Genomic DNA, 68,594 nt, shown 5'->3' with positions numbered 1-68,594 from the left:
TCTCTCTCTCTCTCTCTCTCTCTCTCTCTCTCTCTCTTAGCGTATAAGAGGGGGAGGAGATTGTTCATTTAGAAGATCACCAACTAAGAGACTGAACACCCCATACACGCGCGGAATTAACATTTTTTCTTCTTCTTTCTGATATTTGGTTCTAAGAGAAGATTGAACTATCTTCCAAGCAATCAAATTAGAGATCAACAGCAAGAGACCAATCATCTTAGTCAGACTATCAACAACGTACAAGATCGATGCTCCATCGACACACAGAAAAGAACCCCGGGAAATATAAACTTTTTTAGTTTTGATCATATTTTTTATTATAGTCTAAGCTAATTACAATAAAAAGGACCCAAAATAAGATGGTGACTCTACTAAGAACTACTTTCTCCTCTGAAAAGAAAATTGTGTCGCAGTCCAACACTAAGACCCTTTGGTCTTTTGCTGAATTATTAGTCATAGAATCTAACCAAGCAAAGTTCAAGAAATTTATTTCCTCAAACTAATCATCAATGGCAACTATGAGGAGTTATCATTAAATTCACCAAAGTGCAAACCTAGGGTCTAAATTAACCCTCGTATGTGTAAAGGTGACCTTCGTCAAAGACGGTTTGAGCTTAACTAGAAGCTAAACAAACTTTGCCCAGAGCGAAAAAATATCGACCCTCACCTTGAGTAACGGTTAAGACATTCTTACGTCTTCTAATTTTGGACATCAGTCCACAAATCCTTTGAGGATTCGATTCAAAGCATCTCTCGATGCTTGCTATGGTTCCTCGACAGAAGTAAAGAATAGGGGTAATCCCTTATTCCCGCAAGGGAATAACATAATCTCTAGTGATTCATTTGACCACTCTAAGTGAAGGTCAAGTCAACGTCGCCATAGGCGATGTTTGCATGCAAGGCCTAAACTAGTAAAGTTAGCTCAAATCAATTTGGAGCTACTAGTAATCTGAGGGAGTTCCTATCCTTATTAGCATTGTGTGATCCTCAGGGATGTAGTCAGGGTAGTTCAAAAGAATTACTGATACAAAACTATTTCTAAAATATTTAATTGTCTTAGTCATAATCCCGAGCCTTCAGAGGCTAGGATCAAAAGACAACAACGTATTCGAAAGGATAAACTCTAAGAATTCATAGTCAACATGATTAGTGTAATCTTTGAAGATGAGGATGAAGATGCGAACAGCCCGTTCGACCCAAGATTCTCTCCTGACATCAGAAGCATATTGCCAGAGATTGACGGTGTGTACTGCCACACTAGATCAAGGCAGAGAGCAGTGATCCCCTTTGACTATTCCCTCCTCCAAATACGAGTGATGCGGTCTCCACCTTAAGTTGACTAGCCCGCTGCTGGTGATGTTGGTTCTACCATAGCATCATATGTCACTCATAGCTCGAGTCAAGAACAACTATGAGTTGCAGATATGATGGAGCAAGAAGATCTTCTCCAGCAAATGGAAGCTCAAGGAAAAGCTTCAGAAGAGCTATTCAATAGAGCAAGAAGATATTCTCCAACAAATGGAAGCTCAAGGAAAATCTTCAGAAGAGCTATTCACGCGATGGGAAAAGATGCTCAGTCAGCTCATGGCAACCTCTTAGCCTTGTCTAAGTTCTTTGAAAGGGAAACAACCAATTATTGAATTCTACTCAGAAGAGGAACAAATGCATCAAGGAGATGCATATTCTAGGCATTTAGGATTGGAAACATTAGCGCCTCTTAAGTCAAGTCAGGAGGCAAAGGTCCTCAAAGACCTACAAAATAGCTCAACGCTCTTTCTTGGTGAATTGATACGAAGAAGGTTGAAATCACATGACCTTATCCTATCGAGTAGGATATGGTTCCCTATTTGAAGAAGTTTAAGCTACCGAAGTTGTATACATTTGATGGCAAAGGTTCTCCAAACTAGCACATCTATATTCCACCAACAAACTAAAAATATAGTGGGTAATGATGTCATTGAGGTATAACTTTTTGTTGGCACCCTTCAGAGAGTAGTTTTTGACTGTATTTTGAATCTGCCTGAGAGATCAATTAAGTCCTAGGCTGATTTGGTATCTAAGTTCCTCGCATAATTCCATAAGGAACAATCACATGTTACCATGGCTAAACTCCTCTCTGAAAAGCAAAGAGGAAATGAGACGGTTAGGGAATTCATCGAGCGATTCTATGATCTGACATTATGCTGTCAAGATATAACATTGCTGATACTACTCCAAACTTGTCAGTATAATTTTGTAAGTCATATAGAAGCTCATATGTGCCCTATCACAACTTATAAATGGAAAGACTTAATGAAACAAGCTCAAATAGTAGAAAAACCATCAGAATGCTTCAACAAGTTTAAACTCAGTACCAATTTTAGGGGTAATAAAGGGAAACAAGGACAGTCATCTTAATCAAAAGTCAAAGAGACTTTCGCGGTCGAGGTCAAGAAATCCGATAGCCAGAAGAGGAAACCAAGAAAAAAACGTTCAACACAACTACTCCTTTAAGGACGAGTACATGGTGGCAATCTTTCATATCCTCAATAAAGGTAATTGGGTAAAGATTCATGAAACCCAGGGCCCTAAAAAAATCAAAAAGACTAATGATCCTAACTGTTGTCTTCACCACAGAATGTTGGGCCCCCGATAAAGAACTGTTACATCCTTGAGGAAAAATTATAGACCTTTGTCAAGTCAAGAATCCTGAAGCTCAAGCCTGAGCAAGAGAAAGTCACTGCTGAAAATCACATTTTATTACAGTTTTATACCCTCATTATCTATTTTATATGAATAAATTTACCACTAATAATTATTTTTTTTATCTTTAATTGCAGGTTAATGAAGAATAAATCTCAAAACTCTCATCTCTCAACAAAAAGCCCTGGATTTAATGAAGCCATGAAGCCAAATGAATTCTTTCAAATATTTAATGAATAAATAAATCAAAGCCCAGTGGAAAAACAAGAGAAAATGCCAAAGCCCAAACGTCCAAGCCCAAAAGTCCAAGCAAAGCCCAATGTCCAAGCCCAAAAACCAATGGAAGAAAGAATCTACAGACAACAATTGGAGAAGGCCACGCATCGATGTGCACATCGATGGGCACATCGATGGTCGCATCGATGCCCTTATCGATGCGCTTATCGATGGGCTTATCGATACCTATATCGATATGACGTACACTTTGTTACGAATTAAGGGCTGAAATTTATTGTTTTTGGATAAAATTTCAATCCAATGGCTCTCATTCACTGATGTTTACTATAAATAGGGGTAGAGAGTAAGGGGTTAGAGGTGTGAAAAATTTTGTAACTCTATTTGGAGAGGAGGGCTACTCTTAATTGAGAAGGCCTTCCAAAATTATAACTTTTGTTGTAATTAATAATAATAATTTTTTTCTTTACTTTAAATTTATCTTTTCTCCTCTTTGTTGAATGATGAGGATGGAGATGAAGAACAATTTGAAGGTTTGTATTTTTTTAATTTTTCTTTTATTTTTTTAGTAATTTCTTTATTATTGCTTATTAGTTAGATTTACATTCATACTTGTAGTGTAGATTTATTTTCTTGTCTTTTTTATTTCTTTTTGTACTTTAATTTGTAGAGTAGATTTATTTTCTTGTATTTAATATATTTTGAAATTTATTTGTAGTTTAGGTTTTAATTCTTTGTAGTTAGATTTAATTCTTGTTCATAGTTTAGATTTTTCTTTATATTTTTGTAATTAGTTCTTTTTCTTCTTGTTTTTATTTCTTAAGATGTGAAATTAATTCTTGTAGGAATCTTAAAATTGTATGAAACTAGTCTAATTTCCTTTATATTGTATGGATTATTCTCTAAAATTAAAATGTTCATGTTTAGGATAATCAACTAGAAAACTAATTGGTAGAAGAAAAATTTGATAATCTATGCTTATCTTAAATGGTTTGATAGGTTATGCTTATGAATTCTAGAATTACTATCTTGTTGTTATTCTTATCATGAATAATAATTTTGACTTAGATGATAATTTAATAGGTTATACTTTCCTTAAATGGTTTGATAGTCTATGCTTAATAAATCTAAGTTTAAATATGATAAAAAGAGAATGGTTTGTATTTTATAATTGAGATTAGCTAGTGGATTCAATTCTAGATTTCTCATATCTTTAATTGAATCCTCCATCTTGACTTTCTTGAATTTTCTTTTCATTCTTGATTTTATTTCTTGATTTTATTCATTCTTCTTTCTTGCCTTGTGATTTCATTTATTCTTTGATTCTTTCTTCTCTCCTCTAAAATTCAATTTATTGTCTCTTGCATATATTCATAACAATCACTCATCACAATCACACTTATTCTTTAATCCTACTTTGTCACGCACACAACATAAGAACCTATTCTAATAATCTCTTAAAATCACCTTCATCGTGAGATCGATAACTTTTTATATTATAACTTGATCAATTGTGCACTTATAATTTCGGTACATAATTATACCACATCAAGTTTTTAGCACCGTTGTCGGGGAAGGTGCTAAAATAGGATTTTATTATTTTGATTCTTTAACTTGTGTGTTTTCTTGTGAAGGAACCGCTTGGAGCTTGAAAATCTTAGATTGAAGATCAAAACTTGGAGAATTGCTTTCGGGTAAGTCTTATTTCTAGCGTTTTCAATTCTACCCTTTTAGTTAGCTTCACAATTAGAGACAATTAGGATCTAAAAAAAAATATTTTTTTTGACCATAATAAAATCCATTTTTCACTTGGACATTAACTAACAAGATAATAAACTCAAACAATGTTCCTCCTTCTTATAGTTGTTTGATTGTTAACCCTAATAAAAAATATAAAGATTTTCTTTTTTATCATCCTTTTTAGTCACTTTTAATTTCTAGGGTTGCTTCATATAGTGTAGGAATTCACCAAAGTGATTGTAGCACTTGATTTGGCACATAGTTAAAACATTCTTAAGGGCAAAACCCATAATCAAGATAAGGTAAGAGATTTCATCACCCATTCCTTAGCCCACAAATCACTAATTCCTCACTTCACAAACCCAAGCTTTCTAAAACTCATTCGACGTTAGCCCCTAAGGACTCGGGCTCAATAAGGAACAAGAAATCCGTAAGTGAACCGGTTTAAGTTTTCTTAGATTAGTTGGTGTCTAAGGTAAGGTTTAGGGGTTGCGTAAAGCGCTTCGCAAGGAAAGAGATACTTAATTGATCTCTGATCACCCTCTAGTACTATCCTTACCTAGCTAACTACCTAGGTAAAACTTTAATACTTAATTGATCTCTGATCACCCTCTAGTACTATCCTTACCTAGCTAACTACCTAGGTAAAACTTTAATCTTTTCACTGTAGGAGTTTTTGGTTAGGAGCGGTAAAACTTTAATCTTTTCACTGTAGGAGTTTTTGGTTAGGAGCTGGTCTAGTGAGTTAGGCTAAACCTTAGAATTAGAGTGATTAAAAAAGTGATTGCTTTGATTTGTTTTAGTTAGGTTTTCTCTATCTTTTTCTTCTTATAAAAAAACTAATTTTTATTTTTTTTAAAAATTTTATAAAAAGAAGTTGTTTTGGTGTATGCAAACTTGGGTTAGGGATAATTCTCATCGTTTAATCCGTGTTGAACCAATCTAAGAAATGACAAATCAACCCGTTCTTCAGGATATGTGTTACCCCACCAAAAATACAATTCTATCTTGCATAAGGCTCTCCGAAGCAAATGGAGCAAATTTCGAGCTTAGACCGTATTACATAAACATGCTTCCCAAATTCCTTGGAAATGAAACAGAAGATGCATATATTTTTATTTTGGAATTTGAGGAAGTGTGTATTATGATTAAAATGAGAGAATTAACCGAAGATGTGATTAAGCTTAGATTTATTCCATTTTCTCTTAAGGATAAAGCTAAAAAATAGCTGTACAGCTTACCGATAAATTCCATCTCAACTTGGGATGAATTTGTCACCGTTTTTCTTAAGAAATTTTTCCCTATTCACAAAACGGTAAAGCTAAGGAACAACATTCAAAACTTTAAAATTATCTCGGGAGAGCCATTCTAGAAATACTTTGACCGATTCAAAGATCTTTTAATCCAATGTCCTCATCATGGTTTAGAAAAATGGCGATTGTGCTAAGTCATATATGAAGGATTGGACTATTCTTCAAAAACATCTTTAGAATCGATGTGTCAGGGAGATTTTATGAGGAAAAACGCCGATGAAGCTTGGGAATTCCTAGAGAGTCTATTCGAGAAAACAATGCAGTGGGAACACTGTGATGACATGGTTTCATCAGTTCCCCAATTTAAGTCTAGTTGTCTTTCCCTGGAGTCAAACATTGCTTCTGAAGCAAAGATGGTGACGATTCTGCGGAGGTTAGAAGCCTTAGAAGTTAAGGAACGAGCTCCAGCTCAAATTAATCATGTTTCTACCCCGAGTTGTCATAACTGTCAGTCTCCTACCTATGTTTCAGAGGAATGCCCTCTCGTAAAAATAACCATGTATTAGAACAGATGAACGCTGCATTACAGCATCCTAGAAATAATCCATTTTCTCCAACCTACAATTCAGGTTGGAGAAATCATCCCAACTTTGCATGGAATCAAGGAAATTCTCCCGGAAATTAAAACTTCATTCCCGCGTCGAACCAACAATTCCCTAGGAGAAATACCGTCCCATTCAACTCACCAAACAATTTCCAACAAACTAACCTAGTTTTTCCAACCCAACATCCTCATCCTCACCAGCCTACAAATCCTTCAAATTCTGATCATGACAAACGTTTAAGTGTCTTAGAAAAGGGTTTAGAAGCTATGATCAAATCTTCTATGCAAACTACCAACATGTTGACCCAGTCATCCACAACTCTAAATTCCTTCATGCAAACAACCGGTCAAGTGCTCAACTCGAACACTCAAGCCATAGCCCAGTTAGAAACCCAACTTGGGCAACTAGCTACTGCTGTGAGTGAGAGAGAAAAAGAAAATTTTCCAAGTCAACCTGTTACAAACCCTAAAGATAATGGATCCGGTTCAAACCATCCAGCTCATGTGAATGTAGTTCACACACTGGGATCAGGAAAACAAATAGACAACCAAGTTAGAATACCACCGGATCAAACCCCTTCTCCTATCCAACACACTCCTTCCGATGAAGCAATTCCTTCTGATGACCAAAATGCTGAACATGAGATTGAGCCTGATCTAGATAGGTATAGGCCCATTGCCCCCTTTCCAGATAGACTCAAACCTAGGAAAAACTCCCCGCAGGTTGAGAAAATCCTAGAAACATTTAAACAGGTTAAGATCAACATCCCTCTCCTAGATGCAATCGAACACATCCCCTCTTATGCAAAGTTCTTGAAGGACTTATGCACTAAGAAAAGAACCACTAATGTCCCCAAGAAAGTCTTCTTAGCTGCGAACCTCAGTGAAATTTTTTCGAAACCCATGCCGTTGAAATATAAGGACCCTGTTTGTCCCACTATTCTATGCATCATAGGTAACACTCACATTGATAAGGCAGTTCTAGACTTGGGAGCTAGCGTCAACCTCCTTCCTTATTCAGTCTATCAACAGCTAGGTGTAGGAGAACTTAAACCGACAAGATGCACTCTACAGTTAGCTGATAGATCTGTAAAAATTCCCAAAGGAGAGGTAGAGGATGTTCTGATCAAAGTTGGAGAGTTCATTTTCTCTGTTGATTTTATTGTCTTGGAAACGCAGCCCGTTTCCAATCTCAAAAGTTAAATCCCCGTCATTCTAGGAAGATCGTTCTTAGCCACCTCAAATGCTTTGATCAATTATAGGACGGGTCATATCAAACCAAAAAGAATCTTTCGAGCTCTCTGGCGCATCTTTCCTGAGTGCTTTTCTGTAACGAAGTTCCTTCGCTTGAGTTTGCTCCGCTACTTCTTTCCCTGGTTTGGGTGGTGCAACTGCTATTTCAGAATGTTTCTTCAAATACTTTTTCTCCCCCACATATTCCTGATATTTGTGCAGGTTGCACAGTGAATGTTGGCTGCTCATTTTCAGAACTGCTAAGTGACGCAGTTTCAACCCTCCAATCTGGAACGGCTGAAATAGCGTTGCAAAATTTTTGCTTGGCTTTAAGCTTCGTTGACTTTGCTAATGACCACTGTTCTTCCATTAGTAAGTCAAGACAAACCCACATCAATTCACCTTTAGGAGTAGTGTAGGGGACCATTCCCTTTACTTTCTTCTGATGCGGGTCGAAGTTCACTACTCTTGCCTCTGCTTAAGGAATAGGTTTCATGCCGTCTTGTACTTGCACATCGGCGAAATCTCCAAACTGAAGTGAGACCATATTCGTAGATACCTTCTTTTGCTCAGCTTGAAGGGTCATCACACCTACGTCTAACAAAGCCTGGATTTTATCTTTCAGGATGTAACAAGCTTTGGTTGGATGATGCACCATCCTGTGGTACATGCAAAAGTTAGGATTGTCAGTCCTTGATACTTTTGCATTCTGTTTTACCTCTGGCAATTTGATCTTATTCATCTTGATCAAAGATATAAGAATAGAACCCACATGTTCATCCTTAAAATCATATTTCTTCTGAAAACGATTATCAGAAGTATTTCCCTTCTGTTTTGTTAAAGACTTCGGGGATGATGTTGTTTCAACTGCTAGAGTATCCTTTCCTTTTGATTATTTCTGGGAATTATAATTGCCTTTACCTCCTCCCTTTTTAGGCTGTGATTCTTGAGGTTCTTCAGCATCTATTCTCTTGAGCATGTTTTCCACCTACTCTCCTTGCCAAACCAAATCTTTTCATGAACGGGCTTCAACAACACCCATCTTGGACAAAATATTAATAGAAAGATTGTTGTGGCACATCTCCATAAGAGTAGCTTCAGAAAGTTGATCGCGTGAATGCAACGATCAATTTCTGAATCTCTTGACGAAGTCACTGACCGACTTCGTCTTCTTCTGCTTTTCAGATAATAGTGTGGCCATAGACACTTTAGTGTCATCATCGAAAAATTGGGTTAAGAAAAGCCTCTCAAAATCCTTCCAACTTTGGATTGACCCTGGCTCAAGTCTGCGGAACCACTCAAAAGTCACCCCTTTTAGGGTACTGATGAATAACCGAGTCATAATAGGATCATTACCCACTATATGTCCAATCTGTGCTTGAAAGTAATAAATATGTTGGGTAGGGGAACCCTTGCCGTCAAATTGTACTAAGTAGAGCGGTTTGAATTTCGGAGGATACGGGATAGTATCCCATTCACTTGGATATGGTCTTGTCACCCCTAACTCTTTAAAGTTTCCTTAGAGCTTCAATGCGTCAAGTTGCTTTTGAAAGGCATCCCACTTTTGGCCTCGTACTTTCGTACGAGGATTAGATTCAGCTTCGGATGATTCAAAATGAATCTTCACAACATTTTCCTCATCGTCGTCTTCATCATTGCTATTTTGGTCTTAGCGATTATTTTCTTCATCGATGGGTGAAGATCGTCTACGCCTAGATCCCGAGGCTTGGGAATGAACCTTCTTCTTCTTCTTTTCCTTCTCCTCACGGAGTCTCTCCACCATTGCTTCCAGGCGTCTGATGGACTTCTGTTGCTGACAAATTATCGATTGTTGCTCTTCTAGCTATCGTGCTAGATCTTCCTCATTTCCTGCCATGTGAGCACTTGCTTGTTCACTTTGGCTTGTATTGGAAGGCTGAGAAGTAGCAATGGCTGAGTTTTTAGGTTCTTGCTCAGCCTCGTCTGTGATTCTCGCTAATTGTCGGTAATCGAACGGAACCACTATACCCTTACGAGTACGAGTGTGTTGAAACACCCCTTGTCCTTCAACAAGCATTTCACCTAATCCTGGAGAGTATTCAGGATCAGAAGATTCTGAGGAATTAGTCAAAACTTTTCTTTTACCCTTGCCAACCATGTTAATCGTCACTTTGATGTGACGATTCTTAGATGCTTGCTTCTTGGGGCGAAAGTGTCTTCTTCTTGACAAAGAAATTGTTGAAGGCTCAGTCAACCTTTCGAAGACTGTCGATTTATGTGTCGACTCTCCACATGGGCATTGAGAAAGTACTACAGAAATAAGTTTCTCACAGTAGCAATGAGATTGCATTTGGCTCATGTTGCGCTTGCGCGTAAGATAATCTCAAAGGTCACCAGCTGGATAACCCCCAGTTGACTCCGTCATCTTGGCTTTACCCGAGTGAGACCCTCTGAGAGGTAGAGGCTGACGAACTTGGGTAGACTGACGAACTCCGTCATTCATGCGACGACATTCGTTGGTAGGGCGAGCTTGACGCTTGTGCCTTCTCAGTTGGTTCATAACCTAAGGTTCGTTGTCTGAGCCTACTCGAGTACGAGGATGAGGTCCGTCTTTCATATGTTCCTCATTCACCTGACCCTCGTTACACTTGTTGACCTTAGGCTGATCAACCCTCGGTTGATAATGAAAACCGTCTAGCGAGACCAAAGCTCGAGCCCTACGGTAAGCTTGATTCTGGCACTGACGTTATCGAGTGTGTCTCGAAAGTGAACCAGTGGGAACCTTTGCTTCAACCGGAGCTGGGCAAGGTTCGTTATCAAAAGATATAGTTTGGCTGGTAGAAGCCGAAGTTCGGCTAGATTGCTTGACAACCTATTTCTTAGCCTGTCGGCTAGTTGCTGGAGCCTCCTCTTTGAGGGGCATAGACTTATCCTCGAGGTTAACTCGAGTTGAATCATCAGAAGCCACTTAGGCTGAAGTCTCATACAAGACTCGACGACACTTACGTGTCTTCGTGGGACTAGAGTTACCAGAAGAGAGAAAATCCTCATACTTGGACTGGTCAAATTCAATGATCAAAGTCTTGGCGTCCGTTCCCACAGCGATCTTATCTGATTGCACTACCACCATCTCATCGGAAAGAATGGATGCTCCCATTGTGTTCGCCATCGTCTGTAAGGTCGAAAAATTGAAGATTGATTGATTCTCTTATTTTAAGAAATGGGTTCGATCGCTTGGTACGAAACCCTTACAATCACTCATACTCTCTCGATTACAGATGAACAGAAGATTAATTCAGCTTCTCTTTTGTTTAAGGTGGGTTCTTAGTAGAGAAATGATGTTGCCCTCGATACTCGAGTCAAGATTGCCTCTCGTTGACGATCAGACCAAGATCACTAAAGCTTCTCACGTTCGTTGACCGGTTGGAATCGAGGTTCGAACTCCGGATCCATGTGCAAAAACTTTGATCTCTGATGCTTCTTGAAGTCCAAGTTTAAAATATCCAACCCCTATCTATGTAGCCATCCATGGCTATTTATAGGGTTTAAACACATAACTGACGTGCTACAATCACGGATAGAGGGGCGTAACTTCCTCCTCCAAATCAGCACACGCCGTAACGTGCTCCTGAAGATTAGCCCACATAGTTGACTAAGTCTTCGGAGCCGTTACAGATAAATCTCACGTGGATGATGAACCTCATCTTTAATTGAAACGGGGTTCGTCAAGTAAGACGAGCCTCGATACACAGTGAGGTTCGTCTTACCAAGCAAACTTTATAGTAAACCAGATTCTTCTGACGAATCTTGTCTTCACTAACTTCGTCTGACGACCCTCGTCTTAACTAACGAACTTCATCTTCGTCAGCCAAATCCAACTACGTAGCAAGTCTTGTAAGTTTCCTTTTGACGAACCTCATCTTCACTAATGAGCTCTACGCCTGGTAATGAACTTTGAACCTCGTGTCCAATGACGAGCTCCAAACCCTGTATCCACTAGTGAACCTCGAACCTCGTATCCAATGACGAGATTCAAGTCTCAAGATCAGTTTTATTCAATAATGAGCTTTGTCTTTTGATGTTGAGCTTCGCTGCATGGCGACTCTTGTTCTTGAGGTTGATCTTCACTAAACGACAAGCCTCGTCTCTGATTGAGCCGAAGTTCATTTTCCTGACCACCCTTCTCATATTTTGGAATTTGGCATTTTTGAATGCCTACAGTGTATTTATTTATTTTAGATATCATATGTATTACAGGTTGTTCATTGAGACAAGATTTATTTATGAGATACTCCTTTCTATATCATGTCTGTTGCAGTTACTTCCTTTCTTTTACATGTTTTGTACTTGCACCTTGTTTTGATTCCACTAGAGGATATTGTTATGATTGGTAAAACTTGTTGCTGAATAGTGTGGGTGCATGGCAGGTTTGACATCTCTGGATTCACCATGGATTGCAGCCATGTGTGAAAGCAGGGGCGTCACACTATGCTTGATTACACTTTTCATGAATACATGAATGTAGGGGGACTGTTGCATATCTTTCACTTTTGTATAAAAAATATTTGTGCTTATTATCATTTTATATATCTCTCAATTATGTATATTCAAGTATTTTAAATTTTAATTTTGTTATTAATAAAAGGGAAAGATTGCTAGGATGTAGTCTGTACAATAACTCGTTCTTAAGTAATAACAAACTGTCGTTTTGTACAAATATGTGTTTAAGATGATATAGTATAAGTAAAAACAGGTATACGAAGTGTACAAAGCAAAACAACGCGAAAATCAGCACTAAAGCTGATTTTAACCTTAGGCCCATCAATGGTCGTCAGGAACCCATGGATGAGGTTGAGGTCATTAATGGTTTACAGGAATAAATTACAGATTTCTAGAAATAGGAATTCAACCTATTGATGATTTACATGCACCTATCAATAGTGCTAAAGGATCCATCGATAGTGGTGAAGGCCCATCGATGATTAAGACAACTTATTATAAATTTGATGATATAATCACAATCATTCATTGATCCCTTGCATCTTTAACTTTTACTATGATTAAAATCTCTCTTTCCTGATTAATTTGATGCTATATAAGATTATAAGAGATAAATTTGAAGGAGAGGATTCTAGGGTTCTGAAGAGAGCTTGAAGATAAAAAATGTTAGGGTTTGTTTGAAGAAAATTAAATTGGAGTTTTAAACCCCCGGAGGCCTAACAAACTCTTTCTCGTCACACTCATCATCTTCTGATCAATTCGGTGAGAAGAGTTACCCTTGGTTTCATCATTCACACAAGATCTTTCTTATTTGCCATGCTTAAACTGTGTTTGGTGGTTTGTTTCAAATTTATTTTATGGTGTACTCAAGCCGATGATAATTGAGGGTTCGTATTAGCTAGCGCTAGGTGTTACTAGCAATATTTTAAATGTGTTAATCCAACTTGCTATAAACTTATTCAATATTTTTACACAAATTGATGTTGCAATCTTTAAAATTTATAGTGGGCAAATTACAAATATCACAAGGACTTGTATGTAATTTTGAAAATTATATGAAAGCAACTGTACTGCAACACTTGAAACTAATTCCACCCTTGCTCTCTATTGGCATTTGATTGCAGATATACTCTCTATAGTTCTGTAAGTGTTGCACAGAGGTTCTTCGATTGAAACCTTTTTCACTCATTTACTCTCAAAAGATCTATTTGTTAAAAAAAACTATATAAATTTGCACTTAAGTATTCTCAGGCATCCTAATATCCAAAACTTCATTCTTATGTGATATCTGCATGCTTCATAACATTTTCACTCTTAATATTTGCTAAATTTCATATTAGAACCATCAAAATCCTATCTCAAAAGGATTATGGTGGATTTAAAGCAGAACTATGGTAGTTTTAAAAATAAATTTTATTAAAATTTAGAGTTAAAGAGTTCTATAATTAGCATGTAAGTGTTAAATAATAATTTTCGGGAGAAATTATCACGTTTACATATCTGAGAGTGGTTTCATGCAAATTTTCACAAACTTTAGACTACTTAAGTGATGCCATAGAGAAGTATGGTAAATAAGTGCTAAGTATGAGAGAATATAGGGCATTTAAGTGCACAATTAAAGTTTTAAATATTGACTAAATATTAGAAAACCCTCTTTGACTTTGGATGATTACCAAATAACCTCCTTAACTTTTAAAATATCAGGAAACCCCTTATGTTTAAAGCTTACTAGTAAATCATCTTTAAGTTTAAGACTTTATTAATTTAAAAAAACTACCCTAATAATGTTAACTGCAATTTTTCATATCGATTGATAAAATTATGCCGATGGATGTTCTTCTAGTAAAAATTGACGGTTACCACTTTTAGTGGGGGGTTTCTAATAACCCCTAGTGTCTTTGGTTAAAGGTTGTTGTGAAAAATATAGTTGAACCCGCAAGTAGTAGCAGCTAAAATATTGTTGTAACACTTTAAAATTTGAGGGTGACTGTAACAACCTCATTTTTAGCATACTTAGATGTTGCAACAATACGCAGCTCACCTGGACGTTGCAACAATACGCAACAACTAAAATATTATTACAACAATACGCATCATACTTGGATGTTGCAATACTATTTTTCGTATTGTAAGTATAACCAACCAATAACTCATAAATATAGGTGGAACAACATATGGATCCAACTGTATCAAACCACACTTACTCATGATGTTGCAACCACATTTATAGTTCGAACGTTCTCAAAAGGAACGAGGGGTTGTGATATTCTAGAAGTAATTGGAGATTATCTTATAACCATCCAGGGAGTTAAAAGTTAAAAGGGGTTTTCTGATATTTAGGCTCTGTTTGGCAAAACTAGCTGAAAGCTGCGAGATTATAGCTGAAAGCTGTTAAGCTAGCTGAAAGCTGTGAAATTGTAGCTGAAAGCTGTTAGCTGTGTAGCTAGCTGATTGACTAGAGCTGTTTGGCAAAAGTAGCTGTACAACTAGCTTAAGTTTGTTAAATGACTAAAAAAGACATGTAATATTATTGATATAAAATTAGAATTATTAGGGGCAAAAACGGAAGACAAAAATTGGCAGCTCCTTCCCAAAGACAAAAGCTACTTGAGGTAGCTTTTCAAAAGCTACTTGCAAAAGACACAATCTCTAAAATAATCTCCTTCTATTTTTGGTCACCAAACAGCTCTACTAGCTTATTGACCAAGTCAATAAGACACAAGCTCTTAGAGAAGACACTTTTTTTTTTTTGTTGCCAAACAGTGCCTTAGCCTTAAATAATTGACACAAGATTCAAGCACGTGGGTGGACCCAATTCCCCTCGCCCTTAATGGCCGTCACTTTCTGCCACCGCCGTGACGCCTCTCCCGCGAAATCACCGCGTTCTTTCAACGTGCACTTTACCCTCTCTCCCCTCAAAAATCCCTCTATCAAAAACATCTCCATAGAAAAACTTCAGGCAAGATCCCCTGCTTTTCGATGGCGGTCCTCAACCGCCTCATCAGATCCGCCGTCGCCGCTAGATCTCCGGCGCTGACCTTCTCCTCGCTGTCTTCTTCCATTAAAGACCCGAGCTTTCCGGCGACCACTGGCCGCACGGCGGCGGCGGAGAGGAACGTGCAGTGGGTGTTCTTGGGGTGTCCAGGCGTTGGAAAGGGGACTTATGCGAGCAGGCTCTCGAGTCTTCTCGGAGTTCCTCATATTGCCACTGGTGATCTCGTTCGCGAAGAGCTCAATTCTTCTGGTCCTCTCTCGAAACAGGTACAAGGTTGATTGTGTGGGGATAAATATTTGATATTGGGGGTGTTTTTTGTGTTGAAGGTTTGGATTTGAGAGTGAAGAAGGAAGGGGATGTTGCATCTTCGATAAATTTAGGAGTTTCACTCTTGTTTCTAAACCCAAGCTTTTAGCTCATTCTAGTTTCAAAGGCTTAGCCCCAAAGTTCTGTTTTGAGAATTTGATGACCCAAAGTGCAAGTAAGTTGGACGTTAATTTTGTCCAAGAATAGAAAAGTGTATGAAGAACAGTTTCCTTACCAAGTTTTAGCTCTTTGAGTTTAGAGGAAGGTAACAAGGCTAGGACTTTGAGGTATCAACTTGTCAAATTAACTTTAATTTTAAAATTTTAAGGCTTCAAATTGTAAAAATAGAATTTAAGGGTATCAAATTTATAGAAGGGCGAAACTTGGCTGTTGAAGTGCAAATAAGCTGTTTTATGCTATACCTATTTACAAAATCATTTTTACACCCAAACGAAATATTTCTAAGCCCACTTTCTATTTCAGTTGATATACAGATATGTAAGTTGCAATAACTGGTGCATCAGTGGCTAGGTTTGTAAGTGTATATGTTTAGTGTATCAGTGGCTATATTTGGTATATTTAATCGCCGCTTTGTCATGAAATTGGCACTGAGATAAAGTGATCTGAATAGCTAGATTGGAAGACTTAGCTCAATTTGTTAAAGGAGCCTTTTTACTATATGGTCATAGTTCACTGTTTAATCTAATATTAGCTTACGAAGATTTAGATTGGATAGTATGCGCTAGACGAGGCTAATAAGTATTCATGTTGTTATGTGCTTCTGTGTTCTTTATGATTCACTAGCAACACCAAATGTACAAATGCACGTGAAATAGACAATAAAACTTATTTACCCTAATTTTATATTAAGAGGGTTTATTTCCATTTTAATACCCTAAAAGTTTCAATAGATTTTATGTTTAATATCTATTTACCCTAAATACTGCAATAGTCTTTATTTGTTTTACTCATTTATGTGGCAAAGAGGATTTTTTATTGCTATAGTTTTGTATTTTTATTTTCTCTTTTCTACACTATTCGAATTATCAATTATCTTAATATAAAGTTTTTTATGTCCATTTTACACAATTCTTCTTCACCTGTAACAACTTCATTTTAATTTATATTTTGAGATTTATTAATAAAAGTAAAGTGTTTTGAGTCCATTGCTTTTTCGTTTTTATAGGCTCTAATATTAAGTTATTATTTGTAGTTTTGACTATATAAATTTATAGAGAGATGAGGAGAAATGTCTGTTCTTCGACAATTACCACTTTACCCCTAAACAAACTAAAAATGACCTTAAAGCAAAGTGAAGAAAAGTATGGATTTTCAAGGATTCCTCCAAACTCCAAACTCCAAACTTATTTACCCTCACAATTTTCTTTATATAATAATAGTTACCACTTTACCTGTAAACAAACTAAAAATAACCTAAAAACAAAGTTAAGAAAATGAGGATATTTCAATGATTCCTCCAAACTTGTTTTTCCTCATAATTATCTTCATATTGTAGTCTAGATTAGTTATTTAACTTCTATACAGCTGCATTGCATGTTACTTTGTGTAAATAAGAATGTTCTACTATTTTTTATGTTACTATGACTATTAATGCACATAAAATTCTTTTTCTTTTTTCTTTTTTTTGGCAGGAAGAACATTAAAAAAACTTTGTTTGATAATTTTGAGGCCCGCTATATTAATCCCTTTTCTCCATGTAACTCTTGAAGGGCCACCCTTTTGTTAATTTTATTTGCCTAAATTCATGTTCATTTTGGTCCCTCTACCGCAAGCTTTTCCACCCGTTCATCTCGGGCGAATTTTCCTCTTATTCACAAGTTGAGTTACCCCTAACTTTTTATGAGTCCCATGATTTCTCAGTCCTATGTTTATTGAATTGCCACTAATTAATTTTAACATTCTCATTTTAAATACTCTTTTTTGGGGGACATATTCATGCTTACTTCTTTAACATTTGAATCCATAAAGCACTTCTCATATTAATAAAATTTTCCCTCCAACATCATGATCATCTCAGTGAGTGATGAGTGGGTGCTCCAGAATCTCTCCTCTTTAGCCATCCATAATTTTATTATGTTCATAATATCACAATTGTCTAATAATTGTTGTTATCAACTTGTGCTGATTTTACTCTTCCGTTGTGATGTTCGTGAGTAAAGTTATAGCCATTTTGCATCACGTGAAACATCATAGGTTCTTCTTATTTCATTAAGTAATGCCTGCAAATTCTTATCATTTTTTTTTCATTTGGACAGTACTGAGGACATTTGGTTTATTGTCTGATCATCAAAGTAAGTCATCATGTTCTATGTCATTGGCTCTAAAGAGGTTATAAAACTAATGAGGGCTATGTCACTACATTTGCTGGCTAATGACGGCTATGTCACTACTAGTACTAAGCAATGTATTAACTATCGAAAATATTGGAAATATCGGATGGCCAAAATCCATATCAGATTGCGAAAATCGGAGATATATTGGGGATATAAAAAAATATCGGGATGTCATCGGATGATGTTCATATGTAACATAATATTGTAATATGTAACATAACATTGTAATATGTGATCAAAACATATTTAATGTATTCTAAACATAAGAGATTGCATCATGGATAATGATATACGACGTTTAGAGATATTAGATACATGTAGAGGTCAGATAGAGAGAGAGGACATGAACGAAGGGGGAAGAGAGAGGAAGGCGAAGAGAGAAAGGAGAGAGAAGTTGAGAGAGAGGAGAGAGGAAGAGAGACATAGGTGTCTAAGGAGGAGCTGAGAGAGTTGAGAGAGAGGAGAATTGGAGAAGAGAGAGAGAATGGAGAGAGAGAGAGAGAGGAGAATTAGAGAAGAGAAAGAGAGAATGGAGAGAGAGGAGAGAGATTCGTATCTGAGATCACTTAGTGTTTTTGAGCTTGAGTGCCAAACGAAGAGGGAGGAGAAATATGAGATTGACTAGAGATTTAGGTATTTGGGCTTGTAAATTTATTAAGTTTTCGGGTCTAGTGGGAACCAAGACCACTCATTAACCTTTTTCATTTGAATATTAGCCAATATCGACCGATATTTCCGATATACAAGAAAAAGTTGTAAAATTTTAAAAACGATATTTTTTCATAAATATCGTATCGGAAGGGCATCAAATCGATATATCGGTCAATATAGCGATGTATCGGCTGATATTTAATACATTGGTACTAAGAAGTTGTCAAATATCAAACTAGCAGCTGCCTTCCATCTTTCACAAGTTTTGTTCATATCGTGATGCTAGACATGTATTCGAGGAAAAAATGCTTTTAGAAAGTTGTTTTCCATCTGCTCTGTTTACTTAGTTCTCTTTACAATCTTAGACTTATTTCAGGCCTACGACGCTATGCTAACCATGCTCATAAGCAAGGTCATTCTAGGTCTTGATGAATCCACCATGCTAAGTTGCATGGGTACGAGTACGTGTGTGAGTATGAGTATGGGTATAGGACACAACAAACTTATAAAAGGTAATGGGGACATGACTAAAACTGATGAGATATAAGTAACATAATCATAATCCTGAGCTATGTATGTAAATGAAATGATCCTTTTAAATCATAACTCCTTAAGTATGAAACAAACTCGACCCTTATTCAACAAATTACAAAAATGGATGTGCAATGCAGGATAGATATCCAAGAAATATATGACAATTGTTTAAATTTAAACAAGCAATGTATAATTGAGTATTGGTCTGAATAAATATATGCATATATTCTAGAGGTGTCCAAGAAGTGTCGGGTACGGGTCCATATTAGAAGTATCTAGGTAACATAGCCACCATGAAAGTTAGTTTTTGTATGTCCTTTAACATATTAAAATTTTTTCTTTGATTTCATTTATATCTTGCATTTGACCTAGGGATGGAAGTGAACCAAATAATTAAGGTTTAATTTTAGAAAATCCCCTCAACTAGGGGGTTGTCTTAGAAAACCTCCCTCATCATTTTTAACTCTAGGATTTTTTAACTTTAGGAAAACCCCCTCAATTTTGATGGTGTTGTAGATAACCCCCCAGCTTTCAAAATACAACTAAACCCCCCTTAACTACAAGATGTCTTAGAAAACCCCCTTATCTTTACAGTTTTTTCAAATAACCCCTTAATTGTTAATTCAAAAATATGCAATGACTAAAATACCCTTGGTTAATAGAGAAACCCTTGTGAGTGAGTTCAAAAAACAAACCCAATTAAAATACTAGACTTCAATTCGATGGTTTTTCATGAGAAAACAATTCTTTAAAAATCAATTGTTCAAAATATTAGAAACATGAATAATTACAAAAATGAAAGAAGTTTAGCAATGGATATGGAGGGAGATGCAGAAGAGGGGGATAAAATGTGAATTATTTTTAACCAAAAGAGTTAAAAAAAACACCATGGTAAATTTTTTAACCTCTTAGGGGTAGTATGGTTATTTTAAATATGTGTTTCTTTAGATTTAATGATATTAGTTTAGGGGGTTAAGTGAGAAAAGTTGAGGGGGATAGTTATATTTTGAATGTTAAGGGGGTTATATCCACCAACCCCGTAATTGAGGGGGTTTGTAGGGTTAAGATAGTTGAGAGGGGTTCTCTAAGACAACCCCCATAGCTGAAGAGGGGGGTTCTAAAATTAACCCAGTAATTAACACATAGTTAGGTTATTATTTGTCAAGATATTTGGCCATATTTGGTTCTATAGATCATTTAACAATAAACGAATAATTTTAGTATTCAGTTCATAAATGAATAGAATTTAACCAAACATATATCTGATTCGTTTGATTATTAAATATTCGTTAATATTTTATATTTATTTAATTGTAGATTAGATATATATCAAAAATTTTAATTTGTTCAAATTGAGGTGTGAACTTGAGTGAAAGAAGCAATTTAGAGCGAAAACCAATAATTATAATGCTTTGAAGGAAAGTTTTACAAATATATACAATTTGAGTGGTGTACATGCAGAAACCTCAAACAAATTAAAAAGCCAAAATTGTGTCCATAATAAGGCTCGAACTAGGGACCAATCACTTAGAAGGTGAAGCACCAAACCATATGGCTAACAAACATTCACGAATGTTTATCGAATAACTCTTATTTATTCAAATCAAATATGAACACCATTAAGCAAGGTTTTAAATGTCGGCCGACATGTCCGACATGTCGGCCGACATATCGGTTTGAGGGCTTGACCGACACGACATGAACGTTTTCAACTCGTATGTCGGTTTTCAGGGCAAAATCGGAAATATCAGGGTCATATCAGGCATATCGGCCTATTTTTTAGCTTTGAAAAATCGACAGATATAGTACTTTTTTTAAGTTCTGTTTTTTGTTATCCGGTTTGGGTTTAGTGATAAATACCCAAACACGTTTGACTCGTTTTTTTAAGTTCTGTTTTTTGTTATCCGGTTTGGGTTTAGTGATAAATACCCAAACACGTTTGACTCGTTCTCATGTTTAAGGGTTTCTTATGAACCCGATAGAAAGAATTTATGAACCCAAATCCATATATTATTTACCTTTTTATATGTTTAGTCTATAGAATTTATAAAATATGCTTATATTGAATTTATGAATGCTTAGATTACATTTAGGACATGATATTATACATATGCGCACTACCCGATATGGCAATCCGATATTTAGTCTATGTCCTCCGATATATCCCCGATTTCCGCTATCCGACATGGATTTTAGCCATCCGACATGAACCCGACATCCGACATTTAAAACCTTGCCATTAAGGTATTTGACCCGAATTCGAATTCAAATTTGAACAGTAGAAAATCATCAAAATACAAATTTGAATGTGATATCGATTCGTTTCTGTTGTTTTCCGCTCCTAATTTGACCTACAACTCTGTAACCATAGCTTAATGAATGACATGAAAAAAGTTTTGCCTGACGGACTTTTCTGAACTAATCTATTCGCTGTTCATTTCTAATCATACTTAGATCTGGTAGAAATTTGTAGAACATTGATTTGACCTTTCTCCTTGAGAACTTTTAAGAGTTCATGTCTACACCCGGCTACATCTTTAACTCATAAGTGGTGAAAATAGCAAACTCATTCCTTGTTTTTCATTTGGATTTATGTGAAAGGAAATCACTCTGGACCGATACCAATGATGTACCAAGGGCATTTATTATATGTTTTTAGTGTCTGATACTGATTGTACCAATGGTTTTTTAATTACGTTTTTAGTTGTCTTATAATCAAGATGTCATGATCCCAAGAAAGAATTATACTATTTTGACTTTGTTTCTTGCATTCACATTATGCTGAACTTGAGGTCTCTTCCAGGTATGCTAAGTGATGAAGAAAAAGTTATGGTTTTATTTGTTCTCTATTTGAGTGAAAATTTTGAGCACTATGGATTAAGAAATATGGTTTACCTGCAACCTTTTTTTTAAGCCTCTCCATTTTGTGAAATTCTACCCACATGCTTGATGTTTTGAAAATTACAAGTTCACATTCTTGGGGCTAAGTATGTGTTTTTGCGTCACAGACAGTGCGATAAAGCATGACATTTACTGTGCCTTGAGAAAACATTGTAAATCATATTGAGGATTTTAAATGAGAGATAGGAGGCAAAGCTTTCCAAATTCATCTTTATTTGATTAAATCTAGAGTTTGAATAGGCAATGTTTCTTCTGCAGTAAGTTAATTTTCTGGCTAGTTGATAAACTATATGATATAATATTGTGGGCCAGCTGAAATCATTTATCAGGGCTTTACTGATTTGCATTGCTTTTCTGCATATTAAATAGAATATTCTTTAAAAGCAGGGCACTGCTTCCTCTTGATGTCATATTGATTTGTATTGGTTTATATTTTTCATGTAGCTTGCAGAAATTGTCAATCAAGGCAAATTGGTTTCAGATGAAATTATTATAAAACTGTTGTCAAAGCGCCTTGAAGAGGGAGGAGCTAGGGGTGAATCAGGATTCATTCTTGATGGTTTTCCGCGGACGCTAAGACAAGCAGTAAGAAACTTATATTAAGAAATTGGATTTAGAAATATTTTGAAATTCTTTTGGACACTTATTGTGATTTATTATTGCAGTTTTGATAGGATTAGAAGCCATTTTAATTTCCAAAGACATCCATGCGGTCTCTTATTTTCTCTCAAATACTTAGATTTTTAGTCATCCATGCTATTAGAACCAAAATAATAATAATAATAATAAATGTGCTCCACAATAATATATATATAATGCTTGTTGTTTTAGGTAGATACCGTGAAGGGCATCATCAGAAAGATGTTTACCTGATTAATTTCTGAAACCTTCAATTAAAATTATCCGTTGACAGTCCACATAACTAGTGTGGAAAATGATGACTAAACTTAAAGCACTTCTTAACCATATCATTCTGATATGTATGATTTACCCTTCCTGAAACATAATTATATGAAGGACTTGCTTACCTTAGCATTACATAATACTTGCGCCAAATGGTCACCAAAATCTCATCTTACATTTCCTCTCTTTATGTTTAAACATTGTAGTGCTAATTGATCGTAAGCTTGCCACTTTATTGATGATAAGGATGCAAAAAGTGTTGTAGCATGTATGAGATAATCCTAATACAAGTTAGTAACCTTGCATTGGAGGCTTTACTAGCTTTGCTTGAAGTTTTTATGTTTACTCTTTCGAGCCATATCCTTAGGCTTTTCTTTTGTTTGCTTCTCTCTTTATGACTCTTTCTTCTGTTGCCCACTGTTTAAGACCTTAAGTGGGCGCATTCATGCATGATCAAATCCCTGATTTTATTTATTGTAGTATATGTTGCTATCATTTTGCCAAATTTATCTTCACTATAAGTAGAAAGGAACAATGAAGAGATAAAGAATCAACCTATCCACACATGTTCATCTGAATTTCCACTCTCGCATGAGTTTCATTGTTTATGCAAATCACCATATAAGATTGTATTGCAATTATAACTCCTGATTTTACGCTGTTGACTTTTGCGCTCATTCACATATAGCTTTTTGCATATTTAGGAAATTCTTGATGGAGTGACTGAAATTGACCTGGTGATCAATCTGAAGCTGAGAGAGGATGTATTACTTGAGAAATGCCTTGGGAGGAGGATTTGTAGCCAGTGTGGAGGAAACTTTAACATTGCTAATATCAACATCAAGGGTGAAAATGGGAGGCCTGATTTATCTATGGCCCCACTTCTACCACCTTCACATTGTGCATCAAAGCTTATTGCTCGATCTGATGATACTGAACCAGTGGTAAAAGAGCGATTGCGTATATATCATGAACTGGTATGCGGTATTTCCTGCCTTCTTCTATTTTCATTGTTTTATTTAATATATTTCTTTTTGTGTAAAAACTAAATCTTTTTCTAAATCATCCAGCAGTACGGTTTTCTTTTATATTGTCTTGCATCTCCTTACCCTTGTTGCTCAGAACTGTTGTCCTTGCTGAAATTATATTTGTCACTGTTTCGCTTAGTTTTGGAATCGAATTCACAATTAGTCATGGGATCCTTTTGAATTATCTCAAGTGATTACATTTGTCATCCATTTTGTAAGTGATCTTTATATTTCCTTGATTATCTCAATTAAATTCATTCTAATGTTTCTTTGCTGAATTTTATTGTCTGCCTATATTTGGTGTGTTAGTTGTGGAAACTTTACATATGCTGCAACCAAAGTCTGAATTTTTTCTGTTACTTGTCCTGAATGATGTTGGTCTTCAAATTCAGCAGGGCATGTAGTACTTTACTATTAATTTATGGAGCTCAGAAAATTTGAATGTTTTTGTTGAAGGCTATGATTTTCTTTTTGTTAGTTACCTATACATATATTAAGGAGCAATATCATATATGAAAATAAATTGACTAATCAATTTAATTCTTAATCACAATGGGATAATATGAATCAACAAAAAGCAATTAAGTTTTCTTTCTTTAAAATTTGTGGTTTTCATGGGTTATAATTCAAGATTTTGTCAATTTTCTTTCATTTTGACCCCAAGGAAAAATAAATGTGTACTTCAAAATTCCCGATTTTTATTGGTTAGAACCATGATTTCTTTCCATTTTCATTTGTTTTGACCCCATGCAATCCAATTAGTGTACTTCAAATTTTTAAATTTTAATGGGCTATAACCTATGATTGTTGTCATTTTTTGTTCACTTCAATCCTATGGCAAATAAGTATATGTGCTTCAAAATTCACAATTTTCGTGGACTCTAAGCCACGAATTTGACCCATTTTGACCCAATGACAATTAATTAAGCGTACTTCTCACAATTTTCACGGGCTATAACTCAAGGTTTTCGTCCATTTTAGTTCGTTTCTGCCTAATGACAATTAAATGTGTACTTTAAAATTCGTGATTTTCATGGGCACCAACGAATTTCTTTCATTGTCGTTCATTTTGACCCAATGATAATTAATTATGTGTACTTCAAAATTCATAATTTTCATAGACTATAATCCACAACTTTTGTCAATTTTCATTCATATAGACCAAGTGACAATTAATTATGCGTACTTCAATAGAGACTTATCATATTATCATCGGTTGGAATTGATGATTTCTGCAATTTTTGTTCATTTTAACTTAATGTCAATTAATTATGCGCACTTCAAAATTTGTGATTGTCATGAGCTATAATGCGTGAATTTTCCATTCTTCATTTCGACTCAATGGATAATTATGCATCTTAAAAATTCCTAAGTTTTATAGGTTAGAACTCACAATTTTTGTCTATTTTAGTCCATGTTTACTCAATATCAGTTTAGTTTTCATCATCAAAATTCACAATTTTCATTAGCTATAACCCATGTTTTTTGTCTATTATTGTTCATATCGACTCAATGACAATTAATGATGTGTACTTCAAATTTTTTTATTTTCATGGATTATTACTCACGATTTTTGTCTAGTTTTCATTTTTTCGGGCCAATTGCAATTAAGTTTTCTTTCTTCAAAATTCATGGATTTCATGGGCTTAAATCCAAGATTTTGTCAATTTTGTTCATTTCTACCTAAGGGCAAATAAGTATGTGAGCTTTAAAATTTAGGATTTTATGGATATAATCCATGTTATTTTTTTTCCATTTTCATTTGTTTTGGCCAAGTGCCACTTAATTAGGCTTACTTTAAACGTTACAACTTTCATAGGTCATAATCTAGGATTTTTGTCATTTTTGGTTCGTTATAACCCGATAGCTAATAAGTATATGTGTTTCAGAATTCACGATTTTCATGGGCTATGATTCATGAATTCTCATTTTCGTCTATTTTGACCTAATGACATTTAATTAGGCGTACTTCAAAATTCACAATGTTCATGGACTAACCTATGATTTTCGCCCTTCATTTCACCAAGTGACAATTTATTATGCGTACTTCAAAATTTTTGGTTTCCATGATCTACAAAATTTTCATATTGTTGTTCATTTTGACCCAATGATAATATTAATGCTTATTCTAAAATTTGTGATTTTCATGGATTATAATCATGAAAATTTTCATTTTCGTTTATTTCAAGCCGATGACGATTAATTAGATGTACTTCAAAATTTACATTTTTCATGTGCTAATAGTCTACAATTTTAGTCAATTATCGTTCAATTTGACCAAGTGGCAATTATTTATGGGTAATTTGATCACTATTTTCATAGGCTAGAACCTAGATTTTTGTTAATTTTTGTTCATTTTATTTTGATGGAAATTAGTTATGCATACTTCAAAATTCACGATTTTCATGGGCTATACTACAAAATTTTTCCATTATTCTTCAATTCGACCTCTTAAAAGTTCATGATTTTTATTCGTTAGAACTCACAATTTTTGTCTATTTTAGTCCATTTTGACGCAACACTAATTTAGTTTTCATTCATCAAAATTCACGATTTTATTTGCCTATAAACTCGCGATTTTTTTATTATTGTTCCCATTGACTATATAACAGACTCAAGATTTTTTTTTTTCCAATTTTGTTCTATCTTATCCAATTGTAATTAAGTTTTTTGTCTTCAGAATTTGCTATTTTGAGGGGTTAAAATCCGAGACTTTTTCTTCTATTTTCTCTCATTTCGACTTAAGGGCAAATAAGTATGTATGTTTCAAAATTCACGATTTTCATGAGCCATACAATCCATGTTATTTTTTTTCATTTTTGTCTGTTTTGACCAATGACAATTAAATTAGTGTACTTCAAATTTTGAAATTTTCATGGGCTTATGTAGCCCATGATTTTTCATCATTTTCGTTCATTTCACCCAATGGAAAATAAGTTTCCATACTTCAAAATTCATAATTTTCGTGGGTTATAACCCATGAATTTCGCCCTTTTCGTCTATTTCGACCAAATTGTAATTAATTAGTTGTACTTAAAAATTCATAATTTTTATGGGTTTATTATGCACGATTCTCGTCCATTTTTGTTCATTTCAACATGTGTACTTTAAAAGTCATGATTTTCATGGGATATAGTTTATGATTTTTTTTTCTATTTTCGTTCATTTCAACCCATTGGCTAGTAATTAGGCATACTTTAAAATTCGTAAATTTCATTGGCTATAACCCACAATTTGTCAATATTCATTTATTCCGACAAGTGATAATTAATTATGCATATTTAAGTAATCACTATTACATATGTTGAACCTATGATTTTTTAAATGTTTGTTCATTTTAAGTAATAGCAATTAATTTATTCATGCTTCAATTTTTCATTTTAACTAATAACACAAAAAATTTCATTATTGTTCATTTCGACCCAATGAAAATTAATGGTGCATCTTAAAAATTATTGAAGTTTATGTGTTAGAACTCACAATTTTTGTCTATTTAGTCCATTTTGACCGAATATTAATTTAGTTTTCATTTCATCAAAATTTTTTATTCTCATTAGCTATATTCCCATGGTTGTTATCCATTATTGTTCATATTGACTCAATGTCAATTAAGGTTGTGTACTTGAAAATATTCATGGGTTATTACTCACGAATTTTGTCCAATTTTTTTTTCGAGCCAATTGCTATTACAGTATCTTCCTTCAAAATTTGCGATTTTCATGGGTTATAATCGAAGTTTTTGTCGAGATTCTTTCATTTTGATCTAAGGACAAATAAGTATGGGTACTTCAAAATTCACGATTTTCATGGGCTAGATAACCTATGACTTTTGCCCTTTTTCATTTGGTTTGATGCAGTGGAAATTTATTAGGCATACTTCAAATTTTGCGATTTTCATGAGTTAGAACCGATGATTTTTTAATTACATTTTTCGCTCTTTTCAACTCAATAACAAATAAGTATCTGTGCTTCAAAATTCATGATTTTCATGGCTTTATCACCGAATTTTTTCCATTGCCGTTTATCTCGATCCAATAACAATTTGTTATGTGTACTTCAAACTACATGATTTTCATGGGTTATAATCGATGATTTTTTTTTTCATTTTTTGTTGATTTTGACCAATGACAATTACTTAAGTGTATTTTAAAATTCACAACTTTTGTAGGCTATAATCTATATTACATTTTTTGTTAATGGCCTCGATGTGATGGCCTCGATGTGAGTAGCGGTGATACGGGCTTACATGGGGACACAATTTGTTGAGGGTAAGCTGAGGCTTCGGAATATTGTGCAAATATTCATAGGATTTTGGGTCTAAATACTAGGGGTGAGCTATAAAAAGGGGTTTCCTGTTGGTCTAATATGCTTTTTGGATTATGACATATCAATGGTGACTGTATCTTTACTAGCTTGATGTGTAGATGAGCAAATGATTGCTGGGATCTTCTGGACGCCACTGCGAAATAAATGAAAAAACAAAGCTACAAAGTGTCTTATGTGCATCTTCATGTAATTTAGAAGCAGTATAATCAAAGAATTAATTGCACATGGACTCCCTAAAGTATCACACTTTGGAACCTATTATCTCTATAGCTTGATTTTGGCAGATAAACCCCATGGATGAGATCTTTTTGACTCTTTTACCCTCAAAGAGACCAATTAATTTAACCAAGGGGATATCCAAAATTTCACCCAGTTAAAAATCGTCACCAAAAAAAGGGGGTATCAATTTGTCAAATTCGAATGTTTAATAAGTTTCAAAACGCGAACTTCCAGGTGTGTCTTTGTGCAATTAATCCAATATTCAATGGGAAATCTTAATTCTTTGTTTATCAAACAATCAAACTTTAGCTCGTCATTTCTCTACTATACTCATGAGTGTTATTTTTTCCTCCTGCAGAGCCAGCCTGTTGAGGATTTCTACCGCAAGCAAGGGAAGCTTTTGGAGTTTGAACTTCCAGGAGGGATCCCAGAATCATGGCCAAAGCTATTGCATGCATTGAATCTTGATGATCATGATGATAAACAGTCTGCTGCTGCATGACCATGAATTAAAGTGAATAATGCTCGACCAGCATGTTTGCAATTTTACATGCATGGTTATTTTTAATACCATTCTTTAAATAAGATCTCATACTTATCACTTTTGTTCATCGACGATTGAAGATAACGGTGTAACTTTATAGTCGGTTATAGTTTGATTTATACTGTGATATTTATGTAAGTAGTAATTTTGATCTCTACTTTACAGTCGGTTATAGTTTGATTTGTACTGTGATAAGTAGTAATTTTGATCTCTTGGTCACCGATCGTATTCAGATAACAAGTGCATGTTTCAATCCATCCGTTCTTATTTGGATTTGGAGCTTAGTGGTGTCGCGCGTTGTATCATTTTGTTTCGGTGGCAAGAGTGAATTCTGTGTTAAAAGAGATTGATTCTTGTACCAAGAGGTTCTGTTTAGCATGGACTGTTGCAAAGGCTTCTGAATCCCATTTGGGAATGGAGTACCCTATAGTTGTTTACGATTTTCTCGCGAGATTTTTAAGGTTCCGACTGCTGTGAACCCTTTACACCCTTGATTGCACAGAGAATCTTTACGAACTTGTGACTTTGGACCAATAAGTAACATTGATTGTTCATGTGTCTCATGTTGGATATACGACTACCGTGAGAAATGAAAAGAAGAGACATAATTTTTACATGAGTTATATTGTATTTTTATTTTTATTTTTATCATGCGGAGTCTACACAAAACCTGTTCCTCTCTGCATCTGAGAACATAGGGAAATAAAGGAATATGCTCCATATGCAACTCGAGCTCTCACCAAAAAAATACAGCTAAACAAAAAAATTAAAGACATCTTTCTCTGTCACATAGACACCTCAACTTCCACTTTAGCGCCTGAAACTTACAAAACTCATCAAGCGTCTGAAACTCATATATTTCCAGTTTAAAGTTAGTTCTGTGAACTTTTAAGCAGATTCTGAATTCAGAGCTAATTTTATGAACTGATACATGCAGGGATATGAAGCGAGCGCCACTGTTCAGTTCTTGCTTTTGCTTGTATACATAGACAAAACAATATTAACAATTGACATGTGTTACTTCACAAAACAAGGCTCCCAAGAAGAGAGATGCCCATACTCATTTCCATCAGTTTCTATAAATACAACATCAACAAGAAAATGATATCAGTTTGAACAGCTGAGCACAAAAATTCTAAGAATCCTTGGGAAAACGCTTTTTGAATTTGCTAAAGATATCAGATAGAGACAAGTTAGAAGCTTTTGGTGTATCAGCAAAGGACCTTCTGATGACTAGGAGGCATCAGCACGCGACAAAGAACTACTTCTTATGCATTTTGCTAGAATCATGAGAATTCTGATGCAGCGGTGACAGAGGCGGTCTCGGTGACTCAGAGCCGTCAAAATCAATCACCTTCCCTGTTGGGCTTCCTTCTTTCAAGCTTGACTTTCGCTTACCCTGAATATGTGGCGAAAAAATGATCATTGCTTGAAGCTAATATCTCAAAAACGAAAGACAGATGAAAACAGTAATTGTTAATTGAAATATCGACTTAAAACAAGTTTTCTTTTGATCGTAGTTAATTGTAAATTTGGGTTAGTTGCAGATACACCGCCCTGCATTATAAGGGGCGTAGTTACCTATCATCCCAATATCACCACCTAGCTACAGTGATGTCGTTACTTTTCTGTTAGTCTTCAACCATCTTTAAGGATCATTTGGTCGTAAGAGCTAGACATCTCTCAAGAACGTTCTCACATGAGAATGAAAAATTAGCATTGTCACAGTGACTATGGGGAGTATGTGCAAATAAAATAGAACAGTGTGGCTAGACCGTTATAGTATAGGGGATGCATATGCATTAAACTTCTGTCAGGATCACATGGCAGGTTAAGGCCTCTCAACAAAATCCACACATGATTCTTATGGGAGTTAAAGAAAACCAGCATTGTAACCGTTGCCATGGGGTGTATATGCAAATAAAGAATATGTGAAGCTAAACCTGGGGGGTTGCATATGCAATTAACCAATAGTTCTTGTGGATGGTTACTCACCTTAGCAGAAGCACCTGCTGAGGGTTTGCAGGATGAGGGTCTGCTTTCGGATCCCTGGACACGTCGTTCTCTATGTAACTGCCTCGTGAGTCTCTTATTCTCTTCATCCAGCAATCTATTCTCTTCGAACAATACCTTTACCTTGATAAGGAAAATATTTTAAGGAATGAGATTACAATAACTGGATCAAGGAAAAAGAAAAGAGTGTTAAGTGTTTTCCTACCTCCTCTTCAGCTCGTAGAAGGTTAATTCTCAGGTGTTCTTTGTCCTTCCGTAAGGATTCAACTTCAGCAGCTAATACTGTGATCTGAAGAGTTTGCAGTAGAAAGATGCTCAAGGTTTAATCAGATGGGAAAAAAAGAAGAATGCAGTAAAAAAAAACAGAAACTAGTAATTCTGACCAAGAACACAGTAACAGAAAAAATGGGAAAAATCTGTCAAGGGCTTATGAAATTCCTATTTTGTTGAACGAATTGCAAAGCAATACCACACCTTATAGAAGTTACAGTAATAGCTTCAGATATGCATATAACAGAAATTTGACAAATGAAAGACGCAAGCAAGGCCACAGCTCCAGAAACAGAAGTTGGCAATACTCAGATAAACATAATAAGCAGGCAACGGGCTAACTGAAAAATTATCCAGCGGTTAAAGTGCAAAAATTATGAAAACAATCGACAAAGAAAATGTTGGCCGACATAGTCCTCACCTTGTTCCCCAGCGCTATCCTACTACATACAATCACTCACATTCCTAACTTTTCATCATTATGCCTCCTTTATGGTGTTCCAATGACCAGTTACCCATTTACAAAAAATAACGGGATTTATTGTTTGAACAAACAAAAGTTTGTTCATATTCTATAAATCCGATGATCCAGTTTTCATTTAAAATAATGGTTGATATATATACACACACAACAGTATGTAAACATATGTTTATTTCAATATGCAGCATGTTTATTTGTGTTAGTTGTGTACATAGAAAATCAGATACAAGTCTAACGACACAAGTAGACATGACCCCAAAAAATCATTCCAGGAAATATATTGAGAAAATATATTTGGAAATATTGAACATGAAGAGAAAATTAAAGCACAATATTTGGATTTTGGACTTCGGTAAAAGTCGTCTGATATAACTTGATGCAGATTATAATTATCTTGTTCCAAAATAAACCATGATAACCATAAAAATGAATCATTTGTCAGAATCATAGTATGGAATCCTGAAATGCTGACACGACGGAATCATAGATCAATAGATCATATATGTTTTCTTTTTTTGAGAATTATTATTTTAAAAAGTATTTACAACAGACAATAGTAATCTCTAACAGCACAATTGACAATGTGAAGCAAAACTTCACCTTTAAAATGCTGCATATATTCCTCAATCCAAATTTATTAAATATGGCTAACATGATGGTACTTATTTTAAATGCACCAAAGAGACTCCCTTTCCTGTGTTAGTGATAGAAGAATTTGAAGAACATGAATGAGATACACAACCTAGGATCTAATCACTCTTTATAATATGATAATGACACACTTCTGCACATAAAGACGTTCTGTTTTGTATATTCTCTAACACTCCACATCAAACTGGAGCATATACATCATACTAGATTTTATACACGTGCAATACACTTGGTTAAATAATATGATTTAGTATATTTGATTTATTTTCTTACTAAATGTTGTTTCTCGGTTCTATTTTGATGGTTTTTGCTCATTTATATCTCTAAATTTTAGCATTGTGATTATTTATTTTCTTTAATGTTCGTTTAAATGAGCTACATCCAATTTAAATTTTCATGTTGATAATTAAATTGATAGAAAACAAATCTAATCTGAAGTCAATTTGAATTATCATGTTATTTGGACAGACATGAAACCAATCTTGACCTGAGAAAATATAGTGTCGTGAAAGTGAAAAACACTTAAAAATAGCGTTATAAAAAAAGATAAATAATTAAAGCTAATAAGACAAGATGATTGGTTAAAAGTAGGCTAAAACAACATAAAAAAGAATATGAAGTTTGTTCTTAATCATTTATAGACTTTAAAAAATCATAAACTTAAGATTAATGCTAACTCTAGTACACTTTTATATGATGAAAGCATCCACATAAACATATAAAATACTAAAAAAAGTTCATGAATATCCTTTCTAAAGATCCCTAATTTACTCAAACAAATAAACTATTCTATAAATATTCAGAAAACAGTGTCTTTCATTCCTTCTTATTTTATTTTTTATTGAGCTAACATTAATCCTTCTACACCTTTATCTTTTTCAATAAAATTAGACTTCTTTTAGATGTTGAAAAAGAATAGTAAATCTTAAATTGGAAGTTAAATTTATATATCTTAATAAAAGAATATCAAACAACTACTCTTTTCCTTGCTTAGATTTGAAATTTTAGTCTTTTCATGATTTTGAATTTTTAAGGGTGTGTTTTGCAAATTTTAAAAACTTTAAGTGTTTTTTTTAAATTTTAAATTCTAAGTTGGGTACTTGTAATTTACATGTTTCATGTGTTGATGGTAAGTTTTTAAATGTCAGGATATTTATTACAACTCTGAAATTTTGAGGGTGTATTTTGTAATTATTGAAACTTTAGGTTGTTTATTGTAAAATTTAAATTTTTAGCAGTCTACTAATAATTCTCAGATTTGATATGTACTGGTTATAAGTTTTAAAATTTCATTTTTTGTGATTAAAATTTTTGAAGGAGTTTTCTGTAATTTTTATAACTTTGAGGTTATTTTTTTAATTTTAAATTTTTATGTTTCTGATGGTAATCCCTTAAATTCATCTTTATTGTTTGCAAGTTCTAAAATTTTAAAATTTTAAAATTTTAGGATGCTTTTTTATTATTTAAACTTTTGAAGACATTTTTATAATTTTTGAAAAGTTGAGGTGTTAATTGCAAATTTTAAATTCTTTGGAGGTTGTTGTTAATTTCTAGAGTTCATGATTTTTGTTTTAAGTCTTGAAATGTCAGGATGTTTCATGTAATTTTAAACTTTTAAGGGTATTTTGTGTAATTTATGAAACTTTTTGGGTTTTTTGCAATACTTCATATATTATCTTTTAAAGGGAGTATGATATATGTACAGAATGAAGAAGAAATTAGTCAGAGAAAGAGAATAAAAATGGATGAAGATATTAAAATCCTATCAAAACGATGGTAGGATAACCTCCCTCTTTCTAGTTTTTCTCTATTATAAACAATGGTGAAATCTAGCAAAATAACCATACATCCACAAACAAAGTGACGCTGCCTAAAAACCTGGACAAGAAAGCTAACAAAATTTAATCATATAGAACAATTGCAATAACATCCGTAGTAACAGTAAATCACTAATTAGGAACAAAAAGAGGAAACTCAAACAACATATGTAGTTAGCTATTCAAGATTATGTTAGGATCTCTTTATAAATTGATCAATATAACTCAATCTATAACTAAGTAAATGCCATTTGCTAGACAAGATCAATAAAACTCTCACTCATCATAATACCTCTACCAAGGTTTTAAATGTCGCCCGACATGTCCGACATGTCGGTCGACATATCGGTTTGAGAGCTTGACCGACACGACATAGACGTTTTCAACTCGTATGTCGGTTTTCAGGGTCAAATCGAAAATATCAGGGTCATATCGGCCTATTTTTTAGCTTTGAAAAATCGACCGATATGGTACTTTTTTTAAGATCTGTATTTTGTTATGGGGTTTGGGTTTAGTGATAAATACTCAAACTCTTTTGACCTGTTCTCATGTTTAAGGGTTTCTTATGAACCCGATAGAAAGAATTTATGAACCTAAATCCATATATTATTTACTTTTTTATATGTTTAGTCTATAGAATCTATAAAGTATGCTTATATTGAATTTATGAATACTTAGATTACATTTAGGACACGATATTATACATATGCGTACTACCCGATATAGAAATCTAATATTTAGTCAATGTCCCCCGATATATCCCCGATTTCCGCTACCCGACATGGATTTCAGCCATCCGACATGAACCCGACATCCGACATTTAAAACATTGCCCTCTACTCATTCCATAACTTAGGGGGAATAGCATTCCTGTACAAAACTGTAAGCACTGAAAACTTGATTCTCTTGATGACCATCTCTAGAGTAGAAACTCTATTTGTTTGAAGCCTAACATTCCTCTCCAGCCAAACTCCATAGCAAAGGCAGATAAATTCAACCTTCTGACAAGCAGCGTAGTTCTTCCTGGGCATCCTTTTGAGTAAATGAGGGAAACAATAAATTCCACCTACAACTCCTCATCCTGAATCCAATCCAACACATAATGTGATTCCACTCTTCAGCCGAGAAAACACAATCAAAGAACACAGATGTTATCGATGTTCGACGCATTAGACAATGCTATGACAGGAATTATCTCGCAATATCCTATTTTACAAAATCTTTCTTGTGCCAGCAATCTTTCCTGAGCAATTAACCTAGTATAAAATAGTGTATTGGTATGTTAAACTTACCCATAAAGTATTATACCACTGAACGCTCTGCCTTGCAAGAATAATATCATGATAGGACCTGGATATGATGAATTTTCCCCCTGAACTCCATTGTCGCATTTTATCAGTCATCTCATATAGTATTATAACACTGAACACTCTGCCTTGCCGGAATAATATCATGATAGGCCCTGAACAACCCAAATATCATATATTCTTAAGTAATTACCATGGATCCATTTAAATAATTCTTTCCTCAAATGAATTGCCCACAACATTTTACAAGCTGTTGCAAGACTCCAATAGACTGAGGAATGAACCCCCAAACCACCATGCTTCTTATCATTGCAGAAAACATCCCAAGCTACCAGAGAGACTGTATTGGTTTCATGTGAACTTCCCAAATAAAAACCTTCTACAAATTTCATCAACTCTTGAAGACTGATTTTGTTTGTACAAAGTTACTAGACCAGTACGCTTGTACTGTTGAAGACTGATTTTGGTTGTACAAAGTTACTAGACCGGTATGCTTGCACATCAAATAAAACTGTTTTAATCAATTGCAGCCTGCCCACATAGGTAATTTTCTTAGCTTGCCAATTAAGTCTCACATGATGACATCAATAATTTGATATTGGTTCATAGATATTTAAATTCCCTTCCTCTCACACTTAGCAAAATGACCTTACATCCAAAACAAAGTGATGTCCCCTAAAAAACCTGGACAAGAAAGCTAACAAAATGCAATCATCTAAAATGACATCCGAAGCAACAGAAGATCTCTGACAGCACCAAAAGGGGAAACTGCGACCAACATATATAGCTAGCTATCCAGATTATGCTAGGAAACCACATTGATGACATCAAAAGTTTGATATGGATTTATAGAATTAGATTTCTACCCTCTCACACTTAGCTTTCGGGGTCTAACAAAATGGTGTTAGACCTAGCCCTAATCATGCAGTAGGCAGTGATGTCAGCATTGTATTGTTTGCTAGAGAGCGCTGCTAGTACAAAGCCAAACTGATGACCCTGCAGTGTTCAATCAGGTCTAGACTCATCTAAAGCCAGCCTGTCCAGAAGCGGGTCTGCAGAATTGTTGTGGTATTAAGGTTCCTAATTTATTATATAAGTAGCTTGATGTGGGTTTATATAGATTTGGTTTCACTCCTTCTAACAGGCTGTTTTAGGGGCGAGCTTTCTTATTATTGTTCCTCAAGAACTAAAAGACTCGACATAATTCTCATGTCCGCAACTAGCTTCAAATTCAAGAAGATTACTCTTGCACTATCAGCAGGATAAAAACTTACACAGGTAAGGGTTATTTGCACACAAATACCCTAAAGCTTATTATTGTATGATTTTTTTAAACTTTTGATACCCTAAAGTTATACCCAAGTTCCACCCCCGAACAGAATTTTAATGCCCCTGTTTATTCATAGTTACCATATTCTTTTAAAACATGCCATGGAATAATTTTTTTTTTGATGGTTTTACCCCCGAAATGAAAAGAAATCCCCTCCATCTCTTTCTTCTTCTAGTTTTTTCAACACTAAACTCATTGAATTAACCCAGAACGAACCCCGCCGAAAATTAAAAGAAGCAAACCAATTCTTTACTTTACCAAAGATAAATGAGTCAAACTTTCCGCTGAGCTCTAAATTAAACAAAACCACTAATTTCCAGTATAAATCCTAAATTTTAAGAAAAGCCTTCAGATTTCAGCAAAAACCCTGTATCTAACCAAAGGAACCGGTAAACTGCAAGAAAGGAGGGCACTTCTGACATGTTAGCCATAAGTTAACGGGGTAAATACTTCAGGGTATCAATCACGAGTTAAAATTGTCTAAACTTGGATAATTTAAGTGCAAACAACACCACAATTTCTTTTTAAAAAAGTGTGCAATCAGATGATTAATGTCAGCAGTGTCCCATACTTACTACCCAAATTCAAGAAACCTTAGGAATGATGAAGAACAACAATACTTACCGAGGACTCATCCTGCAGTCTCTCCCTAAGCTCCTCATTCTCCTTCCCCAACTCATCACACGACTCCATAATCCTCTCGAAATCCCTCTCGTAAAGCATGCACTCCTTCTCGAGCTTCGCACAATGGACCTCCAGCTTCTCGTACACCCCAGCAATCTCCTCCTTCTCCTCCACGCACTTCCTCAACCCCTGCGCGTTCATGCTCGCCTCCGCCTAATCCACCAACCAACAGTCAACCCAAAACCATATAGAAATCTACAGCGGAAATAAAAAAAATTACGCACAAAGGGTAGTTTTTCACATACCCTATATTGATCGACGCGCTTCTGGGACTCCTTGAGGCGATCATGCAAGAGAAATATCTGATCTTGGAGGCGATGGCGGTCGTCCTCGGAAGCGAGAAGCTTCAGTTCCAGGGTTCTGGATGATACGGGGAGGCCTAATGACTGCTCGATCGATTCTTTAATGTAATCGTCGGTACCCTTGGAGATATCCATCGATTCTGCAACGGAAACCCTAGAATTAAAGAGGAAAAGAAATTAAGGTCAAAACCCTAAACCCTAGAGGGAGAAGAGAAGGGGTGGGGGGTTTAGAGATGATACCGATCTAGGAGGAGAGAGATTTTGGACAGGAGATTAATTGAAGGACAAGAGAGGGGGTCGGGAAAAGTTTTTTTTGAGTTTTTTCTCTGATGAGAGAGGATCGGAATAAAGACGATTTTGTTTTCAAATGGAAGCGGTGATGAAGGAAGGAAATAGCCGTTAGAGACGCACTCTATTTAAGTGGGAGTGGGCCCCACCGGTAAGGTTGGTCACGTGAACTTGGTTAGTGATTAAATATCCATGATTAAGTATTCTTGATTTATTTTCTTGCTAAAATTTGTTTCTCGTTTTCGCTTTGATAGTTTTTCCTCGTTCATGTGTCGAAACTTTTTTATTGTGATTATTTATTTTATTTAATGTTAGTTTGAATGGGCTACAACGAATTTAAATTTAAATGTTGATAATTGAATTGATAGGAAGTAAATGTAATCGAAAGCCAATTTGAATTTTCCTGTTATTTGGACCGACATGAAACTAAGCTTAACTTGAGAAAATATAGTATTGTGAAAGTGAAAAGTACTTAAAAAATAGTGTTATAAAAAGAAGATGAATAATTAAAGTCAATAAGCCAAGATATTTGATTAAAAGTGCGCTAGAACGAAACTAAAGAGAATATGAAATTTGGTCTTAATCATTGATAGACTTCATAAAAAACCATAAACTAAAGATTAATACTAACTCTAGTATACTTTCGTATCAACTCCTCTATACTTAAAGGAGAATCCAAAGAATTTATCGTTCTACAGTAAATACTGTAACACGAACAGTAAATACTGTAACACGAACAGTAAATACTGTAGCATGAACAGTAAACCGCGCAAGGTACTACCCATGCTATAGTATTTTAATATAGCATAAGCAGTAAATCGATTCTGCTCCTTCATACTTGAAGTTACTATTTATGATACAATATATAAATAGTAAAGCAAATCAAATATATTAAAACTTGGATATTTCTTTAAGTATAGAGGAGTATATATGATTTTTAAATTAAATATATTAAAAATTAAATCATTCTTTAAGCATAGAGGAGTAAATATGATTTCTAATTTTAAGCATATAATAATTAAATCAAATGTATTAAAACTTAGAGGGATGCAAGTTTAAAATGCAGTGCTTAAAAAATAGGGGGTCGTACTTTGCACGGGGTGCAAACTAGTACTTTTATATGATAAAAACATCCACAAAAGCATATAAAATTTATAAAAAGAAAGTTCATGAAAATCCATTTTAAAGATTCTTAATTTTACTCAAAAAATAAACTATTCTATAAAATATTTAGAAAAAAATGGTTTATTCCTTTTGTTTTATTTTTTATTGAGTCAAAATCAATCTTTTACACATTTATCTTTTCCCTGGGTAATTCTAGAGTAGTATCTTTATCTTTTATTCCTTCAAAATTTAATTATTATTTTATTTCAATGAGAATAAATGTTTAGTTCATATATATGAAATTTTTGTTTTCCTAATTTATTACTTAAATAAGTTTTAGTAGTTACCTCCTATTTTTTTTACAATAAATTCTTCTGTTGTGCATCCAATAAGAACTTTTGTTATATCAAACAATGTTAAGTTTGCTCTGTCCATGTCGTTTTTTCACAAGGACCTGAGCTAAATAACTGTATTTCTTATTGTCAATTTGCCTTAGATAATAATGTTAATATTTAATTTTGATATATTTATTTCATGAAGAAGAGATATTACTTAATCTTCATACTACGTCATATGTGATTCTATGGTATTTATAATTTAGACAATCTTATTAACATATCTATGCTCCTTTTTATTGCAGCCTTTACAAGTGTAGAACCACGACTCAACTCTATTATAAATTGCAATTATTTTTGCATTATAGGTGTAATAGCATGTTTGTATATTGGCAAGCTACTTTTAGGTTTATTATGTGAATTTTAGAGTATGTTTTTTAAGATCATACATCATTCGAATGTTGTGATGATTACATATATTAGTAATTTAAATTTGTGTTATATATAAAGAACATTAATGGAGATATTTTTATCTTGGCAGCTTTTTCTGAATGACCTTGTTTGCATCGGGAACAAATTTTATTACAGAATCCATTACAAACGTTTATCGATTACAATGAAAATAAAAGAGTGAACTTTATGCTTTGTAAAACTTCTCTTTACAATAAAACAAGATTAAGAGTGCTCTCTAGAAACACACGCAGGAACGTTTATCGTTCGCTGCTTATGTGGACCTATGTTAGGGATGCGTTAGCCCGTGGACGACCGAATCACAGATCTAGATTGATCCGAAGAAGACTTGGAGTCGATGTTTCATTTTAGAAACAAGGACAGAAGTAGATATCTTAATAAGGTGAGATAAAACACTCTTCTCAAGACCAAGTCAAAGCTTAGATCTCGAGGAAACGTCAAAGGCTCTTGAGGATGCTTGAAAACAATGAAGACTCTCTCTCTCTCTCTCTCTCTTGCTCAAAATTCGCCAAAAAGCTCAAGTCCCTCCCTAGAATTTCCTTAGTCCTCATGCATATGGGTGCTAGGGAAGTATTTATAGCTTTTAGGAGCCGTTACTGAAGATAGAAAGTTGAAACAAATCTGAACTGACAACCCTTGTTTCCGAGACAAATTCCGTGTCTCAGAAATAGTGTATTGTCCCAGCCTCCTAGGTAGTTTTGTAACTGTCACCTATTTTGTTAAATACCATGATTTCTGTAGTTATGTGCGATTTTTTAGTTTGTAACTGCCTCGCCATGTTTATGGATGATACCCAGCAGTTATGAAGCCACGTGGATTGCTCAAATCTCGAAAAAACCATCACAAAACAACGTGACCCTGTCACATAGTTTCCAAGACAGTTTTCGTGTCTCAGAAACTATGTGTTGCCTCATAGCTTCCGAGACAAATTCCTTGTCTCAGAAACTATGTGCTATCTTATAGTTTCCGAGACAACTTCTTTGTCTCGAAAATTATATTATGTCCTCTTGTTTTCGTCGTTCTATATTTTTTGTACATTCCTTAGTCAGTCATTGGCATTGGATGATCCTCTTTGACTCAAATGATAACTTTTATCGCCTTCTCTTCATCTCGAACTGTGTACGATAATTTATAGGTAATTTTTGATGCCTACAGACCTCTGCATATTAGCTTTAAAATGTAATATTTTTTATTGTGTTATATGGATGTTTACTTGGTTTACTTACCACTTTCGTATTTCTTCAGTATCTTGTATCTTTGGGTTGATATATATTGTTGATGCAATTTATGATGACATACATATCTCCCCTATAAATTAGAGATAGATATAAGCTGGATTTTATGTTAATGACCTTTAATAAGAATTTTAGTAATGAAATATGTTACCTACATATTTAAAGATCTCAAAATTTGATAGTGTTATTACATAGTTATCTTTAATCATGTCTTCAAGAATTGATCTTTCATTGATAGTCATATCCCCAAATAAAATTATATGTAGAGTCATGCAACTGTATAGGAAAAAGAAAAAGATCGATTTTAATTTTTTTTATTTATGCTATTGTAAATAAGTATCATATGTATACCTTTTGTCCATTATAGTGATGCCCCTCCTTTTATCTAGCTTATTATATCTTGCAACATAGTTGATCAATGGTTTCACTTTAGTTTCTATTGCAAATTTATTTATATACAATTTTATATTAAATTTATGATTCCTTTAATATTTAAAGAATAAATTATGAAAATTTATAAATACTTAGTAATAATTCTTGTATCTTTCATGGAGAATGCTTCTTTGATTGGGATAAAGTTGTTTAATATGTTCTTTAAGAGGAACTCAGTCAGTGCTTCTTTGATGAATATGTATTTTGCCTATGTAGATTCAAGTAATTCAAAAATGTTTCCGAATTTCGGGTTTATTCCTTCACTTCTCCATTTTAATGAAGATAATTTGATTCTTTTGAAGGATACCTCTGAACTTTCTGATAGTTTCTTCATACATAATTCCTTATATTTTTTACCACATAAATATTATTAACATCAGAGATCAATGCTTATATATTATAATATATTAATGTTAAGCTATTATATTATAGCCTTTTATTAATTTTTGTAATTTAGTCCTCTATCAATTAATGTTATTAGTAAAATCATTTGCAGTTCCTTTAATTTATACAGTGACATTAATTTTTAATCTGTTATATATTTTTAAAAATTTTAATTTTTAACTGGATGTTTTTAATCTATTATTATTGTGATTTTTCACAAGTATCAACTTAGAATATTTTTAGATTTTGAAAAGGGATAGTAAAATTTAAATTAAAAGTTAAGTTTATATAATTTAATAAAAGAATATAAAAAAATTGCTCTTTTCTTTGCCAAGTTTAGAATTTTTAGTCTTTTTTGTGATTTTGAACTTTTGAGAGTGTGTTTTGTAATTTAAAAACTTTGATAGTGCTTTTTAAAAATTTTAAATTTTAAATTGGGTGCTTATAAATTTTCATGTTTCATATTTCTTGCAACTCTAAAATTTTAAGGGTGATTTTTACAATTATTAAAAATTTTGGTTATTTTTTATAAAAATTTTTAATGGTTTGCTTATAATTTTAGATTGATGTGTATTGGCTATGCATTTTAAAATTTTAGGGTTTTTTTGCGTTTTTTAGTTTTTGAGGGAGTTTTTACAATTTCTGTAACTTTGAGGTTATTTTTTACAAATCTTAAATTTTCAAGTGCGTGATAGTAATTACTTAAATCCATCTATGTTATTTGTAAGTTTTAAAGTTTTAGAAATTAATGGTGCTTTTTTTATAATTTAAACTTTTGAGATTATTTCTACAATTTTTTGAAAATGTTGAGGGTGTATGTTGCAAATTTTTAATTCTTCGGGAGCAATTGTTAATTTCTAGCTTTCATATTTTTTATTTTAAGTTTTAGAAAATCAGAGTATTTTGTGTAAGTTAAACTTTTGAGGGTATTTTGTGCAATTTTTGAGATTTTTAGGTTTTTTTGTAATACTTCATGTATTATAATATGTTAACTGCGTATGAATTCTTAATCTTATTATTTTAAATTGTTGGGCTGTAGGTAGTTTACTTGGATTAGTATAGATTGTAATTATTATTTGAATATATTAATATTTAAATGAAATATTCAAAATAGTGTTTCAAGTATTTTATTAATCTTATTTTTTTAAATTCTTGAGCTATAGCTGGTTGATGCGGGATTAGTATAAGACATAAGTAAGATTAGGATATATTAATATTTAGATGAAATATTTAAAATAGTGACGGGTAATCTTGATGGTGCTAAATGAAAATTTTAATTCTTTGAGGGCTATTGTTAATCTTTAGCTTTCATGTTTGTTGTTTTAAGTTTTAAAAAATCAGGATGTTTTGTGTAATTTTAAATTTTTGAGGGTATTTTGTGTAATTTTGATATTTTAAATATTTTTTTAATATTTTATGGATTGTAATATGTTAGCTACGTATGATTTCTTAATCTTATTATTTTAAATTGTTGAGCTATAGGCAGTTAATGTGAGATTAGTATAAGATATAATTAGTATTAGGATAGGTTAAGATTAAAATAAAATATTCAAAATAATGTTTTATGTATTTTATTAATCTTATTTTTTTTTTATTGTTGAGCTATACCTAGTTCATGAAGGATTAGTATAAGACATAATTATGTTTAGGATAAATTAAGATTTAAATAAAGTATTTAAAATAGTGAAGGATAATATTGACTATGGAAAACCTAAACTCATACTTTTATAGGGAGTATGACTAGTATATGGTGCTTCTGCGTTGAACTTGGTCATATTTATTTTATGTTCTGAATATCTAAAAATGTGAAATTTCGAGGCTCTTTTTGCAACTTTTAGGGTTTATTATTTAAAATTAAAGGTTTACTTTGTTCTAGCAATTTATTGTTTATTGTTTAAATTGGAAATTCAGTTTATTCTTTAAATTTTGCAAATTCTGATGTTTTAATAATTTAGGTACGTTTCTGTAAAAATTCATAGCTTTTTGTAGCATTTTTGGGTTTTGTACCAAATAAGTTGGTTCTTGTTTTTTTTTAATAGTTTATTAGGTTTGGAAGTCTTTTTAATAAAATCTGCATAGTCTTGACATCTCTTGGGTGTTTATGAAGATTTTGTAAGTCTATAGATTTTTTGCAATATATGTTATTTATTTAGGTCTTCCTACCATCTTTTTAAAGTTCTTAAAGGGTTCGCTCTAGTTATTTATACTATAAGAATGTGTATAAATGAAGGTAAATTTATAGGGAATAATATCTCTGTCATGGATTCTTGATAATTTGTCATTAATTGGAAGAGATAAAGTAATCCATAAAGAATAAAAGCTCTCCTCTATATCTATGTACAATTTCATCTATCAAATTCCAAGCACTTTTTTTTTGAAATTCCAAGCTCCTCGCCTTTACAATTATATTTCCAATTAGTGTAATTAAAAGAGAGATTTCTTTAATTAAAAATCATTGAGATAGATGTAGAGGGAGATAAACTTTCCGTTCCTTCATGAAAATGCATTAAATGTGTCCATTTTTACTATAATAAATACACTTAGTTAAAATATATTTTAAATATATAGTTAATATTTAATAATATTATAATATATTTTATTTAACATAAATTTAAAATGTATAGATGAAAGTATTGTTATAATTAGAATATTGGATGAAATAATTCAATTAAAATGTATTTTTCATTCATATATAGAAAAAAGTTTTCTTATAATTAGAATTTTGGATAACATGACTTGTTAAACAATTGAATTTCATAAAGAAGCAGATCATTAATACCCTAAGGCCCCGTTTGGCAAAGGGTTAATGAAGAGGGGTTAAAGAGAAGGATTAATATACTTAGCCATTGATAATCTGAATGACTAGATTATTAACGTCCGTTAAATAAGTTTTATTTTAGCCTTTATTATCAGTTTTAGTGTTATGGGAATAACAATGATTTTGACTATTTTCTTTATAATTAGAAAAGGTTAAACTCTTATTCTATCTAAATAGGAGTATTAGTAAACGCCCTCATTTGAGGTTAACTCATTTTAACACCCCTCTAAGGTTTAATTTTAACCCTTCTATATTTTTTATGTTTGGCAAATATGGAGGGGTTAACTCACTTAATTCTTATATAGATTTGTTGTGTTTGGCAGTTTAAGAAGGGGTTAGTTCCTTAACCCCTCACGTTAACCATCTTGCCAAACGTGACCTAATTATTAAGTGAAAAAAGGAAATGAGTACCAACCCAAGTATAAGAAATTTATATGGCATGATTACTTTTATATGAAGAAGCATTGGAATGGACATCGAAATATCGATTTATTGCACATCGAGACCAAAAGAGAACATAAATATAATAAACGAGAAGAGAAACTTTACTATTGAGTTACATATATTCCTATTCCTCAATATTGATCCCATCAATGTCTTGCGATATTGAAAAGAGCGGTTCTTCTTACAATTTGTAACCTAAGCCTACTAGCCTTAATCATCGAAAACTAGATCAATTCCTCATATCTCTGCCCTCACCGTTTTGCACAAATCCTTTTTAAAAAATAATTGTAAGTACAAATCCAAGCATGCAAATGTCAAATTAATATATTTAATTCATAGTGAGAACAGTGCAATGAAAGTGTGGCTTCGGCGATTCTCTTGAGCCCCTCATTCTCTTTCTTAGAAAAAAATTTCATAGTTAGAACACTAAGAAGGGAGACATAAATAAAGTGATACTGGTATTGAAACATCAATGATATAACAAGCCACTTTTGTCTTTAAATTACCAATTTGACATTTAAGTCGGATCTTCCTAAGGGATTGGTTACTGCTGGAGTTGAAGCTGAATATGGTGGTGGTAGTCTTTCGGAGCTTGTGAAGGGGAATGCCCAAAAAGGTCAAGAGTCTCCACGGAATTATGCTCAACACAGAGCCTGGATCGATATGAATCCTCTCAACCTTTGCCGACCCTACATATCTAATATAGTAAAGGATTCGGTTGTGATGACAGTCTTTGATGAACTGAAGGTAATACAAGGCGTCTGCATTTGGCACTGATTGCACTGCTTATGTTCTTCATCCCGAGGAGGCTCGACCATGTGGGTGAGGAACGCCTGACTGTCATTTAAAGCTTCATTCAAAACCTTCCTCATTTCTTTAGACAAATGTAAAAATTCGAATAAGATTATATGAGCCAAGATATTAGCTAATTGGGCCATAATATCATATCAGAATGGGGATTTTGAATTGTTTAAGGGGTGCTACAACACCCTGTTGAGTCAAGCCCCTTTTTGCTTGATCGGCTCGGGTTGCTTGGAGGGTATTGGCTAATTATAATTCTTCAAATAATCTCAGTCAGACCTTGTCCCCACCATGATAATTTTCTCTTCCTCTGAATTTGTGAGTGAAGAGACTCATAAAGATTCTTCTCTAACGATTGTAGAGATGATATTGCAAGACTTCATCTTGCGCTTGCTCTTTGTCTTGGACTTCGAAAAAGTCCAATGTTTATCTTGAAGAAGGTCAGGATGTACCCACATTATTTCTCCTCTTACTATAGTAAGTGGGACTAAGCCTTGGCTTTGTCGGTTTTGTTGGTCATGATTGACCACTTCCATCCTTGTAGTAGGAATGAGAACAACACTGTCTTAGGCTTGAATTTCCGGCATAGAGCCGAATTGGAGAGTCACCATATTAGTAGTGACTTTCTTTGGCTCAGCCTTGAGCCTAAGGATTCCTGACTTCATAAAGGTTTGTATTTTATCCTTAAGGATGTAGCAGTTCTTCATCGGGTTCCCTAATATTTTGTGATAAAGAAAGTAGTTGGGATCATCAATCTTTCCAATTACCTCAGGGCGTCTGGCTTCAGGAAGCTTTAGTTGGTTACCCTTATTGAGGATATGAAAGATACCCACTGTATGTTCATCTTTGAATGAGTAATCACGCTAAACATTCTTCCTTTATTCCCTTTTCTAGTTGTTGGGATTATGGACCTCAATTGCGAAAGTCTCTTTAGGTTTCAATCAGGAGGACTGCCCTTACTTGCCTTTATTACCCTTGAAGTTGGTGCAGGATTCAAACTTGTTAAAATGTTTTGATGATTTCTCTGCTATCTTAGCACGTTTCTGTAGGCATATAAAATTGCTTATAGGTCCCTTAGCTCAGCTCGGCACAAACCGATGAACCAACGAGGCGACGAGATCGACAAATCGCACGCGAACAACGGAATGAATCCACCCGCGTGCAGAATCAAGCTAACGAGTTAAGGAATCAACGAGTCATCCAACCGAGAATAGACTCGGACGAATCACGATCGAATCAAGATCAGTTTCGGACTCGAACTCAGAAGCGGATTTACTGCCAAATCAGGAATCCGACTTACTGCCAAATCAGATCAACCAATCAGAGTCTCAATCAACCGAATCACGGACAAAACCGGAAAACGGACACAACTCGAAAAATCGGAAAACACCGCCCGCGGGGGCTCCGGCCAAAGCCGAGCCACCCCAAGGTGGCTCGGCCTTAGCCGAGCCACCTTGAGGTGGCTCGGTGGCCGAGCCACCTCAAGGTGGCTCGGCCAAGGCCGAGATACCAATCGAAGGCGGCTCCGCGAAGAGTGCCGACGAATGACCGCACCATCAGAGGCTCATTACCAGAGATCACCCCCAAGTGCGATTTGAAGTAAATCAAATGCTGGGTAGGTGAACCCATCCCATTAAACGGCGTGAAGTTAATTAGATTAAACTTCGCCGGATATGGGATCGATTCCCATTCTCTTGGGTATGGGCAAGGAATGCCTGTTTTCTTCGTCTCTTGAGCGGAGATCAATGTGTTGATTTTGCTCTCGAGGTTCTTGATCTTCAGGTTTTCGTCGGTGTTTTCGCCAGCATTCTCATTACCACCCCCTGCGTTGACGGGAGGATCATTGGTATTACGAGCATTTGTATCCTCATCTTCTAGATTAACCGGGTTACGATGATTCTGATCGCCTTGTTGGTTCGCCAATGCTTGGATTTGTTGGTCATGCATTTCTCTCATCTGCTGCATGGCCATCTCCATTTCAAACTTGAAACTTTCTTTCTGCTTAGCCAAAGCGTCTTCAAGCATCTTGGCCATCTGTTCCGCACTTATCATCAGGGCCTCGCGGGGTTGTCCCTCGCTGGATACTGTATTATCTGATGCCACCGCGGAGCCGGCATCAGATTCTTCATCTTCTGAAGGGCGTCTTGTCCGAATCCTACCATAGGTTGCTCGCTCGATGGTTCCGGACTGCAGACGGGTTCTAGGCCGGGAGGCTTTCAGAATTGACTCGAAATCATCCCGTGCCGATGTCCCTTTGCTGGTCATATTGGTGGTGACCCTCGGAAATTCTCCGTCTTCAATCACCCTTCTTCTTCGTTGGAAGCGCCTAGGCCTTGGTTTTGGCGTATCTCTCTCAAAGAGAGCCCGCCAGAGGCGTCGTCAACGCCTTGCGCGGCAACTCGCTAAGGCGATGGAGTCTATGGACGGATTCCGCTACAACGCGGAGTTGAAGAACAGAAGAGGCAAACAGCCTCAACCACCAATGAACGGCGACTCTTCCAAGTTGCCAAAGGAAGAATGGGTCCGCGTCAAACGGAACCGTTCGACACTCGAGGAGCGCATTCGCAAGCGCCGCGCGATGTCAGCGCAGGCACGGGCTCAAGCTCAGGAAGCCCGTAGAAAGCTGCAAAAGGAGGTGGAGAAGAAGCCACCACCAACTCGCCAAGTCTGGAAGCCTAAGTCTGAAGTGGCGACTCAGGCCAAAAAGCAACCAGTGCAGCCTTCTAAGGAAGGTCAAACTCCGGCGAGTCAACCAAAGTCGCCGTTAATCCCAATAACTTCTCCGGGAGATCATGCAGAGTCATCCCGCAAGAAGAAATCAATTATGGAGCGCCTCGGTCCCCGGAGAAGTTATTGGGATTAACGGCGACTTTGGTTGACTCGCCGGAGTTTGACCTTCCTTAGAAGGCTGCACTGGTTGCTTTTTGGCCTGAGTCGCCACTTCAGACTTAGGCTTCCAGACTTGGCGTGTTGGTGGTGGCTTCTTCTCCACCTCCTTTTGCAGCTTTCTACGGGCTTCCTGAGCTTGAGCCCGTGCCTGCGCTGACATCGCGCGGCGCTTGCGAATGCGCTCCTCGAGCGTCGAACGGTTCCGTTTGGCGCGGACCCATTCGTTCTTTGGCGGCTTGGAAGAGTCGCCGTTCATTGATGGTTGAGGCTGTTTGCCTCTTCTGTTCTTCAACTCCGCGTTGTAGCGGAGTCCGTCCATAGACTCCATCGCCTTAGCGAATTGCCGCGCAAGGCGTTGACGACGCCTCTGGCGGGCTCTCTTTGAGAGAGTCACAACGCCCTGAACAGTAGAGGCGTTGGCGGGAGTTGGGTTGACCTGATTGGAGGTCGGTGGAACTTCATTTGACGCAACTTCGGCGTCAGTTGGGTTGAGAGCTTCGTGGGCTTCCCGAGCAGCTTCAAACCAACGAGCTTTTCTCCCGGAGGAGAACTTCTTGGACTTGCGGGGGGAGATAGAGCCGGACGAGGACACGTACTCCTCGAACTTGGCTTGGTCGAACTCGTACTCGACCTCCTCCACGACCGGGATTGCAATCCGCGGCTGCGACGCATCGATCTCGTTGGCGAGATCGTCGGCTCCCACTGTGGTCGCCAGATTGTTCGCGTGGAAAACTGTTTTCTTTTTCATTGATATGATTGTCATCTTGGGTTACAAAGATCCGGTCTTTTATAGATCCGGTTACAACTAAATCAAAGAAAATAAAGAAAAATTACAACTCTCCTCTGTGAACAAATCACGAGCTCCTGTTTTGCGGTCGCTCGCTTTGGTGGGTTCTTTGCCTGCGCCGGGGTTAATCCGTGGACCACCGAAAAAAAATTACAACTTTCCTTATTTGCCGAACGAATCGCGAGATCCTGTTTTGCGGTCTCTCGCTTTGGTGGGTTCTTTGCCGACACCGGGGTTAATCCGTGGACCACCGCGCGATTTAGATCCGGTCGGATCTTACACGATTATACGGGTATTATTCTACGAAGGGAATAATAGCCGGGAGGGATTAGTCCACCAAGGGAATAATCGCTCAGATCTCGGGATCTAAGACCAAGCTTAGATCCGGAGTGTAGTCTCGTGTAGATCTCAGATCTGTTCTTTCTTCCTCTCGAGATCCTGCCTTTTCTGACGTGGATGGTCGCCGAGGATCAGATCTGAATGTGCAAGTCTTCTGGTCTTCAAGCTCCGAGTTCACTCTTCAATCCGGCAGAGTTTCGGCTCTTGAAAGTTCGACCTCCGAAAATGAACATCTCTAGGCCTATTTATAGGCTCTCAGGACAGTGGCTGCAAAAAGGGAATTGTCGGCCACCTCGGGCCACTGTCGGCCACCTCGGGCCACTGTCGGCCACCTCGGGGAGTCCGAAACTGATCTTGATTCGATCGTGATTCGTCCGAGTCTGTTCTCGGTTGGATGACTCGTTGATTCCTTAACACTTGGCTTGATTCCGAACGCGTATGGATGCATTCCGTCGCTTCCGTGCGATTCGTTGATCTCGTCGCCTCGTTGGTTCGTCGGTTTGTGCTGAGCTATGCTAGGGGACCTATAAGCAATTTTATATGCCTACATATCAGAGGATGAATAGCGGATTATCCTCAGATGATGAAGCATCAATTGTGAACTCTGCCATAGCTTCTGACAATACGGTGTCCAGCATAGGACAGTCTCATGAAGCGTTCATGATCTACGCTGAAAAAATGACCAAGATCATCAAGGGTGCATTGGCTAAGAAAAAAGAGAACTTCAATTTCGAATTGGAAATAGCTATGATACTGATGAAGGAAGAGCATGACCGACAGATACAGGCTCTATCCAATCAACTTGGTGAATCCAGCTGCCGCACCCAGAATGCTACAGTTGACAGCGATCCAAAAGTGGACGAAATCATTATAGCTGATGCACCCTCCAAAAATACTAGGGGTGGTTCAAATGCATCCCCTACAAATAACAACACTGGGGGTGGTCCACCAAAGATAACAATGCCGGGGGTGACCACACTGTTCCTCTCGAAAATCTTCCAAAACATGATACAGATGAGGACGAGAAGATGAAAGACCTTGTGAGAAAAATTAACGCTCTAATGTCTGCTCGAGAGGTAAAGAAGACCGGCATTCCGTGTCCTTACCCGAAAGAGTGGGATTCGATCCCGTATCCGGCGAAGTTTAACCTGATCAACCTCACACCGTTCGACGAGAAAGGCTCCCCTACTCAATATCTGATCTATTTCAAGTCTCACTTGGGCATGATCTCTGGCAATAAAGCCTTGATGGTTCGGTCATTCATTGGCACCCTTCATGGGCATGCCTTCTATTGGTACCGCCGTCTCAAGCCTAGAAGTATCAACAGCCGGGACGATATGGAGAGCTCATTACTCGGCAACTTCTTTGATGATGATGCCGAGATATCCATCAGGACACTCTTTGAGGAGAAACATGAAGACGAAGAGACAGTCGACGACTTCATCAAACGTTTCCAGAATAAGGTGATGAATTGCTGAGATCCGATCACGGAGGACTTCATCCTCCAGACATGTCATAATAACCTATCTATTGAGATATTGGAAGTTATGGGAGTCGCATCGTTCACACTTGAAAAAACTTGAAGGTGCGTGTCGAACAAGCCGAACGCTTCCTCAGAAGGAAGAAAATCGAAAGAAGCCAACAGTCAATGCATGTGGTTACTAGTGATAATAATCAGACGTCACAACAACAACCTCAAAGGCAGCAAAGGGCTCCAGATCTGGGACTTTAAAAAGAATACTCTTTCAAGGATGAGGAAGTTCCAGATATTTTCAAGTACCTCCCGAATAATGGTGAGATTGAGTTACCACCTATTAAAGATCAGGAGGGAGATAAGAGGATTACGGACCCAAACTAGTGTGCATATCACAGGAGGGTTCTTCTTCCTACTGAGATTTGTTTTGGTCTAAAGAACAAAATTCAAGCTCTAATCGACTTTGGTGCCATAAAGCTAGAATAAACCGAAAGACGGTGTACCACTCCAAAGAGTATATGAGTATAAACTTCTTCTCAATCCTCCAACCAGTATAAAAGGTTAAACTGCTCCCTGACACTCCAATAGGTATATGAGTCTAAACTGTTTCCTTTCTTTCATGGGAAGTTCCTAGAGAGAACTATGCCTAGAATTCTTAAGGATAACCCGATCATGCAACTAAGTGGAATATAGACCCAGTTTCACGAAGAAAGATGGAGGTGGATAATTCATGTAACGGGAAGTTCCTGAGAGAATTCTATATAGTATATTCTTAGGGATAACCCGGTTACTACAAGAAGGTGATGAATAAGAAACTCCCACTCAAACTCCCGCTACGTCTGTACACTCAACATTCTCATTGTTAGAGTCCGGACATAGTATTCAGAATTTTAATCTCCTGATCATTGACGATTATGACCCCCCCTGTGTTAAGTATTTGTCACTTAACACTAGGAACCCCCTCTGAGCGACTTGTACAAGTCAACACTCCCATTGTGATTTGTACTCCCACTCCTACTGTCTATTTGGTTAAACCTTTAAATAGTTAAGACCACAACCAAAATCCCCTCTCGATTCCTTCCATGAACAAGAGATCCACAAATTGAACGATCAAACCTTTAAACAGTTAGGGTCGTCTCAAATTCCCATCTTGGTCAAACCTTTAAACAGTTAGGACCACAATTAAAATCCCCTCTCGATTCCTTCCATGAACAAGAGGTCCACAAATTGAATGATCAAACCTTTAAACAGTTAGGGTCATCTCAAATTTCCATCTTGGTCAAACCTTTAAACAGTTTGGACCATAACCAAAATCCCTTCTCGATTCCTTCCATGAACGAGAGGTCCAGAAATTAAACGATCAAACCTTTAAACAGTTAGGGTCATCTCAAATTCCCATCTTGGTCAAACCTTTAACAGTTAGGACCAAGACCGAAATGCTTCTTTTGATAAACGAAAGACTTCCACCTTTTCTAATTCGACCAAACTTATAAAAGTTAGGGCCGAAATCGGAATTTCACCAAAATAAATAAGGAATTCTTTTCTTGGATTAAGCAACCAAACTTATAAAAGTTAGGGTTGCTTGAATCTTTCTGATTCTAGAAGTGGAGATCTCACTCCTAGTTTTACTTTTTCATATTCTTAGGGTGGAGTTCTCACTTCGAGTTTCCTTGGCAACTGGGGATAGAATATAAAATTCTTCCTCTTTAGTTTTGGAACATAGAATATAAAATTCTTCCTCTCCCATTTTTTGACATCATCCTTCAACTCTGTAATCCGTGCCTTATACGCACGGGGAATTTTATCCCGAATCCTAAATAGGGATAAGTCAACGTCTAACACGCCTTGCTGGTTTAGTCTTTTACCGATTGAAGAAGACATTAGAATACCACCTGGGGTATTTTATCCCGAAGCCTAAGTAAGGATGAGTCAGCGCTTAACCCGCGTTGCTGGGTGGTTCGTTCCCATGAAAACGACCGAGTCTACGTATTCAGCATCATAGCAATAAAATCCATGCCTTTTATGCATGGGGAATTTTATCCCGAATCCTAAGTAGGGATAAACTAACGCCTAACACACGTTGCCGGTTTAGTCTTTTATCGATTGAAGAAGACAATAGAATCCTAGTCTGGGGAATTTGATCCTGAAGCCTAAGTAGGGATAAGTCAGTACCTAACACTCGTTGCCAGTTAGTTCTTGACCATAAAAAGAATAAAAGCCCACATATTCGACGTTGTGGTAGGTTGTTATTAATAACACCATAATCCGTGCCTTACACGCATGGGAAATTTTATCTCGACTTCTAAATAGAGATAAGTCAACGCCTAACACGCGTTGCCAGTTTAGTCTTTCACCGATTGAAGAAGACATCAGAATCCCAGTCTGAGGAATTTGATCCCGAAGCCTAAGTAGGGATAAGTCAGCGCCTAACACGCGTTGCTGGTTAGTTCTTGACCGTAAAAGGAACAAAAGACCACATATTCGACGTTGTGGCAGGTTGTTATTAATAACACCATAATTCGTGCCTTACATGCGTGTGGAATTTTATCTCAACTCCTAAATAGAGATAAGTCAACGTCTAACACGCGTTGTCGGTTTAGTCTTTCACCGATTGAAGAAGACACCAGAATTCGAGTCTGGGGATTTTTATCCTGAATTCTAAGTAAGGATGAGTCAGCGCCTAACACGTGTTACCGTGTAGTCTATTCCCGTGACAAAGACAAAGTCTACGTATTCAATATCGTAGCACTAAGAGAGTTAACTCTCTTAGCATAACGTCACATGCAAAACGGACTTAAACAATCCGCTTGCTAGCCCGACTCAAACGGTAGTCGGTAAAGGCACGTCAAATCCATTGAAGGCTGAGGATTTGCTAAAAATCCTAATTTTACATCTAACACACGTTACCGGGTAGTCTATTCCCATGAGAAAGACAAAGTTTACGTATTCAATATCGTAGTACTAAAAGAGTTAACTCCTTTAGCACAACGTTATGTACAGAACGGATCTAAACAATCTGCATACTAGCCCAACTCAAACGGTAGTTGGTAAAGGCTAATCAAATCTGTTGATGACTGAGAATTTGCCAAAAATTCTATAAATACGAGTCATTGACGCATCAGCTTCATTAGTTGGTCTCGTGACTTAAGCATCCAATAACTTCAGGATAAAATCCATACCTACAGACGAAACAACTTTAATAGTTGGTCCTGCAACCCCCAACATTTGGGACCACCATGTTTCAATTCCTTAAGAGATTAAACTGTGTATACTCTAGCAAACGTGTGAGTATAAACTGTGTTAATGCCAGTCAACGTGTTGTGATAAAAAAGTCAATGTCGGGCGATTCGAAACCCTAGGTCAATGTCAGTCAACGCGTAACTCTAGGTCATCACCAATCAATGCATTGCAATAAAAAGTCAAAGCTGAATGATCTGAAATCCTAGGTCAATGTCGGTCAACACGTAACCCTAGGTCAACGCTAGTTAACGCGTTGCAATGAAAAAGTCAACGCCGAGCAAGCCGAAACCCTAGGTTAACGCCAATCAACATGCTGCAATGAAAGTCAACACTAGTCAGCATGTTATGATGAAGATAGTCAGTTCAAAGTCAACTTAATGATATGAGTCAAAATCAACTCATTGGTTTTTGATTCAAAACTTCAACGACGGCCAGTCGATAAACGCAACGCCAAAAGAACTTTAGCTATTCATCAAAATAGACTAAAAATCGAAGGAGTCAAGATTCAAAGCTTACTATAGGTCCTTTTATACTAACTGAAGGTTGGACCAATCACATCCAAAGTATTCCAGCCTCCTCTATAAAAGAATAATGCTGAAACACTTTGGAGGGGGTATCTGTAGGTGTCTAAAATTACCTACGGGCCCTCACACGCAGATCGAAGCACAGAGAAGATGACAAACGTTACTATCCGAGTCACAAAAACTTAATCAATGGCGATAACTGCATGAATTGAGTCGACGGATCATACGAAGCAACAGAATTTCGGAATAACGAAAACAAGAGCTGATCGGAAGCCCCGTGTTATTTACGAAAGGCGGAGCACCCCTTGTGTCCTATTTACTCCACATATGATTCAATCATGAGAGTCTGTAGATCTCCTTGTCGGCTTTCTAATGCATCTTGAACCGCATAATTCTGAGTTCGGACGACGAATTTACGATGGAAACAAACTCGACGTGCCAAAACCAAAAAAAGCCAAACCGAGACACCCAGTGGAGTCTTTTCTTGGCCAAGACACTTTTAAGTGTCTCGGCCAAGCCGAGACACTCTCAAGTGTCTCGGCCCAGCCACCAAGCCAAGACACTCTCAAGTGTCTTGGCTTGGCCAAGGCACTCACAAGTGTCTCAGTCACGGTAAGACACTCACAAGTGTCTGCAACACGAAAATGCTGATTTTGGTTGTTATCGGAGGTTTTTCGATCGTTAACCGCTTGGATTTGCTCCAACGGATCTGATAATATAGTTAAGTGGTTTTAACTAAAGATAAGAGGGAATCAACCATTCTTATCTAAAAACAGATGTCCTGAAGCCTATAAATACAGCCCCAGGGCCTTCATTATTTCAGATCTGGAATTCTCGAGCGTCGGCGAAGCCCTGCCGAATTGAGGACTGAAGAGCCACGAATTTTAGAGAGGAGGAGGAGAGATCAGATCGAGTTTGTCAGCATAAAGAAGAGGAGCTTGTCAGATCTACACAACCCGGTCCTTTGCCTTGAGATTGCCTCGTTGCGGTGATCTCGAGAAGAGTGGTTATCTCGCCGTTACCGAGATAACTGCTTCGGTTTCTTGATTCCTTTACGAATCAACGAAGCTCTGGATCTGATCTGATCATTTGGTGGTCAATAAATATCAACGTCCCCATCACAGGCTAAGATCCTATGCAAGCAGAAGATCAATAAACGATCTCTGCGCTGTTTGACGATAGTTATACTTTTGTTTTGTTTTTAGTGTGTAAAAGGTCTTATAAAAAGACTAAATTTTGTTTTTGTTGTAAACGTTTAAAGTTTGTAATGAACACAACAATGAAATCATCAACTTTCTCCCCAAACAAATGCGTCCAAGTTCCTTCGTGGAAACTTTGGCTGGAATTGATGTTCTCCAGGGTGTTAAGGTCACAAGACCAATTGATGAAGCTAGTGCGTCAGTGACTATCGTACCTTATTATGATTACTCATTCTGTTTATGATAAAATAACCATAATACTTACAGGATTTTTGGCAAACCCTCAGCCATGCCTTTACCAACTACCGTTTGAGTCAGGCGAGCATGCAAATCGTTTAAGTCTGTTCCGCAGGTGACGTTATGACGAATGAACTCTCTTAGACTTGATGCTATGATATTGAATACATAGACTTTGTCATTTATCGCGGGAATAGACTACACGGTAATGCATGTTAGGCGCAGACTTTAAGATTTTTGGCAAACCCTTAGCCATCAACGGATTTAATATGCCTTTACTGATTACTGTTTGAATCGGGCTGGCATATGAATTATCTAAATCCGTTTCACATAAAATATGGTGCTATGAGAATGAACTCTCTTAGACTTGGTGATATGATATTGAATACATAGGCTTCGTCTTTTTTATGGGGAAAGACTAACCAGCAACGCGTGTTAGATGTAGACTTATCTCTATTCAGGGATTGAGATAACACCCCCAGACGTGAATCCTAGTGTTCTTTTTACCGAGAAAGGTTAGCTGGCAATACGTGTTAGACGTTGACTTATCTCTACTTAGGATTCGAGATAAAATTTTTCGTACGTGTAAGACAAGGATTTTAGCGTTATTAATAACGGTCTACCACGATGTTGAATATGTGGACTATTATCCTTTTTACGGTAAAAGACTAATTAATAACGCGTGTTAGGTGCTGACTTAACCCTACTTAGGATTCGGGATAAAATTTCATGTGCGTGTAATGCACGGATTTTGGTGTTATTAGTAACAGCCTGCCACGATGTTGAGTACGTGGGCTTTTATCCTTTTTACGGTAAAAGACTAACCGGCAATGCGTGTTACGCACTGACTTATCCTTACTTAGGATTCAGGATAAAACTCCCTATGTATAAAAGGTATGGATTTTTGGTGCTACAGTATTAAATATGTAGACTTGGTTGTTTTCGGGGGAATGAACCACCCTATAACATGTGTTAGATGTAGACTTATCTCTATTTAGGGATCGAAATAAAGCTCCCAATGCGCGTAAGGTTTGGATTTTAGTGTTGGAATATGGTGTCTTCTCTTGGGGCAAAGACAAAGCCGATGTTGGAGAGAAAAATTTTTATATTCTATCTCCAGGTGGAAAAAAAGCTCAAAGTGGGATCTCCACTTTGAGAATCAAAAAAGATTCGGATAACCCTAACTGTCGGAAGGCTTGATTGAAAAAATACGTAATAATTAAAATAATATAATAATTTACACAAATAATACGTATTTAATAATTCAACATAATACACAAAATAATACGTAATAGTAACAATAATACAACGTATTGTTTAAAATAATACGTAATAGTATCAATAACACAACATATTAATTCTAGAAATTTTCACCGCACAAAATTAATTTATAAATATTAAAATTATTTAAATAATATAAAATTTAGACTTTTAAATCATAAAAAATTCTAAAAAATCAAGAAAAATACAAATAATCTTTTAAAATAATAATTAAATATTTTAAAATACTAGAAAATTATTTTAACTAATATCAAAAATTCATGGTCGTTTCATTTTACTTCCCTTAAAACTCATTCTGCCCTAAGAATTAAACTAAGATATGCGTGATATCATATAGTAATTTATAAAGCAAAAATAATACATATAATAGTTGATAATAGAAAGTAAAAAGTATATCAATAATAGAAGTAGATTAAAGACATAAAAATATATGCAACAATTATGTAATTATGTATTCATAACATTTACACAACGAACACAATATCAAAATATACCAATAACAATTATATCATTATAACTTTTAGAATAACCAAATATGATACAAAAACTATAAACCCAATATACATAAAGAATAAACATAATACAACATATGAACTGTCATTTATTAATATCCAAAACAATAATTAAATATGGACATGAATAGTTAACTAAAATAGTAATGCAGAGACTTTTGTATATGAAAAATTTATAAATACAGTAATTAAAATAATCAATAAATAGACAAGAAAATACAATATTAAAGTAGAATATACATAACCTAACAAAAGAAAAACAACTAATAAACACAACAAAATATTTACAATGTGCGAAATCTATAACTAAGTTGTATAAACTTATAACACTCATTTCATATTCTAAAATAAACTATGAAACTATTGATGAAACATAAAAGAAATAACTATGTTAACCAATAAATAATATAACCCAAATAACACAAATAAACTAATAAAATTCAAGACAATATAAAAACACATGCAAGAAAAACATATAACTTGATAAATAACTAAGCAATAATGATAACAAAACGCGTACATAAAAGGTGAAATGTGACCAAAATTATGTGGTAACATACGCAACAAACATGTATAAGTAATATGTACACTATGTAGGATTAATAAAACAAATATAATACAAAATAAAAACAACCACACCATAACATGACTACTAACATAAATTATAGCAAAACATAATAAATACTAAATTACAATAAGTATAGCAATACATAAATTAAAACATGAAAAAAAAACATGAGCAAGAATACACTGCATAAAATATAAAACTCACTAACTACAAAAATATTTCGACTAAATACGTAACCATAATACAATATGTAAAAACACAAAAATCAAAGCTAAACAAACCCACACATTGTAACAATCTTTAATAACCCTATACACAAACTATAAAGCCATGACACCACACACTCACACAAAAAAAAACAACAACTCCTATTCAAAGAAAAATATAAGAATAAAATGATATTGATATAATATGATCTACAAAAAATACAAAAATAAAAGAAACGAAACAGAAGAGTAACACAATGTAAAACAATACAAGTTAAAATAATAAGAATACAAATCTGACAAAAAAATCATAATTGAAATACTCAATGCATTCAAATAAGTAACAAACAAATTAACAGTATAAAACTCAAAATAAATTAACACATACAAAAATCATAGAATACTCTGAATCATAAATGCTTACTAACAATACCGACACTCACAACATACTACTAGATAAAGAAGTATAATATATAAAAACAAAAACTATGAAAGTTAAAATAAGTATATAAGCAAATGAAATTATAAGAACAACATAATTTTGTATAATAAAAACACCAATATATTGTAGATAAGCATACAATGAATGATTGATGAACATGTGAATATAAACACCAATAATACATGAAATAGAACACGATTAAACATAATTTGATACTAAAAATCATGAATGATTATAAATTAATAAAAAATAAACAGCGTAAATATAATAATATACGTGAATACACTATATTAAAAAGAGAATAGGAATTATAAAAGAATAAAAAGTAAAACATAACACAAGTAACGAAAATAACAAATAGAGAATGAATAGCAAACAATAATATAATAAAAGATATAAATATCTAAAAATATCTAAAAATATCATAAAATAAAGACTAAAAAATAACATGCGTATACATTGTATATTGTTACAATAACAAACAATACATATCGAAAACAAAGAAAATTATAACAAATATGCAAATACACTATAAATAAACTATGAATAAATATTATACATACTCACAAACGCTATTTGGAATTATCTTTATATTGATTATAAAAAGATAATAATTAATAATACGAGATAATGTAACAAACATAAATAATTAATAAGACAACTCCAAACCTAACAACATGGATATTTTTTTTGAATATCAAAATATAAATACCTTGCTCTTAGAATAACGAAACCAATGTGAACATAATAAAATAATCTAACAATACAAAACTTACTGATAAAAATTATATACTGAAAATGTAAAGGATAAGAATATAGTGCATATGTAGAATATTAAAATCATAAATCTATTAAAAATACGAACAATATATATTAATCTAGAACCTAAGTAAATGACAAATGGCATGACAGATAAGCGTACACATACACAATATAGATATGCAAAAGTATATTTTAAACATAAGAAAATAAACTTAATATCAGATATGCTATGCAATGCATATGTGGAGTCTAGAGCAATGCAAAACACTTAATGATATGATTTGAACAATTAAAAATGTATAAGTAATGATATATATATATATATATATATATATATAAAACATACAATATAATATTGTGTGTGATACATAAATAATGTAATAAATAATGCATAAATTAATACAATCAAATAATATACAAGTCAAATCAAAAAAATATAGTGTAAAAATAATAACATATAAAATAATGACAGGCACGAGGATAGAGGAGTTATACAAAGAGAGGATAATCGCAAAGCGATAGGATAAGAACCATGAAAAACTCTAAAATCAAAGAGTGATAAGATAGGGATGAGACGAAATTTATCAAGAAAATATGATAAGGGCTCAAGAATAGTCTCACAGATGAAATATGATATGCATCTAAATTGTCCGTTATATTCTTACTAGTGGGAACTCGGGACCGAGACCTGCATAGGCCACAAAAAAATCCTGTCATGTCCCACTTCCCAAAATACCTGGGAATCGGAATGTGAACAAGCCCGCGGCATATTAGATCAAGGAAAATAAATACATTTCTACTCAATACGCTAAACGTCAAGAAATAAATACAATGCGAAGTCATAGGTCCCTGATCATAATTAGCAAGAATATAATAGACAAACTCAGAACAGAATATCCCTATCACAAGTGATTATCATCCAAGACATAATAATACGGGTTAAACATGCCCTTATACAAAACTTAACAAATGAATACTGAAGAGATACAAAATTCCATCGATCAACAAAAAAGAAAGAACTACAAAAACAAGGACTAATAACTAAGCTTCGGCTTCTTCTTTTGTTTTGTCTGTAAGACACCCCTACTGAGAATCCTCTAGATTATTTTAGCTAATATTAAAAATTCATGATCCTTACAATGATTCATCATCCCACTTCTAAATGCTACAGCCTGAAGGATAAGATCCAAGCTTTATTGGATGCATGTGTCTTTACCCTTCTATCTTGATTTATAGTTATCGCTGGAGTGGGGATAGTCATGGTTTCACCACAAAACCATGATAAGTTGAAGCTCATCATCAATCAGCACCAAAGGGAAGTTCAAAGTCAAACATGAGCATCTGATCCCTTCCCACAAATTCACCCACCAATCCTTTTTAATGGGATGATGGGTCCACAAAATACTATCACGTTAATAATTACCTCTGATAGTCACTTCCTCCAGATTCCCCTACCAATTCTCTTCAATAGGATGGCAGATCTACAAAACTATCACATTAATGATTATCTCTGATAGTCACTTCCACCTACAATCTCTCAACAATGCTCTTCAATAGGATAGTGGGTCCACAAAACTATTATATTAATGATTACCTCTGATTGTCAATTCTTAACCCCCATTGATAATACTTTGTCAAGTAGTGATCTACCATTTGATTAGATCCTCCTTATCACTCGATCAAGATAGTGATCTACTATGCAATAATTCACTATCTGGTCTTTTCTGAATGGTCTATTTCCTTAGAATGATAGAAAATAGTGACCTACCACGCGATGTGTTATTATTCCAATCATAATCGTTATACTCCCATGTCACTGAACGACTTGATTTCCCTTGCCAAGTAGTGTCCTACCATGCAATGAGCACCTAGTTGTCTTTTGATTAGGATAGTGATCTACCATAGGATGATTCTCTATTTGATCTTTGCTGAACATTTTATCTCCTTAGAATTATCATAAATAGTAGCCTACCATGTGATGTGCCGCTATTCTAATCACAATCATTATACGTTCACGTCACTGAACAACTTGATTACCTCCACACCATTATTCCTATAAATGATGTTGTTCGTTGATAGTTGTCTACCAAGTGATAAGCTCCTATCTACCCCTTGTTCCCAAATAGTAACCTACCATGTGATGAGTCACTATTCATCAATGACATCACCACATTTTAGCGGCCTATCGTGCGATGAGCCTCGCTTTCAAAACACCAAGTTGAGTTGTTATAACGAACGATACAACCAAAATCAATTACAACTTAACCTTTATAATCATGTTCAAACACTTAATCCAACACCTCGAATGGCTAAGGATAAAGGAGAAATCTTAGCATTTAGCCTAAGGTAAACTCCTCAACAACTTATCATGCTAAGGGTAAAAGTATGACTAGTCTAACTCAAACGACAGTTGGTAAAGACATATTCAGTCCGTTGATAGCTGAGGGTTTGCTAAAAATCCCAAGTCCTGATTATCAATCCCACATGGGTATGACGAAGCCCACACAGAATGATGAGACTCAACAAATAGCTAGACTTCATCTCAAAGTATTGAGGTTCACCTAAAAAATGACAAACTTAACCTACAACCATGAAGTGCACCCAGAGCATCGAAGCTCGCCAAGAGGCCAAGCTCGTCATGCAAGCTAAGCTCATCATGCAAACTAAGTTCGTCATGTAAACTTCACCTGCTACCATGAGATTCACCCCAAAGCATTGAAGCTCACCAAGAGGCCGAACTCATCATGCAAACCAAGCTCATCATAGCGGAGAAGGTTCAAAGTATTTAAGACCTCATATAACATAATTTCGGTTTGAAAACTTTGAAGGGGGTCTTGTAGGCACTCAAAAAACTGCCAAGAGGTAGACGAGGGTCATAAATCATTATAATGAACCTCTCTAGCCAAGACGAACATCGAAGTTTAGTTGAAATCCAGATTCAAACCCATAGAAAGGTGAGGCTCGACAAGACAACTAGGCTCCGGCTCGACAAGGCAATGAAGCTAATTAACACCACATTTCAAGTTGACATAGGGGGTCGTCTCATCTCGAACTTTGATATGTCGACTTCTATTAGCCTTTGAGTCGACACATGAGGTGTCGTCTCAGCTTGCCATTCGAGTCGACATAGGAATTCTCATCTAGTCAATATTGATCTCGTCTAGACTTCAAACTGTCGTCTCGTCTCGGTCTCGACTCAGATTGCCTCTCAAGTCAAACATTGATCTCGTCTCGGATCTCATCTTGGATATCACCATCTCTCGAGTTGACATGGAGGGGATATCGTCTCAGTCTTTGAGCTGATGATCATCGCCTTTCAAGTCAACACAGGGGGTCGTCTCGCCTTGGATCTTCGAGTCGACTACTAACGCCTTTCAAGTCGACACAAAGGAGATCTCATCTCGGGTCTCGTCTCAGACTTCAAGTCGACTGTCACCGCCTCTCGAGTCAACACATAAGGGTCATTTTTTCTTGGACTTCAAATCAATCATCACGGCCTTTCGAGTCGGCACAGGGACGTCACAGCAGCAAAGCTTGACATAGAAGTCAAAGCTCGCCAACATAGTGAGTTTCGATATCAAAGATAAGGTTCACTAACACAACAAGGTTAAACATCAAAGATGAGGTTCACTAATACAATGAAGCTTGTCACTTACTTCAAATTGGGCTGTAATGGTCCCGAAGACCATGAGAGCAACGTAGGCTAAGGGGTAGGTGTCGGTTACGCCCACAATCGATCAGTTATGCCCATGTTCCCATGACTTCATCACATTGTGCAGTATGCTGCCCTTAATACTGCCTATAAATAAAGCCTTGAGCCACATATTGCGGTGGGGCGTGTGGGGGGAGGACTTTTGGATGAGAATATTGTATGATGTATCTAACTTTCTGATGCATAGAGCATTCAGAGATCTACAGAACCAATCCAAGATCTTCAGTAATTTTATTCTAATTGTTAACGAGAAGCAATCTCAGCACGAGTATCAAGAAAAGCATCCTTTTGCCACTAAGAACCTACAGTAAATTAAATAGAAGTTGAATCAAAACTTCTCTTCCTCTATAATTGAGAGAGAGAGAGTAATTGTAATAGATTCGTATCCAACTGAATTTTAATTCTTCAAATTAAAGAAATCAATCAAACTTTTTCAACTCTATAATGCCAAAAGGGGAAAACCATCATTATGATCGAGCACAGGATGATAGTAAAGAAGCATAGGTTGGTGGCTGAGTCAGCTCCTACTTTATAGGTATCGGCTAGCGACTAGAGGAAAGATCAACTCAGCATTAAATGAGAAGTGATCGGAGGTATGACAATACCAACATGGTCCAATGAGTCAAGAGGACTATCAGGACTAGGGGCATGATGGCGCCTGCCAAGCATTAAACGCGACGTCAGCGGGAGAGGCTCGAGGTTGAAGTTGTCCTCTAGCTTAGCCTTTTGAGTCGACCTCGTGAGGCGTTGAATAACTGGTCGAGTGGGCTCTCTAGGAGTCGTCTTCGACAAGAGGGCCGACAAGTTCCACCATTCGAGTTGACATGAAGGAATGTCGACTTGGCGAGTTAGCTGAGTTGGAATCCTTGTAGTTCTCGGCCACCAATTAGATTAAGGATTGAGTGCAAAAGTACACCTGTTGCTAGTAAATGGTTGCACTTAGGTGATTGGAAATACCTTAACAGCTGGCCCCTTTCACAGTCGGCTTTAGCCGGGTCTGAGTAAAATGAGAATTGCTTTGGATGGACGTGAGTGCATTAAATATGAGAACTGAAAAGTCCCTTCATATTGGTGTGGCTGACATCACTGCACATTCTTTTTGACTATCACAACTCTGCTTTTCTTGGCAAATTGTTGGCTATTCAAGGTGAGTGGGATGTGCCTCGATCTCTAAGAGGTTGCTTCGGATTCTAAAAATTAATCTTAGCCGTTGGATAGAATTTGATCCGGTGGTCAAGATTTTGGTAGTTGTAAAGTCAGTTGCCTATATAATGAACCAGGGCCATGAAGGTGGCGGTTACTACCATTTGAAATTCCCTCTAGAGAACTCAAGATTTTTATTGTTCATCTCTTTTAGCAATCATCTCTGCAATCTTCAATGGCATTTGATCCTGTTGATCAGGGAGCTCTTTTGGCAAGGATCTACTCTAATGTGACGTAGTCCCATATAAGGATGCTTCCTAGGAGGTTTGATATCCCTCGGGAGTATGATCTGATGACTTCGATGAGGTTAGAGGCCATTCATGATCATGAACTAGAATGAGATCTTCTGTACTTGAGGCATCTAGAGTTTGGTCTGAGACTGTGCATGCACCCTTTTCTCCAGCAAGTATTCATGACGCTAGGGGTATCACAAGCGTAGATGAAGCCGAACTCTATCTCCATCTTTGTGGGGTTCGTGGTGATCTGCCATTAGCTAGTGACCAAGCCATCCTTGTCGGTTTTAGGCTAGCTAGTAGCTGTGAAGGTGAACCAGACTGAACCTCACTTCAATTTCTAGATGGTGGGGAAGTTCGAGCTCATCACCGGCCTCCCTGACTCGCACAAGGACTAAAAGGAGAAGTTTGTCATGGTCATGGAGTATGACTTGGAGTTGGGTTGCTCCAACAGACCCAAAATAAGGATAGATGCAATCATGGAGGGCGAGTTGCTCGATGCCTAGAAGGATGCGCTCGATCAGATCAAGGTGTACGCTGACTCTCATTGAGTCAACCATCTGCTTGACAACTCGATCTTGCAGGTTATCGATATATCGATAGTGCCTCCTCTTGCCCAAGATTATAAGAAGGCTTTAGTCCTTATCTTAGGGACAGCTGAAGCGGCGATGATGCATACTGTTCCTTTAACTACTCCCTAGGAGGGGTCGTCTGCTAGTCTCGTGAAGCGTCTTCATCAGGATAATCTTCCAATAGAGGCGTAGATAGTCGAGGAGGAGCCTACTCTCGCCCTAGTCCATAGACAAAGGAGTCAGTCTTGAGAGGAAGATGGGGAACAGGCAACAACCGTATGGCTGAGACTAACATGATTCATCTGGACAAATCAGCCTCAGGAGAACCAGTCGAGGCTCCTCAAGAAGAGGGAGCCAAGGCCATAGCCTTTGCTGGGTAGAGAGAGAGTTGTCTGGTCGCCACAATGAGCTGACTCATCAGGGGAAAGAGCCGGTCGAGGAGGAAATGGTACCTCCCCTAGTGGTAGAATATACCTTTCCTCAACATGTTGTTGACATCGGAGAAGAATGGGAGAGGATGTTTGTGAGAAAATTGAAGGAAGAAATTGAGAAAAATAAATGTGTATTATTCTCTCTAAAAGACTGAGAAAAAGAATGGGTTACAATTCTCTTAATGCAATCTCTCTCTAACTGGCTTAGAAAAAGAAATTATAATCTTCTCAATTGGTTTCTCGATTTACAAAAGAGAGAAAGGATCTGTGGAGGCCCTTCTCTTCGTTTAACGTGGGTTCTTCTCGGTGTCGATGGGAGTTTAGATCCTTGTATCCTATTGATGATCCGAATGTTTTGCCTCGTAGAACACAATATCTTCCTCTTGATTGACGTTAAGGAGAACTTACATGGTAAGTTTGAAAAGAAATTTTAATGAGTTTTAGAAAACTCAGAGCGAGTTTTAAACTCTGTAAAAGAATTGATTAATTTAACCAAAAATTGGTTTCAACCCAAGAACAAACACCTTATTGCTGAAATTGAAGATGCCTTCAATTGAATAATGATGAATACCAATCTTCTTCTCCAACTTTTATCTCCAAAATTCAAGCTCCAGAAAAGGTCATCGAGTAAGTGTTAGCGATCAATGGGCCAGAGAGATCCTCCTTTTATGCGATATTTTTGATGCAAAAAATTCATCCATAACTCTATTGTGTTTCTGTTATTGTAACCGACCCCTTAATCTACTCCTAAGTAGGGCGGAAATCCCTCAGATCATGGGAAAAATAGTTCTGGAACCGTTCAAATGTTATTGAATGAGTCAAACATTGATCTGGTATTCTGTCATGAACTCTATGTTCTGGAATTGGAACACAGAGTTGAGATCTATGTTAGTGGTTGAGAACATAGTGGTTGCACTGTGTTTGGAACTGGGAACGCAAGGCTGAATCTTTCGTTTTGTTCTTGGAATGCAAAGGTGAGCTCTGTGTTTTGGATTAAAGAGAATGTTGACTTGTAATCTCTTTTGTCAGAGCGTTGCAAAAACCATCATTTTGTATTCTTTGGTTTAACTCTTTGAAATATGGGAGTCATCAGATTGAAACTCCTGCTGTTGATTATGAAGGCTATTGAATCAGAGCTTTCATCAGTTGTCATGAAGGTCGTCAAATTGTAACCTTTCTTAATCTATGTGAAAATCTTCCACTTGTATCCTTTGTTCGTTGACGTGAAAGTCATCTGATTGCAACTTTATTGTCAAGTTGTTAATGTGGAAGTCGTCAGGTTGTAACTTCCATCATTGATGTTTGATAGTGATCAGCTATGTGCAATAATTTTTAGACAGCCTACAGAACCCCCTCCAAAGTTTTGAAAGTTCACGGTTAACTGGAACGAATTTTTAGAATACTTTAGATATCCAAATTAATTTAGGATTTGTTGAATGATTGTTCACTCTGTATGTTTCGAAAACATCATGAACTTGTTTATAGAAGTTTAGCTGAACAAGACCCACATGAGGGTATGTATGTTGCAACTCTACTTAAAATCTTTCTTGGAATCAGGAGTAACAGTATTCTCAATAGCTGCAACAAGGGAAATAGAAACAACAAACTCGCTTGGATCCTTTAGATACTCCTTCACCCTTTCAGCTTGTGGGAAAGTGTATTCAGTGTCAACAACACTAGCAAGGGTGTTCTTGTAGACATTGATGAACACGTGAGACACAACTGCAAAAGTTAGGTAGGAGAGAGTCAGGGACAATGAAGTAACCATAGAAACACCAGATGCAAACTTGTCAACAAGATCATCCTCAGTGAGGTTGAGCACCTCTTGGC

General features: G+C 35.8%; 2 protein-coding genes and 1 pseudogene across 3 annotated transcripts; 1 reads left to right on the top strand and 2 right to left on the bottom strand.

Moving 5' to 3' along the window:
* Positions 15,076 to 29,241, top strand: LOC109824456 (probable adenylate kinase 1, chloroplastic). Its single transcript, XM_020391058.1, has 4 exons — positions 15,076 to 15,486; positions 22,411 to 22,551; positions 23,574 to 23,846; positions 28,801 to 29,241. The coding sequence occupies exons 1-4, from the start codon at positions 15,205 to 15,207 to the stop codon at positions 28,942 to 28,944; spliced, it is 840 nt and encodes a 279-aa protein (XP_020246647.1). The 5' UTR covers positions 15,076 to 15,204; the 3' UTR covers positions 28,945 to 29,241.
* LOC109824733 (cytospin-A-like) lies at positions 30,000 to 38,204 on the bottom strand. 2 transcript variants are annotated; one of them, XM_020391378.1, is made up of 6 exons: positions 38,082 to 38,204; positions 37,785 to 37,995; positions 37,480 to 37,692; positions 31,205 to 31,288; positions 30,982 to 31,122; positions 30,000 to 30,385 (listed from the first exon to the last, which is right to left on the bottom strand). In XM_020391378.1, the coding sequence occupies exons 2-6, from the start codon at positions 37,974 to 37,976 to the stop codon at positions 30,248 to 30,250; spliced, it is 768 nt and encodes a 255-aa protein (XP_020246967.1). In that variant the 5' UTR covers positions 37,977 to 37,995; positions 38,082 to 38,204; the 3' UTR covers positions 30,000 to 30,247. The 2 variants fall into 2 exon arrangements, with proteins under 2 accessions (XP_020246967.1, XP_020246968.1); XM_020391379.1 differs by having other exon boundaries at positions 37,785 to 37,981; positions 38,082 to 38,203.
* The window catches only part of LOC109823490, a 621-nt pseudogene continuing 322 nt past the window's right edge, over positions 68,296 to 68,594 (bottom strand).

The sequence above is a fragment of the Asparagus officinalis genome, chromosome 9, assembly GCF_001876935.1.
Source record: "Asparagus officinalis chromosome 9, Aspof.V1, whole genome shotgun sequence".
Classification (NCBI taxonomy): Eukaryota; Viridiplantae; Streptophyta; class Magnoliopsida; order Asparagales; family Asparagaceae; genus Asparagus; species Asparagus officinalis.
Note: the sequence above shows the minus strand (reverse complement) of the source record. Positions and strands in the feature narration are given on the sequence as shown.

What these genes read in the sequence shown, in the direction of transcription:
- LOC109824456 (XM_020391058.1), top strand. Translation starts at nt 15,205, where the DNA reads ATGGCGGTCCTCAACCGCCTCATCAGATCCGCCGTCGCCGCTAGATCT. An exon ending in CTGGTCCTCTCTCGAAACAG is followed by an intron (nt 15,487 to 22,410) that starts GTACAAGGTTGA and finishes TTTTTCATGTAG; the next exon opens with CTTGCAGAAATTGTCAATCA. An exon ending in TGCGTATATATCATGAACTG is followed by an intron (nt 23,847 to 28,800) that starts GTATGCGGTATT and finishes TTCCTCCTGCAG; the next exon opens with AGCCAGCCTGTTGAGGATTT.
- LOC109824733 (XM_020391378.1), bottom strand. Translation starts at nt 37,976, where the DNA reads ATGGATATCTCCAAGGGTACCGACGATTACATTAAAGAATCGATCGAG. An exon ending in TTCTACGAGCTGAAGAGGAG is followed by an intron (nt 31,123 to 31,204) that starts GTAGGAAAACAC and finishes TTCCTTATCAAG; the next exon opens with GTAAAGGTATTGTTCGAAGA. An exon ending in CAGCAGGTGCTTCTGCTAAG is followed by an intron (nt 30,386 to 30,981) that starts GTGAGTAACCAT and finishes CCACATATTCAG; the next exon opens with GGTAAGCGAAAGTCAAGCTT.